Below are 72089 nucleotides of genomic sequence, written 5' to 3' on the forward strand. Positions count from 1 at the left end.
CATAGGCTACTTCCTTAGTCCCTCATCCACCGTACCGGAAGCTCACCATTTAAATCAAATCGAGGCTGGTCAACCGACCTTACTATGCAAGATGTCCTCCGTTGACCCTCCGTTAAAACAGTCATTGAAAAATAGGTCATAAATACAGTTTCTATAACAAACTCCGTCTTTCAAGATTGTTCCACATCGATCCTCATTTATTTCATATGTATTCCCACTCTCATCACATCATTTTTCATCTCATCACATCTTTCCTCATTTATCCGCATCAAATCTCATCCACTCGCATCTACACATATCCACATCTCATCACATCATATTCATTCACATCACATATCACATCTATCCCAATTTACATCACATATCATTCACTCACATCCCAACTCACATGACATCACATCTCATTCATTCACATCCTGATTCACATCACATCACATCTATTCACGTCCATCACATTCATTTACATCCATCACATCACATTCATTCATCTACATCACATCCATTTACATCCATCACATCACATCACATTCATTCATATATCCATCATATTCATTCATTCATATCCACCACATTCATTCTCATAACCATCCCATCACATGCATTCTATCCACATTAAATCACATCACTTCTATCCACATCATATCTCATTCATACACATCTCATCTCATTTATCCACATCCATCCAGTCGTTCATATGTACGACCATTCACATCTATCCATACATTCATATCTATCACTTCACATCCACATATATTCATGTCACATCACATATATTCATACATTCATATCTATCACTTCACATCCACATATATTCATGTCACATCACATCACATTCTTTCACATACACATCCACATCTATTCTTTCACATACATCCACATCCATTCTTTTTCATACTCATCCACATCCATTCTTCACATATACATTCACATACATTCTTTGCATACACATTCACATCCATTCTTCACATACACATCCATATCCATTCTTCACATACACATCCACATCCATTCTTCACATACACATCCACATCCATTCTTCACATACACATCCACATCCATTCTTCACATACATATTCACATATACATTCTTCACATACACATTCACATCCATTCTTCACATATACATCCATATCCATTCTTCACATACACGTCCACATCCATTCACATCCCATATTTACATCCCGATTCCCATGACATCACATCTCATTCACTCACATCCCGTTTCACATCACATTACATCTCATCCATTCATTCATTCACATCTATCTAATTCACATCACATTACATCTCATCCATTCATTCATTCTTCACATTATCTCATTCACATCACATTACATCTCATCCATTCATTCACATCTATCTAATTCACATCACATCTCATCACATCAATTCACATCACATATCATAACATCTATTCACATCACATCTCATTTCTATGCAAGTTTTCAGTTTGATTTTCTTTTTCATACAAGGAGTATTTCTTGAATCAGTATCCCCAAAACTTCTTGATCAGAGTTCTAAATTTCATACCGAAATTCCTTGAATTCTATAACCTTGATCCACAGATCAATTCGAAGGGTCTCAAACTTAGTTTCAGATTTGGCGAGAGTTTTGAGTGTATTTTTCTAAACTGGTCACACCTTCTTTCCTCAAAACTGACGAAAGAGTTTGGTCTTGGTCATAGTCTGATTCAAGGTTCGAGTCCAATAAGATTTTTCCTGAACTATCTTTCTTGAAAAGATTTGATAATTCAGTTACTATTTGACTGAATTTCTTTCTTTGAATATTCACTTAACTGATTTCTAAATTAGTTACGAACTCCAATGAAGAATAGATTAATCATTTATCTGAATATTTTGATCTCGATAGATTTTCTCAATTCTCTTTTTACAATCTGTGTGAATATAAAATGATAGAAATTGCTCTCCTAGAGTATTTAATTATTCATTTATCAAATACTCACATAGAATTTAAGAGAATTCTAATTCTGATATAAAAATTCTTTATGCATCTATTTATGCGTAAAATCAACTTCAGTGGGAATAATTCTTTAAAAAAAATCCTTTAAAGCATCTATTTATGCATAAAATCAATCTTAATAGGAATAACACTTTTAAAATAAAAAGAATTTCTTTATGTATAAATATTAATTTTTATAAGAATAACGCTTTTATAATAAAAAAATTTCCTCTATGCATCTTTCTATGTATAAAAATCAAATTTAATGAGAATAACACTTTTGTAATAAAAAAAATCCTTTATGCATCTTTCTATGCATAAAAATCAAATTTAGTGAGAAAAACACTTATGTAATAAAAAAACTTCCTTTATGCATCTTTTTATACATAAAAATCAAATTTAATGAGAATAACACTTTTGTAATAAAAAATTTCCTTTATGCATCTTTCTATGCATAAAAATCAAATTTAATGAGAATAACACTTTTGTAATTAAAACAAAATTCGCTTATGCATCTTTCTATGCATAAAAATCACATTTTATGAGAATAACACTTTTGTAATTAAAAAAAATTCCTTTATGCATCTTTCTATGCATAAAAATCAATTTTAATAATTAATATCAGTGATATCCATGCATATTCATAGGTGAATATGTACATGGAGTAATTAGAATATTTCTTTTAGATGCAAAAATGGTGGGAATTACTCTTTTGGAATAACATAAAAATAAACTTTCTTTTTCACAAAATTCTAAAAATTTTTACCATAACCTCCTTTGTATGGCTGACCATTTCTCATTTTTATCATTCTTTATTTAACTTAATTTAACCCAAATTAGATTTATAGAACTCTAGTCTACATAATTTTCTAAATTCAAGAGAGTAAACAATAAGAAGAGCTTAATTAATCCTTTAGTTAATCTTTCTAGGATTGAGAAAGGTTGGAATGTAAAGAGGAGAAGGGGGTGGCCTTTTTATCAAAGAAATAGCATTTGAATTTAATTCAACATCTACAAAACATAAAAATTAAGAAAACCATAGATTCTTCTTTAAACAAGTAAGAAAATTAGCTTACATGGCACCTGTAAGCTCTCCTTTGGCTTGAGGGATCGAGGGTTCTACTCTTGTTTGAAGCAAGAGGAGACACCAATTCATTTTGGAGAGGATTAGGCCAAAAACAATTGAATTATTAAAAAATTCAATGTAGATGGCTCAAGACAGGAGCAAAGTAATAGTGCATAAACACCATTAAGATTTTACAAAGGGGAAGACTTCTATTTATAGGAAAAAGTGAGCCTCTAACCAAGCAAACTGATTCTAGAATTTTCCAGATCAATTTGGTCAATTTTTGACCATTTTTGGGTCAGTTTAGCTTACTTTTTGGATCTAGTTTTGCAATAGGAGAGAGGAGAGATGAAATATCTCATTTTATCGATTAAAAATTAGGGGTGATGATGAGAAAAAGGTGCCTACTTCATGAGGGGAGGTCCCCACACTGAGGTGTCAAAATTTAATTTTTTAATTCTTTTCTTTGTTCCTTAGTCCACTCTTCATCTTATGTGACCATTTACTCATTTTTGGGAGGTTTGTCTTTTATTCTTCAATTTATCTCCCCCTACATTTGGATTGATTCTATTGGCCCTTGGGAACCTTAATTGGCCCTTGGGAACCTTAATTGGACCATAATTCAAAAATTTCTGAAAATCTGGACCCTTAGGCTAAGGTCCTTTATATCTATTTTTAATTAATTCCAATTGCACATTGGAAAGTTCTTTTTGAATTTTTGTTTCAAGAGAAATCATTTTAGACACTAGGAGGATTTTTATATCGAAAAATATCTAAATTTTGAATTACCTCTCTCTAGACATTTTCTCTCTCCAAGCCAAAATAGGGTAAAACATGATCTTTCTTTTATTTCAGAGAGGGGAATAATTATAAGATCAAAAAAATAGGTTCTTACACCTGCACACCTCAAAAGCTGGAGGGAGGAATCTTACATTATTAGTAATAGAAACAGAGCTATGGTAAAAATTTTAAAAATTAACACATAAATCACTTTTATGCATAATGTGAAAAGAGGACTTCCTACCATATTCTAGGATTAGTCATCCTATGTTAACTGAATAATTCTCTTTATATCCATGAAAATTTAATTTTTAATGTTTATGCATAAATAGTTAATTAGAGAAAAAGAGAAAATTTTAGTAATTTTATTTTTATGATAAAAGAGAAATTTCCATGATAATGGAGATCCATGTATTCCAATGGAGAAAGAGAAAATTTGGGATACTAAAATAATGAATATTTTATTTAAAATTAAAAAATTAGATACCCAAAAGTAGATGTTTATCTAAAGAAAATCCTTGTTTAGAACTAAACCGAATGATTAGACTACGAGAGGGACGGATAGTAAACCTACTTGTCCATCTCGAGTCGATCTGAATCAAGCAAAAACTTTGTGACCAATTCCAGTTCCTAAATACAAAGAATAGACCATCGTTGAATTAAACTAGTTTTCCTTTGACCGAAATCACCAAGAATCTAGTTGGACAATCAGTCAAATGATGGGTAGATTACCCTGATGAGAGATTAAGGATTCTCATTATGAAATTGGGAAATTAAGGAAAAAGGGGTTTTTGTTGAACCAATCTCAAACTGGGAATTTTACTTACATAGAACCTCTGTTTTCATTTAAAGGAATATTTTACGCCAGAATACTAGAAGAAGCATTTGGCATTTGTTTTACTAAGAGGAGGTTTGTTGTTGCAACAACTGGCAAGGAGTCATCGAGGGACATCGCTTGCGGCAAAGGTTGCCGAGGTCTTGACCAGCCTCAGAACAGTTGAAATGGTGCGCTTCCAGTAAGATGGGCGAGGACCGACGAAGTGGTTCGAGTGAAATGCTAGGACACCTAAGGAGGATCCTAGAGGGTTTTGACCAGGTGATTCTCATGGGCTCGCGTTGCTAGGACACTTGTGAGATCCCACTGCCCCCTCTACACACCGGATTCCCGGATGGTAGTAGCGGAAGTAGCTTCCTCTTGCGCGGTGTCGTGCCATGGCACGTCTATGGTGTGAAACCATGCATATGAGACTAACAAATACAAATCTAGATGCATGGGAATGAGTGCTATGACGAGACATTATATGATGCCCATGTACATATGTTCATATTGTAAATGAGGTTCAATAAGACGAGCTGGATGAGTTTGGTCTTGAATTATGGAGCCTTATGCTTATGGTAGACCTTGCAGTAGAAAACACTCAGTTACATACTTGGCCTGTGTGGCTATGTAAATGATGGTATGGGTGGCTCGTAAAAGGGCTATGTGAATGATGTAAATGGCTACCCATGTGCATGATATGGACTTCTCTCAATGTGGATGAAGATCTTTTTCATCATCATTTCCAAATCAATGTGACATGGAACTCATGCATAATTTTCAAGAAAGGTACTATAGATGAAGCCCATGATCATCATGAAGAAGCTCCCAAAGTTGTAAAACAATGGGTGATGTAGTGTCTTGAAGCACATACATGATGTTGAAGGTCCCACAAGTTAAGCATGTGAAGGTCTTAGTTGCCTTGGTTGATATATTTGCATAAGAGAAGTAGATACATTATGGGTATAGAAGGAATATGAAGCTTATGAAGGCAGCTTGCGTGGCAGCAAAAGAAGAAATATTCAAAAAAAACAATTTTTTTTAAAAAAAAAGAAAGGTGGCGCATGAGTATTTTCGAATTGGGAAATACGTGAAGATAGCTGCAAAAGTGGGGGTGCACCGATTTCCTTGCGGGAAAGTGATGAAAAACCAGAGAAGTGAGGGGAGGGCGCATATCAGAAATCAGCGTTTGCAGAAAGGGAGAACCAGAGGCACCTTCGACCAGAGGTTCTAATTTCAAACTGGCGGCTACTGTTCAAGGCTTGTAGGAGTTAGAATTGAAGAGCAAAATGAGTATTATCTAGTGATATGCTTTTCATTATATACATGTATTCTGCCTTTCGCGGTCTGCAGCGAAGCGATCATATGGGAAATAGCCAAAAATCAAGAAAAACTCGCGTTTTTTTTCACTTTCAGATAAGCGATGTTTTTTTTCTTATTATTTCTGTTCACTAAAATCCACGATTCATAAAATCGTGTTGTTTATAATTCTTTAAAGGTTTGGAGAATGATAATATTTTGGGACTTGTGGAATTGTGGAATAAAAGTATCAAAAACACAATAAGGCTCCTGAAAGTTGGTTTTACTTTCTACTCGATCGGATTTTGGAGTTCAAGTCATGGAGTTTTCTAAATCTCATGAGCATGTTATAGTTATGCCGTATGCCATCTTTTGTTTATGAGATGTTAGAATTTAAAAGCAGGTTTTCAGGTGATAAAGAACATCTTAAAATGATGGAATTGATGACACTTGATGTATGGAATGTGAATGGTCACATGTATGTGGGAAATATTTGAAGATTATGTTATGCCTACATGTGATTGGTTTGAGGGATTTGGAAAAAGGAGCCAGTAAATCTATGATTGGAAAGGGCACTTGATACACAATTTATGTGCAATCATCAGGCTGAATTCATGGATGTATTGAGGTGAATTTGTACATGTTTATGATATCAAAAATGGAGATGCCTTGTGATCCTTGAAGAGTTATGTGTTTGAGTTTCCTTGTGGAAATCAGAAGCAACTCTCACAGCTAGAAGTCTCGTACTTTCCTAGCGACATCGTCCACGTCATGACAGCTCTTTGGTGAACTCGACGTGAAACTGCTGGGGTGAGAGTGTGGTGAAATATACAGGGAAGCTATGGCTGAGAATTCTGAGGGTCAGGGGGTTCATTTTGACCCCGGAGTTATGCAGATGTTTCAGATGTTTACTATGTATATGCAACAGCAGCAAGCTGCTGAGAGGGGACAAATTTCCACGACCAAAGCACTGTAATCAATTGTGAAAAAGGTGGATCAATTTGATGGAAAGGATATCACAAAGTACCTGCGCAATTACATAAAGGAAATGGAGCTAAACAGGGTGACTGAGGAGGATATGGTTCGAAGCTTTGAGCTGGTATGTGTTCCTGAAATAAGAGAGCACATAAGAGGATTGCAGACAGCACATGGTGGCAGAAATTGGGAGGAGTTCAAGCTTTCTTTGAAGGATGAATATTTCATGGAGGATTCTGAGCGAGTGACCAAACGAACTTTCTTGGAATGGATCACAAAACCCAAAATGGGAATTTCTGCCACAGAATTGCTAAGAGAGTTTGAGAAGCGCTATGCCCAGCTGTCAAGGATAGAGCGCACAACTTTGGACAGAGAAAAAACAGAGCTCTTCTTACAAGCAGCTGGGAAAGATCTCCAAGAGAAACTGGAAATCCTCCTTGAGGATAAGGATACAGAGCAGGGACTAAAGAGTGATTGGAATGATGTTGAGGATGCGGTCACCATGCTAGCAAAGCGGCAGCGAAGGAGGGATAAAATGGTGATGAGCTCGGCAACTCCTATAACTGCTGTTATCCCTGAGAATCTACCAAAACCAGCTGCTACAATCCCAAAGGTAGAAGGGCCGATGGATGAGCTTATTAAGGGTATGCGAGACCTAAAATTGAAGATGTCCAGGATTGAAGAAAAGGGGCTACCATTAGGGCAGGCTTCTATGCAAAGGCCTCAAAGCAAAGAAGGGTTTACATACAGATGCATATGGTGTGATGACCCAGAACATGCAAAGAAAGATTGTGCTAGCTATAAAGAAGCTCTTAGAAATCAACTTGTGTTTTTCAAAGATGGGAAAATCCACCTTACAGAGATTGGTCTTCCATTAAGCACAAACTTTGGGAAAGGACGAATGAAAAAGCTGGTTGAGGATATGGCTGCTAGTCATGCCATCTCTATGGTTGAGGCAGCAACCTATGGACTAAAGGCTGGTCAATCAAAGCAGGGATCTGAGAATGATAGAGATTATGAGAATGAAGATTTTTGGCCATCAACAATGGAATTAATTGCGTCAAGGAAGGTGTCTAAGCAAGCTTTGCATGAGGCAGGTGACTGTATACGTCTTGAGACTGGTTGGGAGGAGCCTGTGGATTCTTTATCTATTCATGCCTACATTGCTAAATGCCAGAATAATGAGGCACAGGTAGAGGAGAAGCGTAAAAGGGAAAATGAGGAAGGAGGGCCATCAAAAAGGGTTACTCGTGGTAGTGAGAAGAAGGATCCTGGGCCATCACATATGCTTCCACCGCATAGCAGACCTCCACAGGAAGTATCAATGGAAGAAGTGCCAGCAAAAATGAAGCATGAGAAGGAGAAGGGTAAAGGGAAAAGTCCACTCTACAAGCTTCAATCTGATATTGAAGCCGCAACAGATCTCAAAAAGGTGCTTGAAGAGAGGATTCTAAACAGCAGGGTGGAATTTACACTAGGGGAAGTCTTGGGGATTGCAAAGAAAGAATTCCATGATGAGATAATTGATATTATACGAAGGAAAAGGCAATCCATAATTGAATCTATTCCATCACAAGGGGAGGCAAGCACTTCCAAGACTCATGGAGTACAGGTACAGCAAAAGGAAGAGAGAGAAAATGTGGTGGAATGTAATCACTCTGCTGATGGGGCACGACAAGTGCGCTTTGTGGAAGAGGATGATGAAAAAGAAGTTCTTACAAAGAGTCATTACTCCAGGAGCCATTGGGCAAGAGCAACCACTGAAACCCTTGTCAAGATAGGTGATTTGGAAGAGCCATATGTCGCTCTAATTGATCATGGGTCTGAAATAAATCTTATGGCTAAAAATCTCTATAACAAATGTAAGTGGCGAATGGATGTAGATCATGGGTGGATGATTAAAGCAGCTAATAACTCATCTAGAGAGCTCTATGCAGCATGTCCAAATGTAAGGGTAACTATAGGGGATGTGAAAGATGATCAGAACTTCTTTGTTCAGGAGATGTCATCATATCCCCTCATCCTTGGGCAACCCTACATTACAGCTGTGAGGATGGAAACAAAGGTTTTGGATGATGGCTCGGCATATGCAAGAATAAGGAGTAAAGATGGCAAGAAAGCTGTTCAGTTCTTGACAGTTTGCATTAACCATGAAAGGAATCGTGAGTCTCTTCAAGCACAGTCACTCCCAAAGATAAATAGAGAATTCATGAATTACAGGGAGATGCTCAAGGGATTTTGGCCAGGTGCCATTGTAAAGCGGGATTCCAATGGTACAAGGGAAAATGAGTTCTCGCAGGACTCAATCAATGTAAATAACTTTTCAGCAAATTTTCAGGGATTTTCTAGCTATGGGTCATTGGTCTTTGTAAAAAGCAAGGATTTGAAGCGTGGCATGCGTAGACATGTACAAAATGAACAAAAAGGTCTTGAGCAGTGTGGTCTTTTGGAGAAGAATGAGTTTATTTCAGGGGTGCTTGATGAGGTGTCATTTGTAGATACTATGGATGTGCTTTTTGATATAGGAAGAGCATGCTTACAGGGTGGAAATGAGATGATAGAGGTGCCATCTGTGGAGATATATGATATAATCCAGGAATTTGAGGGGGTGGAATGTAAAAACATGAATTGCGAGATGGATGCTCATGTTGATACAAAGTACAAGACAGTTGCAAAGAAGGTGAAACCAGTTGCCTTGCCTTTGCCACCAGGAAGCAAGGAGAAGATAGATGAAGCCTCTATGCAACCAAATCTCAGAGATCCGAAGAAAATTGGGCATAAGTTTACACAGGAAACTCTAAAAGAGCTGAAGATTGGTGAAAGGGATTTTCTATTGCCAGTTGAAAAGAAATGCTTTGAGGAAATGCTTGTGAAACATGGGAAAGCCTTTGCTTTTCAGCCGCATGAGATAGGCTGTGTTGATCCAAGCATAATAGCACCAATGGTGATCTTTACTGTTCCACATGTGCCCTGGAACCTGCGCGGCCGATTCCAGTACCAAAGGCTCTCTTGCCAAAGCTGATGGAATTACTAAAAGAAAAGATAAGGATGGGAATTTTGGAGCCATCATGCGCTCCATATTCCAACAGATGGTTTACTGTGCCAAAGAAAAATGGAACATTGCGCTTCATTCAAGACATGCAACCTGTAAACAAAGTCACAATCAGGAATGTGGGAGCAGGTCCGATTGTGGATGAGTTTGCAGAAGCATTTGCAGGGAAAGCTATATACTCTATGGGTGATCTGTGGATATGATCAGTTCCAGCTGGATATACAAAGCAGGGACTTGACCACAATGAAAACTCCTTTGGGGTTAGTAAGGATGTGTACCTTACCACAGGGAGCCACCAACTTAGTGGCACATATGATGAATGGAATGAATAAAGTCTTGCGAGACTTCATACCACAAACAACTATGCCTTTTCTGGATGATGTGCCAATAAAAGGCTGTGATGAGAAAGACAAAGATGGGGATTTGGATTCAAAAGGGTGCCGCAAGTTTGTGGCAAATCATATAAAGGATTGTGATATGATTCTATCCAGGCTTGAAGAGGTGAATCTTACTTTATCTGGACTGAAATCAGTGTTTGGGGTTGGTGAAGTGCTAATAGTGGGACATCTTTGTAGTACTAGTGGACGCCGACCTTGTCCAGCCAAGATAGATGCAATACAAAGAATGAAAGAGATATGCATTAATGTTACAGAGCTAAGGAGATTTCTTGGTGCATGTGTCTTTTATGTTATATGGATCCCGCATTATGCACATGTAGCAGATCCTCTTTATCAACTCTTGAGGAAAAATCAAAAATTTTTGTGGAGTGCAGCACATACTAAAGCTATGCGGAAGCTAAAATATCTGCTTCAATCATCACCTACTCTAAGGAAGGCAGATTATGAGTGTGGCAGGCCTGTGATTGTTACAGTTGATACTAGTCCTACTGGGATAGGATGGGCAGTAGGCAAGATGATGAGGATGATCACAAGTATGTAATCAAATTTGGAGCAAAGGTATTAAGTATTCGACAACGAAAATATATGCAGATCAAGAGAGAGTTATGGGGAATAGTCACTGCTCTTAAATGTGAAAAAGAATATCTTATTGGGGTATCTCTACTTGTGGAAACTGATTGCTTGCCACTTCTTGGGATGATAGCAAGCTGTACCACTCCAGATATTGCTATGCTTAGGTGGATTGCCTATATCAAGTCACTAAATCCTGAGTTTGAGCATATTGCAGGAAAAGATAATCCAGTTTTGCAGATATGCTATCAAGAGCCAGGTATGAAGATGAAAAAGAGATGATTAGTGACATTGATGATGTAGGTACAAAGTTTTACACTACTGCATATGCAAAAGGGGACCATACTTGCCTATTAAATGCACTTGAGTCTTTTACTGAGGAAATGTATGAAGGAGATTGGTTGCCTATTGGTCAATATTTGAGTACTCTGACAAGACAGGAAAATTGGTCCGACTCAGAATTTAAGAGGATCCGCAGAAAAGCATATGGTTATTTTCTAAAGGATGGATACCTCTGGAAGATCCTAAGCAGAGGAATGATATGCCACAGAGAGTCATATGTGATAAAGAGACTCAAGGGAAGCTTGTGAAAGAATTCCATGAGAGTCTCTGGGCTGGACATCGAAGTGTGTGGGCTACCTTTACCAAAATAAAGGAAAAATATTGGTGGAAAGGAATGTACAAGGATATTTCCCAATATGTGGAAACATGCATGGTATGTCAAATGTACTCAAATGTGCGACATCGTGATGGCTTGCAACCAACCTACCCACCTGCCATGCACTACAAATGGGTAGTGGATCTAGTTACAATGCCTTTGGGAATTTGGCAGATGCGGTACATAGCACTTGCAAGAGAAGATTTGACAAATCAGGTAGAGGGGCGTGCTCTTAGAACAAAGAGTACGGAAACAGTATGCAAATTTCTCTTGGAAGATGTGATTTGTCGGTATGGTTGTGTTGGGAAAATAACAGCTGATAGGGGTGAGCTAGATGTTGAAGAAGCAAGGGAATTCTTCTCTAGAATTGGCATTAAACTGTCCCCAACATGTGCTTACAACCCTGAGGGCAATGGTAAAAGTGAGCGAGGACATCCTCCAATCATTAAAGCTTTGGCTAAGGCATGCAGAGAAAGAATGCGAGAGTGGCCAAGGCTGCTACCATATGCTTTGTGGGCTGACCGTACAACTCATAGCTCAGTGTGACAGGATACATGCCTGCAGAATTAATGTATGGTCAGAAGCCAGTGATTCCAATTGAAGAAGTAGTTCCAACTTGGAATGTATTGCCCTGGGTGGAAGGATTGAGCAGGGAAGACCTCCTTGCATTGCGAATAAGGCAGTTGGAGAGGAGGCCTCAAGATGTAGAGCTTGCTAAAGCTCGTTTGAAAGATGCAAGGTTGAAAAATAAAGAAAGATTTGATAGAAGACACAGACTCCGGCCAAAACCTATTGAAGAAGGTGATTGGGTCCTAATGTATGATAGTAGCCTTGACAACCAATTCACTGTTCAAAGAAAATTTTCAAAAAGATGGTTTGGCCCTTACATTATCAAGCATATGCATGGAAATGCCACGTATACCCTATGTGAGCTTGATGGAACAGAGATAAAAAATCTAGTAGCACGCAAAAGGATCAAGATGTTTAAAAGAAGGCTTGACAGTGATCCTTTTGATTCACAGGGAACTCAGGATGAGAGGCTTGATAGTGATAACATGGATATGGCTGAAGAGGAAGAGGATGATTTTCCTAATAATATTGAGGATGAGGACGACATCCAGATATATGTGGATCTTGATGATGATTTAGCACATACCAGAGGATGTGCAGGTTTAGAGGGGGTGGATGTCGTGCCATGGCATGTATATGGTGTGAAACCATGCATATGAGACTAACAAATATAAATCTAGATGCATGGGAATGAGTGCTATGACGAGACATTATATGATGCCCATGTACATATGTTCATATTGTAAATGAGGTTCAATAAGACGAGCTGGATGAGTTTGGTCTTGAAGCTTTGTATATGAGTGTGGTGTGAATTATGGAGCCTTATGCTTATGGTAGACCTTGCAGTAGAAAACACTCAGTTACATACTTGGCCTGTGTGGCTATGTAAATGATGGTATGGGTGGCTCGTAAAAGGGCTATGTGAATGATGTAAATGGCTACCCATGTGCATGATATGGACTTCTCTCAATGTGGATGAAGATCTTTTTCATCATCATTTCCAAATCAATGTGACATGGAACTCATGCATAATTTTCAAGAAAGGTACTATAGATGAAGCCCATGATCATCATGAAGAAGCTCCCAAAGTTGCAAAACAATGGGTGATGTAGTGTCTTGAAGCACATACATGATGTTGAAGGTCCCACAAGTTAAGCATGTGAAGGTCTTAGTTGCCTTGGTTGATATATTTGCATAAGAGAAGTAGATACATTATGGGTATAGAAGGAATATGAAGCTTATGAGGGCAGCTTGCGTGGCAGCAAAAGAAGAAATATTCAAAAAAAACAATTTTTTTTAAAAAAAAAAGAAAGGTGGCGCATGAGTATTTTCGAATTGGGAAATACGTGAAGATAGCTGCAAAAGTGGGGGTGCGCCGATTTCCTTGCGGGAAAGTGATGAAAAACCAGAGAAGCGAGGGGAGGGTGCATATCAGAAATCAGCGTTTGCAGAAAGGGAGAACCAGAGGCGCCTTCAACCAGAGGTTCTAATTTCAAACTGGCGGCTACTGTTCAAGGCTTGTAGGAGTTAGAATTGAAGAGCAAAATGAGTATTATCTAGTGATATGCTTTTCATTATATACATGTATTCTGCCTTTCGCGGTCTGTAGAGCGAAGCGATCATATGGGAAATAGCCAAAAATAAAGAAAAACTCGCGTTTTTTTTCACTTTCAGATAAGCGATGTTTTTTTTCTTATTATTTCTGTTCACTAAAATCCACGATTCATAAAATCGTGTTGTTTATAAACCTTTAAAGGTTTGGAGAATGAGAATATTTTGGGACTTGTGGAAGTGTGGAATAAAAGTATCAAAAACACAATAAGGCTCCTGAAAGTTGGTTTTACTTTCTACTCGATCGGATTTTGGAGTTCAAGTCATGGAGTTTTCTAAATCTCATGAGCATGTTATAGTTATGCCGTATGCCATCTTTTGTTTATGAGATGTTAGAATTTAAAAGCAGGTTTTCAGGTGATAAAGAACATCTTGAAATGATGGAATTGATGACACTTTGATGTATGGAATGTAAATGGTCACATGTATGTGGGAAATATTTGAAGATTATGTTATGCCTACATGTGATTGGTTTGAGGGATTTGGAAAAAGGAGCCAGTAAATCTATGATTGGAAAGGGATAGTCACTTGATACACAATTTATGTGCAATCATCAGGCTGAATTCATGGATGTATTGAGGTGAATTTGTACATGTTTATGATATCAAAAATGGAGATGCCTTGTGATCCTTGAAGAGTTATGTGTTTGAGTTTCCTTGTGGAAATCAGAAGCAACTCTCACAGCTAGAAGTCTCGTACTTTCCCAGCGACATCATCCACGTCATGACAGCGGGGCAAGGTATATCACTCGGGGCCTCGCCCTCGAATGTCCGCGCACGAGACTAAGCTGGTGGTCATTCTGAAAACCAAAATCGGGAAAATTTTCCCTGCCTGAAAAACAGGGATGATTCCACCATTTTTATTTTCTTAACAAACTTCTCTACCGAGGTCAAAATATTGAACTAACCTTCATCTGATTAAATCAGATGAAGGGAAACTATTACAGACTTAACTTGAAGGAATCAACACTTTTTTCCTAATTGAATCAGGCACACCCGTTGATCTATTCATCAGAGAAGTCTTCAGGCTTTTAATTAACTACTTGAGTTCTAAGCGTATTCCTATTGATCAGTTTTATTATTAAAACTTTACTGATTCCAGCCTAACCCCATATGGCCCATGGGTTAGCCACTACCCAAACACTGGAATTGGTAGAACCAGACAAGTACTAACCCATGGGTTAGCCATTGCCCAACAACTGGAATTGGTAGAACTAGACAAGTACTAACCCATGGGTTTGCCACTACCCAACCACCACAAGAATTGGTAGAACTAGACAAGTACTAACCCATTGGTAGAACTAGACAAGTACTAACCCATGGGTTTGCCACTACCCAACCACTGGAATTGGTAGAACTAGACAAGTACTCACCTGCCGTGGGTTAGCCACTGGAATTGGTAGAACCAGATAAGTACTCACCCATCCATAATTGAATGCCTTTCTTAACTGTTGCTTTAGAATACAGATACGCACACACTCCTCTTTAAACTTTAACTTTTAAAACAATCTATTGACAAACAATTATTGGTTACAGATGTCATAACTCAAAATTTTCATTCAATCCTTGTTTCTCACAAAATAATATCACTCTTCTGGACTCTCCATTGAGACCAGATATATCTTCCACGACATACGCATGGATGTCCTAAGCACCGTGAGCCTGTGCATCTCGTGGTCAGAACCCTCCAGGATCCTCCTTAGGTGTCCTGGCACTTCACTCAGGGACTGCTTCGTCAGCCCTCGCCCATCGTACCGAAAGCACACCATTTTCACCATACCCAGGCTGGTCAAGACCTGGGCAGGTTTTTGCCATGTGAGCCGTCCTTTGAACACTAGGTATATATATATATATAAATAGATCTATATGTATGCCAATATAAACAAATGCATGTGCATACACACAAGACACCACACACACACACACACATGCACACAAAAAAAACACACAAGACACCACACACACACACACACACACACCACACACACACACACACACACATGCACACAAAAGAACACACTTACATGCACACAAAAAAAACACACATACACACACTCGCATGGATGTGCACATACTTAAATATGCACACTTACACGCACACACTTACTCAACCTCGCACGTATATGTAAATTTCTATGTATATGTGTGTGTGTGTGTGTGTGTGTGTATCTTTATATGTGTATGTGTGTGTGTGTATGTGTGTGTGTATCTTTATATGTATATGTATATATATGTGTATGCATATATATATATATATATATATATGTATATGTATATATATGTATATGTATATATCTATATATGTATATGTATATGTATATTTATGTACATATATATATGTACATAAATATATATATGTATATGTATATATATATATATCTATATATGTATATATATGTATATGTATATATCTATATATGTATATGTATATGTATATTTATGTACATATATATATATATACACACACATAGAAATATACATATACATATACATATATAGATATATACATATATATATATATATATACATATATATATATTTATATATGATATATAGATGTATATATGATATATATATATATATATATATATATATCATATATACATCTATATATGTATACATACATACATACAGACATATATGTATATATATATATGGGAGAGTTTCACTTTTTTGAACTTTTTAAAAGGAACGAACTTTTCCACAAGCCTAGATTCATTGGGACACACAATTTCATTTGCTCATTGAATGACATATACATATATAGATATATACATATGTATATATATATATATACATATATATATTTTTATATATGATATATATATATATATCATATATACATCTATATATGTATACATACATACATACAAACATATATGTATATATATATATGGGAGAGTTTCACTTTTTTGAACTTTTTAAAAGGAACGAACTTTTCCACAAGCCTAGATTCATTGGGACCCACAATTTCATTTGCTCATTGAATGAGTTTCTCACACACACACACACACACACACACATATGAGAGTTTCTCATTTGCTCATTTGTTTCCCTAGCACACATAGACACGCTCAGACATGTGTGCATACACAACCATACACATATAATATTATATTATATGCACATGTGAGAGAGAGAGAGAGCACGCGCGCCCGCACACACACACACACACATATTTATAGGTAGGTATATATGTATATATAAATAGATCTATATGTATGCCAACATAAACACATGCATGTGCATACACACAAGACACCACACACACACATGCACACAAAAAAAACACACGTACACACACTCGCATGGATGTGCACATACTTAAATATGCACACTTACACGCACACACTTACTCAACCTCGCACATACACATACATGCATATGAACTTACATATATATACATGCATATACACACTGACATACATAAATACATGTGTACACACATCGATAGGCACACATGTACACACAAGACACCACACACACACACACACACATGTACACACAAGACACCACACACACACATGCACACAAAAAAAACACACTAGACACCACACACACACACACACCACATGCACACAAAAAAACACACACACACATGCACACAAAAAAAACACACATACACACACTCGCATGGATGTGCACATACACAAATATGCACACTTACACGCACACACTTACTCAACCTCGCACATACACATACATGCATATGAACTTACATATATATACATGCATACACACACTGACATACACAAATACATGTTTACACACATCGTAGGCACACATGTATACATAGATGAACATGTGCACACACATTAACACGTGTACATGCACACACTCTCACACACATATGCATGTGCACATGCACACACATAGACATAAAAATGCCCACATAAAAAAATTCACATGTCCGCACACACACATATACATTCGCATATGCACACACACTTTCATGTGTGTGTGTGTGTGTAATATACATATATATATTACATTATATTATATAAAGAGTATAATGTGTATATAGCTATACGATAGGTATATATATATATATATATATATATATATATATATATATATATATATATATATATATAATGTGTTTGTGTAAGTGTGTGTGTGTTTTATTATGATAAATATGTTTAATTTTTAAAATAAATAAATATATTCTCTCTTTCAATATATACATGTATATATATATGTATGTATGTATGTATGTATGTACGCATGTATATATATATATATATATAGATAGATAGATTATATAAAGAGTATAGTGTGTATATATCTATAGCGGCGAGAGAGAGAGAGAGAGAGAGAGAGAGAGAGAGAGAGAATATTTAAATGCACACACATGTATATACATACATACGTACATACATTTATACATACATACATACATATATATATATATATATATATATGTATAATATATATATATATATATGTATAATATATATATATATATGTGTGTGTGTGTGTGTGTGTGTGTGTGTGTATGTATAACATACATATATGTGTGTGTGTGTGTGTGTGTGTGTGTGTGTGTATGTATAACATATATATATATATATATATATATATATATATATATATATATATATCAATTATACATATATATATATGTATGTATGTATGTATGTATCTATGTATATGTATGTATGTATGCACGTATGTATGGATATACATGTGTGTGTATTTAAATATTCTCTCTCTCTCTCTCTCTCTCTCTCTCTCATTTAGCAGAGTGAAAATAGCAACGCTTTTATAACTAGAAGAGTACGGAGATGTTGGGTCTATATCGATGCTAAACACGATGCTATTTTTGCTTTGCAACAACGGGTTCACTGTTGCTCAACAGCGAAACTAGCAACGCAATAAGCATTTCTGAGCAGCGAAAGTACTGCATAATAAAAAAAAGCTGGGGCAAACTGGGGAGTCTCCCCCGTCTGCCCCAACTCTTTTTTTTCTAATGTAGACACAATAAAAAAAAGTACTGCATAATAAAAAAAAGCTGGGGCAAACTAGGGAGTCTACACAGGACTCCCTCGTCTGCACCAACTCTTTTTTTTCTAATGTAGACACAATAAAACTAACATAACTTCAAATCATCATGGACAAGTGTAATGTAAAACTTGACAAATACCAAAAAGAAAAGACATTTGCAAACCATAGTTTTAGGAATGTCAAAATTCAATTACAATACTTAGCGGAATTACATAAGTGTATGTTTCCAAAAAACTCATATACAATAATAAAAACCTATGGAGCTAGGGGCTATCTAGATCTAATGTTGTGCAATTGGTATTGTTCCTTGCAGCTCTAGCCCTTTCGCTTTTCACATTTCCATTGCTACCGGTATGGACATTTGAACCACTGTTTCTAGTTACATGATCCTTAAACACAATATAACTAACATAAGTGAGAATTAGTTTTGCAAAAACAAAGAGGTTTAGGGTTTAGGAATGTACTTACTTTTGCAATGCTTGCCAAGCATCTCCTCCAGTAATAACAATATATCCTTTGTCTTGCACCCTATCAAGTAGAGCTTGCAATCCCGTTGTAATGCAAAATCATATTCCTCTTGCGTAGGGGGGTGGTCCACTGCTTCAAGCTATAGACATACAAACAAATGAACATTTTAGAAAATTGTTATTTAAGATAACCTTCTTTAATTAAAAGATAAGATAAAATTTGAAGCTAATATATACTTACGAATATTGTTGGGATATCGATGACTCCTTCGTGTGTAACATCACGCCTCAAGTTATTTGCCATCTATCCAAGAAAAAACATAAACACTTAAAACTCTTATGCATAGGAAGCTACCAGCATGCGTTGGTTGCTATCGGCATGCATTGGTTGCTACCGGCTTCCATAGGTTGCTACCGGCATGCATAGGTTGCTACTGGCATGCGTAGGTTGCTACCGGCATGCCTAGGAAGCTACTGGCATGCATTGGTTGCTACTCGCTTCCATAGGTTGCTACCGGCATGCATAGGTTGCTACTGGCATGCGTAGGTTGCTATCGGCATGCATTGGTTGCTACCGGCTTCCATAGGTTGCTACTGGCATGCATAGGTTGCTACTACTGGCATGCGTAGGTTGCTACCGGCATGCCTAGGAAGCTATCGGCATGCATTGGTTGCTACCGGCTTCCATAGGTTGCTACCGGCATGCATAGGTTGCTACTGGCATGCGTAGGTTGCTACCGGCATGCCTAGGAAGCTACTGGCATGCGTAGGTTACTACCGGCTTGCATAGGTTGCTACTAGTAGGCATAGGTTGCTATCGACATGAACAGGTATCTACGGGCATACGTAGGAAGCTACTGGCATGCTACTGGCTTGCTACCGGCATGCATAGGAAGCTACCAGCATGCATTGGTTGCTATCAACTTCCATAGGTTGAGCTATCAACTTCCATAGGTTGCTACTGGCATGCATAGGAAGCTTCCGGCATGCATAGGTTGCTACCGGCATGCGTAGGAAGCTACTGGCATGCATAGGAAGCTACCAGAATGCATTGGTTGCTATCGGCTTCCATAGGTTGCTACCGGCATGCGCTGGAAGCTACCGGCATGCATTGGTTGCTACTGACATGCATTGGTTGTGCTACCGCCGTGTGTTGATTGCTACCGGCTTCCATAGGTAGGTATCGGCATGCATAGGAAGGTACTGGCATGCATAGGTAGCTACCGGCATGCATAGAGCATGGAGTATGGGAAAATAAATAAACCCTGTATGTGTTGAAAACCTACAAAATCAAACTAAAATAAGGAAAAAATGTATTAATAACAAACCCTAATCTTAAAAGCCCTAAAACTTATAAACCTTATAAACATGTAAAAGCATGAAAGAAGAAACATACAAGAGAAAGAGAACTCTTGTGAGGCTTAAATGTGTTGAAAACTTACAAATTTAAACCTTGAAAACTTACAAAATTAAACCAAGTCAGGAAAAAAAAGTATTAAGAAAAATCAAGATCTCTTACCATATGAAGCTTTAATGGAGAGCTCTTAATTAGAGAAAAAGAAGAAGGGAAAAAGAAGAAAAGAAAAACTTAAAAGAGAGAAAAGAGAAAGGAAATACTCAAAAGATAGCTTTCATGGAAAGCTTGTTTGCATAGGAGATAAACGAAAACAGTAGACATACCTTGCTTGAGCTTGAGGAGGATAGGGTAGGAGAGGTAAAAGTGATAGACAAGGCAAAAAAAAAAAACTCAGAGTATAAGTTTATTGTATTCAAAAGATAAAACTACGCGGAGACAAAAAAGATAGCTTTCATAGAAAGCTTGTTTGCATAGGAGATAAACGAAAATAGTAGACATACCTTGCTTGAGCTTGAGGAGGATAGGGTAGGAGAGGTAAAAGTGATAGACAAGGCAAAAGAAAAAAACTCAGAGTATAAGTTTATTGTATTCAAAAGATAAAACTACACAGAGACAAAAAAGCAGAATATTTTTACAGTATAGCAGCGTTTCTTCGCTGCTATAGACACTACTAGGCAACAATTTTTCGCTGTTAAACACGCTGCTCAGTTGCAAAAAAGTGATGCGGAGCAACAATAGTGTTGAGATTCAAGCTCGATGTCAGTGTGAGCCAGCTATGCTATGTGCTGGCAGATTAGGTAGGAACATGTGTGAGACATAAATGACCGCGTGTCCAGCTGGTCATAGTGTGTGTGGACATTACATTAGGTTTACTTTGTAGTGTGGACATAACACTATGTTGTGTTCTCCTTTGTGTGTGTGAGAGAGATGGTGACTATGGCTTCTCTCCTTCTTTATGGTTGATGATTATGGATTAGGGTTTGCTTCTCTTGTGTGTGTTACATCCTGCTCCTGTTTTTTATCATGGTATCAGAGCCAAGAGCTCATTAGCTGAGTTGTGTGAGTGAGTGAGAGAAGAGGGAAGAAGAAGAAAAAGCTGTGAAGGAAGCCATTGGAGCTTGGAGCAAAGGAGAAGCTGTGGAGCACACATCGGCATCAGATCTGAGAGCTAAGGACCATTGGTGAGTGTAGCAAGACCCCCTCTGCGGATTGCAGGTATCAAAGAGCAAGTTCAGTGAAGATTGAAGGGCATAAAGCAAAGGAAAAATTCTGGTTTTTTCTCTAAGCTTTCATGGAAAGCTTGAAGTGAATGTATACTCTTGGCAAATGTATACACAAAGGCACATGTATTCGGGCTTGAAAATGTATTAACAAAGTGGACACAAACAACATACAGGATCTTGAAGCAGATTGATGCATACAGATTTGAGCAAAATCAAGTGAAAGTGAGTTTATGCAAAAACTTCTGGTTTTTTCACAAAAACAGAAAACATACCCCCCGTGGAGGATCAATTGCAGGAGCTAGAGGCAAAATTGAGCTAAACCCTTCATACCCAAGGTAGATTAGGTCATTGCTAAGAGGCCTATCTATTCAATTGTGATTTCCCCTCTCTCTACAGCCCTCTGGAGTAGGCGGTGCATGAAGATGCAGAATTCTGGACAGTTTTCAAAGATTTCATCCTAATTCACTCATTTGGACACCAAATTGAATGCTTTAAAGCTTGGAGAGTTTAGCAAAGACATTGCTAAGGACTTGTGATGCTTGGTTGCAGCTCATTTCATGGATTTGGAGCTCATTGAAGTGATTTATCAGAGGTGTGCAGGTTTACAGAAATTCTGTCCAGAAACAGAGCATTTTTAATCAAGGCATTAATCTTTGCCTATATCAAATTGGCCAAATTCCTCTGGTACAAGTAGAGTCCTATGAGTTGCTAAACTTTTGAATCAAAAAGTTTTGGATTTGGAGAAGATTTGAAGGAGATAGAGCAATTTTAGTGAGAGGTGGTACCTGACAGGTGCAGAAAAATTCAAACCAGAGGTTACAAAAATTGGTGGTTCTCATTCCCCTTGAAGAATTGGATCAAACCCTTCTAGGATATGTTGGAGCAATGTGTTGGGAAGCTAATGCAAGTTGAATCATTGCATTTGGACAAGATTTGAAGGATTTAGAGCATAATCTTGACTGGTTACTGGCGAGAATTTACTGGCGAGAAAAAAACCAGAAAATTTTTTGTGAAGGAGTTTCATTTGATTTCAACTTTGATCGAGTGTACATTGTTGGTGAACCATTGTGGGATGTTAATGCACACAATTTGCAAGCATTTGATGTGATTTGAAGAGATTTGGAGCATTACAGGTACTTCGTACATTGTGATCGAAAGGGTACATCTACTCTATTTTTTTGCAACAATGGGAGATGGTCCGATACAGATTGTTGGAGAGAAGCTTGATCGCACTAACTTTCAAGTGTGGAAGTTTCGAATGAAGAGTTTTTTGAAAGGCAAAGGTTTATGGAGTCTTGTCTCGGAGGAAGATCCGGAGCCATACCTACCTCCTCAACCAAATAATGCTCAGTTACTGGCTCACAAGCAATGGGTAGAGCGGTCCTCGAAGGTGTTGCATTATTTTTCAATATGTGTAACAGATGCCTTGCTTATTCACATCCAAGATGCAGATACACCGAAAGAAGCATGGGGTATCTTGTGCAGAATGTATGAGACAGACACTGGTGCCAGGAAGATACAACTAAAGCAACAGATTCACAGTGTAACACGAAGGAATCGGAGTATACATGAGTATGTTCAGGAAATCAAGGGTTATGCTGATTCCTTGTCATCAATCCATGCCCCAATGGATGATGATGATTTGGTTGCACTCACGTTGCGTGGTTTAGGCAAAGAATACAAATCTTTTGACACTTCCATCTCAGTAAGGTTGGGAGGAATGCCAGACTTTAATGAGCTTGTGTCATTGCTCATTGTGGAAGAATTGAAGCTTGGCCTTGGTGGTATGAGTGTTACAGGTGGTGCATCCTCGTCAAGCAATGATGAACATGCAAGAAATCAAGCTTTTTACTCATCTAGAGGCTTTCGAGGCAGGGGGAGATTCGCATCACGTGGACGTGGTGGTAATGGTCGTGGATGGCAGGATAGGCCTCCACAGCAGAATTTTCAGCCTTCATATGGTGCTCGAGGTGGTCGTGGTTCTGCACCTCAGCGAGGCAGAGGTAACCCCCGTGGACGAGGGCGTTGGCAAGGCCAACAAAATTCTATGCAAGATGTGGAATGCCATTATTGTGGCAAATATGGTCATATGGCGAGAGATTGCTTTCGCAAACAGAATGATTTGAGAGGGGGAAGAGCACAACGTGGTGGTCATTATGGTGGAAACTATGCACAACATGGTGGCAACTATGCATCAAGTAGCAATGATGGAACTGCAAATCATTTGTTTGCCATGAAGCATGTTGTGGGTTCTATGACAACAAATGCTGAGAATGATGATACATGGTACATGGACTCAGGAGCATCAAACCATATGACATGTCATGGAGAATGGTTTGAGCACATGAAGCCAATGGATGTGAAGGGCTATGTGGAAACAGGTGATGATACCCAGCATGTCATTACACATGTTGGAAGTGTACCATTGGTCATGCATAATGGTCAGACAAAGTCTATGTCAGATGTGCTGTATGTGCCTTCGATCACTAAAAGCTTGGCCTCAGTTGGTCAAATGGTAGAACAGGGATTACAGGTTAGATTCAATGAGCATGGATGTTTCGTTGAAGACTTTAAACATGGATGTAGAGTGATTGCTAAAGGCAAGAAAGAAGGAAGACTGTTTAAGCTGGATGCTGGAATTCCTGAGCTAAAATCAGCCATGTTCTCAAAGAGCAGGAATGTGGTACAGGATATTGACATGTGGCACAAGAGGATTGGACATGTCAATATACAGAGATTAAAGAACATGCAAACAAGGGGCATTGTCAGTGGATTGCCTCGATTTAAATATAATGGACATATGCATGTTTGTGAAGCCTGTCAGTTTGGGAAGCAGGCAAGGTTGAGGTTTCCTAGAGAAGGAAACATGAGTAATAGACCACTTGAAATAGTGCACAGTGATGTATGGGGCCCAGCACAAAACTCATCTATCAAAGGCAGTTTATACTATGTTACATTCATTGATGACTTTAGCAGGATGACGTGGATATACTTTCTCAGGGAGAAGAGTGAAGTATTGGAAAAATTCATGGATTTCAAAGCTTTTGCAGAAAAGCAGTATGGCTGTTGGATTAAATGTCTGAGGACAGATGGAGGTGGTGAATACACCTCAAAGGCCTTTGAGCATTTCTTGAGGAAGCATGGGATAAGGAGACAGTTGACATGCAGGTATACACCTCAGCAGAATGGTGTGGCTGAGAGAAAGAATCGTGTCATATGTGAAGTGGCAAGGGCAATGCTCAATGAAAAGAGCATGCCAGATTACTATTGGGCAGAAGCATGTGCTACTGCAGTGTATATCCTGAACAAATCACCTACAGCAGCCATTCATGGAAGCACGCCTGAGATGCGGCTCACAGGTTATAGGCCAGACATTGGACATCTTAAAGTCTTTGGATGTGTAGCTTATGTTCATGTGCCTGATGAAAGAAGACGGAAGTTGGATCCTAAAGCAGAGAAATGTGTCTTTGTTGGATATGCACAGGATCGCAAAGCTTACAAATGCTATAACCCTCAAACTAGACAAGTAGTCATCTCACGGGATGTTGTATTCGATGAGCTTGCTAGTTGGTATAAAGCCAAAGATGAGGGAGTCATTGACACACTTGAGGCGAATGTGCCTGTGAACTTGCCATCACAAGCAAGTTCTAGTTCTACTACTATGTCTGGGCCAGCAGAAGCTGAGAGTAGTAGCAGTGTACGTCCATGGTCAGGACGTCTGAGACATGAGAGTGTGAGCACTGGGAGTAGTGCTATGGATAAAGGCAAGAAGAAAGTTGAAGGAATTGGGATCACAGGCTATGAGTCCTCTAGTTCAGAGAGTTTGGATGAGGAGCTAGGGATACCTGTTGTACGCACACCTGGTGTTAGGCAAGACAGATATGTGCCACCACATGCTCGTGTTACAGGTGTACAGAGTGACCCGCATGCATTGCGGAGATCCCAGCGAGTCAGATATCCAGTGGAAAGATTGACATATAGAGATTTTGCTATGCATTATGCATACATGACATCTATGGTAAAGCATGTGGAACCTACATGCTATACAGAGGCTATTGGAGAGCATGTATGGCAGAAAGCAATGGATGTGGAGATGGACGCATTGGTCCATAATGATACATGGGATTTGGTTGCCCTACCAAAGGACAAGAATGTTATTGGATGTAAATGGGTTTACAAAGTGAAGTGCAAATCTGATGGTTCTATTGAAAGACATAAGGCAAGATTGGTAGCAAAGGGTTATGCACAGACCCATGGATTGGATTATGATGAGACGTTTAGCCCAGTGGCTAAGATGGGCACAGTGAGAGCAGTCATTGCTATGGCTGCAGCTAATGGCTGGGAAATGCATCAGATGGATGTTAAGAATGCATTTCTGAATGGAGATCTACAAGAGGAAGTATACATGGCACAGCCAGAAGGGTATGTACACCCTAGATATCCCACTCACGTATGCAGGTTGAAAAAGGCATTGTATGGTCTGAAGCAAGCACCACGTGCTTGGAGTGATAAGATGAGCAGATATCTTATCTCACTTGGTTTTCAGACTTCTACAGCAGATTCTTCACTGTATGTGAAGAAGACACAGCATGGGATTGTTTTACTAGTCATCTATGTGGATGACTTGATTATTACAGGTGATCATAGTGCAGATGTGATACATGTCAAGAAAGCTTTGAGTGGGCAATTTGACATGAAAGATCTTGGTGAGTTGAGATACTTCCTTGGCATTGAAGTGGTGAAAGATCATGCAGGCACTTGGTTAGTACAGCGCCAATATGCATTGGATATGTTGGCAAAGTATGGCATGACAGGGTGTAAGCCTATGAGTACACCATTGGAGCAAAATGTGAAGTTGCGGGCTGATTATGGCGAGGAATTGGATGATCCTTCCATGTACAGGAAGATGGTTGGTAGTCTCATATACATGACTATCACACGCCCAGATTTGAGTTATGCAGTGGGGCTAGTCAGCCAGTTTATGCAGAGCCCCAGGAAACCACATTTGGATGCAGTGAGACGCATCATGAGATATGTGAAAACCACAGCACATTATGGTTTATTCTATGAGAGTGGTAAAAGCTTGGACATACATGGCTACACAGATGCTGATTGGGCAGGTAGCGCATATGACAGGAGGTCTACTAGTGGATATGCTTTTACACTTGGCAGTGCTGTGGTGAGTTGGAGTAGCAAAAAGCAACCTACAGTTGCTTTATCCAGTACAGAGGCTGAGTACAGAGGTGCAGCCATTGCTACTTGTGAGGCTATATGGTTAAAGAGTCTCTTGGCAGATTTATGTGAGCCTCTTGATGGCAAAGTTGTCATACATTGTGACAACATGAGCAGTATGCAGTTGGCAAAGAATCCAGTATTTCATGCGAGGACCAAACACATAGAGGTCCATTATCACTTTGTCAGAGAAAAGGTGCTGGATGGTACAGTTGATCTTCACTATGTGAAGACTGATGAGCAGGTGGCTGATATCTTCACGAAGCCACTTAGCAGGGAGAAGTTTGAGTACTTCCGGACTATGTTGGGAGTACATGGGATGAGCTTGAGGGGGAGTGTTGAGAGTGTTGATATCCCAAGCTCATCTACATCTTCATCGGCAGTACATCATGAGCTTGAGAGGGGCTGTTGAGATTCAAGCTCGATGTCAGTGTGAGCCAGCTATGCTATGTGCTGGCAGATTAGGTAGGAACATGTGTGAGACATAAATGACCGCGTGTCCAGCTGGTCATAGTGTGTGTGGACATTACATTAGGTTTACTTTGTAGTGTGGACATAACACTATGTTGTGTTCTCCTTTGTGTGTGTGAGAGAGATGGTGACTATGGCTTCTCTCCTTCTTTATGGTTGATGATTATGGATTAGGGTTTGCTTCTCTTGTGTGTGTTACATCCTGCTCCTGTTTTTTATCAAATAGATCACTGCTAAGCATCTTGAAAACCCCCGATATTTTCCTTCCAAAAATGCTGCTGCGCTCTTGAGGTGTTGTAGTGAATATAATATGATATAGATGTATGTATGTATCTATATATATGTGTGTGTGTATGTGTGTGTGTATATATATATAGATGTGTGTGTGTGCACAAATATATATAAATATATAAATACATACATATATACATATATACATACATATATACATATATATATATATTATATAAAGAGTATATTGTGTATATATCTATAGCGGAGAGAGAGAGAGAGAGAGAGAGAGAGAGAGAGAATATATAAATAAACACACACACACACACACATACATACATACATACATACTTTTTATATTTATTATTTAAATGCATATATATTTATAGTATATATTTGTATGTGTATATGTGCATGTGCACGTGTGTGGGTGCGTGTGTGTTTTTATTATTAAATATGCCTATTTTTTATAATAATTAAATATTTATTATAAAAAGAGATACATATTTATATTATACACACACATGTATATATTAAAGAATATATAAAAATATTTATATAAATATATATATATATATATACATACACACATGCATGCACACGCACACACACACACACACACACACATATAAATAAATAAACATATTTAGTATAATAAAAGATACACACACACACACACATAGTGTATGTGTGTGTGTGTGTGCATGCACACGCTTGTGTGTGTGTGTGTGTATGTATGTATGTATGTATGTATATATACATGTAAATATATAAATAAATAAATAAATTATTACACATATATACATATAAATATATGTTTATATAATAAGCATTTGATTTTTATAAAATAAATAAACATATTTAATATAATAAATGTATAGTAAATATAAACTTATATATTTATTATGTAGGCAAATATAAATTCAATATGATAACATATGTTTATTATGTATGTATATATATATATATATATATATATATATTACTATGTGTTAGATAAGGCATAAACCTGCAAAAAACTAAGAGTACAAGATTATTGTATTCAAAAGATAAAACTAGGCAGTGGTAAAAGGAGTGGGATATTTTTACAGTATAGCAGCATTTTTTCGCTGCTCTACACACTGCTGGGGACAATGAAATTTCGCTGCAAAAAGTGTTGCTTAGCAGCGAAAAAATGCTACAACGCAACGATAAATCGTTACTCATCATTGTAAAAATCCCTGATATTTTCCTTCCAAAAACGTTGCAAAAACGCTACTAAAAAACGTTGTTGTACTCGCGATATAATGTTGTGCCGACCCCAGTCTACCAACCCCACATAAACATTACCTGTGCTCTCATCAAAATGAAAAAGAATATTACTGTCATGCAGATCATTGTTCAAGAGATCCTTACCATGCATGTACTCAAGGGTTTCCAAGAGGCCATTAATGATTTGTAGGATGTAACTTCTAAATGTCCCTGTTGTGCCTACATTCTCTAGCACATTTACAAAAAACCTTGATCAAATAGATTCTCTAATAGAGAAAATAGAAGCATTTAAGGGCATACTTCACTAATTAACTCCTCTATAGATTAAGCGCGGGCATTCAACAACCTGCACTTCTTGCTATTCTACAAGCAAGTTGATGACCTTGGGATAGCAAACAATAGCTCACAGCTCTCCACAATCCCATCAAATGTGGCATTACCTAGAATTCTAATCCACAGCCTCTACTATGACCTTCTCCTCTACTACAAACAGTTCCACTTCACATCCATCTTTACAAGCCAGGCATAGGTCTTGATCCAGGGCAGGGTCCGCTACAAAGCAAAGCAAAAGCAAAGCGAGCAGCTCGTCGTGGAGGCGATGCTTGGAAACAGACCAAAGGATGTGTGGGCCGTCGGATCCCTAGTTTACTTCACAGGCTGAGTTTTTTTTCGGCCCTAGTTTACTTTCGGGGATCCGACGGCCCAGATCGGCCCCGTCGATCCCACTTGAACCCCCTCTTAAATGCACCGTGTGATTTAGAGACGAGGGTTACCGTGGGTACTTTTTCTTTTTTCTTCCTTTTTTTTCCTTTTTGGGTCCTTGCGCATTTATATATATATATATATAAGCCTTTCTTCAAGTAGAGCCTTGATTACATCTCTGTGTTATTTTTAAGGTTATGATGAATACACACACACACACACACACACACACAAGCTATGGTGAGGTTGGTTCGAGGGAAGAGAACGAGGTCCCATGTTCAATCTCTACTCATCACCACACAACATCCCCAAGTCCTTTCCCCAGATATGAATCCTTATTTGAGTACCATCTCCTCACAAAGAAATAAAAAGGGTTATGAGTAGATTTAAATACCTCTTCCTCACTCCCTTTCTGTTTGCGAAGCTTCATAGATAGCGAGTGGTTATGCATTTATTATTTCATGGTATATATATATACACCAATAGAGCCTTTGTGTTATTAAGGTTATGATGATTACAAACACAAGGTGTGGTGGGGTTGGTTTAAAGGAGAAAGCTAAGAAGAATGAGGTTCCATGTTCAATCCTTGCTCACCACACATCCCCAAGTCCGTCTCCTCACAAAGAAATAAAATGGGTTATGAGTAGATAGTAAGATTGCTTTTGGAAAGGGCCTCAAGAGACAGAAATCATGTTTTTGTTTTTAAAAGCTTTCGAGAAATGTGTAGGTTTTCCCTCAGCATTGTTTCTAATCTCCAAATAGGAGCTAGGAAAAGCATGCTTTGTATAAAAGAAGTATAAGCTCTTGAGAGACAGGCTTTGGCTTTGTATAAGACCCGCTCTTAGACAAACCTTCGGTGGCGGGTCAATTAGTGAATGGTCTAAATCGTTGCTCACATATGTTAGTGCCTATGACACATGCACATGCACATAGGACATGGGTCTGGCCCACTCTTGCGGGTCCCTCTGGTAGGCCACGGCGATGGCTCTCTTGCAAGCGGCCCACACATCCTTTGGTCCGTTTCCAAGCATCGCCTCCACGATGAGCTGCTCGCTTTGCTTTTGCTTTGCTTTGTAGCGGACCCTGCCCTGGATCAAGACCTATGCCTGGCTTGTAAAGATGGATGTGAAGTGGAACTGTTTGTAGTAGAGGAGAAGGTCATAGTAGAGGCTGTGGATTTGAATTCTAGGTAATGCCACATTTGATGGGATTGTGGAGAGCTGTGAGCTATTGTTTGCTATCCCAAGGTCATCAACTTGCTTGTAGAATAACAAGAAGTGCAGGTTGTTGAATGCCCGCGCTTAATCTATAGAGGAGTTAATTAGTGAAGTATGCCCTTAAATGCTTCTATTTTCTCTATTAGAGAATCTATTTGATCAAGGTTTTTTGTAAATGTGCTAGAGAATGTAGGCACAACAGGGACATTTAGAAGTTACATCCTACAAATCATTAATGGCCTCTTGGAAACCCTTGAGTACATGCATGGTAAGGATCTCTTGCACAATGATCTGCATGACAGTAATATTCTTTTTCATTTTGATGAGAGCACAGGTAATGTTTATGTGGGGTTGGTAGACTGGGGTCGGCACAACATTATATCGCGAGTACAACAACGTTTTTTTGTAGCATTTTTGCAACGTTTTTGGAAGGAAAATATCGGGGATTTTCACAATGATGAGCAACGATTTATCGTTGCTTTGTAGCATTTTTTCGCTGCTAAGCAACACTTTTTGCAGCGAAATTTCATTGTCCCCAGCTGTGTGTAGAGCAGCGAAAAAATGCTGCTATACTGTAAAATTATCCCGCTCCTTTTACCACTGCGTAGTTTTATCTTTTGAATACAATAATCTTGTACTCTTAGTTTCTTTGTAGGTTTATGCCTTATCTATCACTTCTACCTCTCCTACCCTTTCCTCCTCAAGCTCAAGCAAGGTATGTCTACTCTTTTCATTTATCTCCTATGCGCAAACAAGCTTTCCATGAAAGCTTTCTTTTGAGTATTTTCTTTCTCTTTCCTCTCTTTTAAGTTTTTCTTTTCTTCTTTTTTCCTTCGTATTGAAGCTTAACCATTATGAGTACTTTCCCTTTTTTTGTTTTCCTTAATTAAGAGCTCTCCATTAAAGCTTCATATGGTGGTAAAAGATCTTTTGAATACAATAAACTTGTACTCTAATTTTTTTTGCAGGTTTATGCCTTATCTATCACTTCTACCTCTCTTACCCTTTCCTCCTCAAGCTGAAGCAAGGTATATCTAATCTTTTCATTTATCTCCTATGCAAACAAGCTTTCATTATGAGTACTTTTCCTTTTTTTGTTTTCCTTAATTAAGAGCTCTCCATTAAAGCTTCATATGGTGGTAAGAGATCTTTTGAATACAATAAACTTGTACTCTAATTTTTTTTGCAGGTTTATGCCTTATCTATCACTTCTACCTCTCTTACCCTTTCCTCCTCAAGCTCAAGCAAGGTATATCTAATCTTTTCATTTATCTCCTATGCAAACAAGCTTTTCATGAAAGCTTTCTTATGAGTATTTCCTTTGTGTTTCCTCTCTTTTAAGTTTTTCTTTTCTTCTTTTTCCCTTCTTATTGAAGCTTAACCATTATAAGTATTTTTCCTTTTTCTTTTCCCTAATTAAGAGCTCTCCATTAAAGCTTCATATGGTAGTAAGAGATCTTGATTTTTCTTTTTTTTTTCTTGACTTGGTTTAATTTTGTAGGTTTTCAACACATACAAGCCTCACAAGAGATCTCTTTTTTGTATGTTTCTTCTTTCATGCTTTTACATGTTTTTAGGGTTTGTAAGTTTTAGGGATTTTAAGATTAGGGTTTCTTATTAATACTCTTTTTTCTTATTTTGGTTTGGTTTTGTAGGTTTTCAACATGTACAAGCTTCACAAGGTAAGAGATCTCTTTCTTGTATGTTTCTTCTCTTATGCTTTTACATGTTAGAGGGTTTGTAAGTTTAGGGTTTTCTTATTTTTTCCATGCTCCATGCATGCCGGTAGCTACCAATGCATGGGCATGCCGGTAGCAACCTAGGCATGCCGGTAGCTTCCAATGCATGCCAGTAGTAGCAACCTAGGCATGCCGGTGAAAGAGTACTTGTGGAGGTGTTTTTAAGTGTATTTTTTCCTTAGGTGGAAGCAAGACTATAAACGGTACACCAAACCGCACCTTATGGACATGTTAGTAAGTGGCCTAACACATTAATCCAAACTATTTAAACATTTTATATGCATTAGGTTTAGTTCAAAAATTTTAAACGTTAGTTAATAGTTTACTTCATGTATTTGCTGTAGGAAAGCTCATATAAGAGGTTTCTTCCATTGGTATAACAATAGAAGGATACGGCACTCTAATTTCTACTACAAGATTAAGCATGTATGTAGAGGTCTTTGTGATTTTTCTATTTATTATTGTATGCCTGATGATATGCAAATGATAAGGAAACATTACAAAGAAATTGGTCATGGATGTTGTTATTAAAAAAACATTTTTTTCAGGGGACTTGGTCAATTTTTCATCACAAGGAGGAGTGTCCTCTATTGTGAGGTCAATAGATGGTCCTTTTTTGGTGTGCATGGCATGTTGCTCCTTGTTTCACCTCCTACTTGAAAGACATGATATTCTAATGAGATCTCTTTATTAAGAATGAAATTGGGTTCTTCTCCACGAGGTCTTACAGAGTTGATAGGTATCAGATCAGTAACATCTTTCAAAGTAGTTGGTAGCTCCATCGCATGCGTCGAGCTGTGAACAAGCATGATAAACTCAGAGAGATGTATAAGGATATGACTCTAGATGAACTAAGGATATGACTCTAAATGAGCTAAGCACTACACTCCTAGAAAAGTTAAAGGTAAAAGAGGTGAAGGACACACCCATGAACCAACATTTATATACTTGACCAAGAGTTGGTTTGGTGCTCAATATGCCGACAAAATCACACCTGCACTGAGTATCCTCAGTTGGAGGCCTTTCTCATTGATGTAGTATTGCGCACATTACATGCGACTTGGGAACTATGATACAAGTATGTTGTTTAGGCTAGACCTTAGGAGGAATTACTTTTATCATATGTATGAATCCTTAGTCTATTTTTGGGGACTTTTCATATCTTAGAAGTTAAAAAGTCGTTGGTTCTTGAAAAGGGAGAAGGCTTTTCAGTTATGGACGTTCTTGATACTAGGCGGATTTTCTGTGTAGCTATGGGACATTTCTGAATGCAAGATGCAGTTTGTCAGTCTATCTGTCTTATTCCTGTTTCTTGTACTTTGCATATTCAGTGTCTTTAGTGTAGATACAATGTAGTAGTGATCTAAGAGGAATGTGTATGTTTTGAAACTGAAGTTCTGTGTGTGTGAGGATTTTCTTGGTCTGACAAGAGTCATCTAAAATGACAGTTCCTATGTGACAATTTCCAGTGCAAAAACTACTTAGCTGCTGTGAGAAAAAGTAAACACTGGCGATTCACGGTGGTTTCAACCACAATGGTTGATTAGGATGGAGCCTACAATAGGAGCATGCAAAGCAAATGTTGAAGATTTAGGCACTGCTGCAGATGCAGGTGCTGTTTCGAAATCAGATTCAGGAGGCGAAATCAAATTCAGGAGGCGAAATCAGATTTAGGAGGGGCAAAATCTGATTCAGACATAATCAAGCTGTGTAGAAGATTGAAGAAGAATCAGTTTGTCTATTTTTAAGAAAGGGTGTAATTCGAATGACGGTGCTTATGAAGGGTGTTCAAGGTCGAGTTTGCTTTCTTCTGTAAGGGGGATGAGTGCCAAGAAGATGCCGAGAAGCAGTTATGGTGGTGGTTACAATGGCAGTTATGGTTCTTGGAAGTCAGATGCTGAATGGTAATGCATTATGGAGAATTCACAATAGCCTTCATATTCTTATTTTGTAAGATTAGTAGTAAGGCGGCAAGGTTCATAGCAAGGAGGATCATGGCGGATATTGGCAGTATGGCAGATATTGACAGTGCAGTTTGACAACACAGTTTGATAGTTTTTTTTATTTGCAGACTGAATCTACTTTGTAGCCAGAAGGTAACTTTTATGGCAATTTTTTCAAGGAGAAATCATAATATTATCAATTTAAAATATTTCAATCAATTTAAGCAACCAATTAAATGAACTTTGTGGATCCCATACTATAGCATCCGTGGCTCTCCCGTGGCTCTCCGTTTAGAAAATTTAATGGGTCTCGGATTGGTGTGGTGTATCTTTCTTTAGGGCTAAATATGATTGTTGTATTTTAATTATGTGAGTGTGTCATGGGGGGTAAGAAGAAGAAGAAAAAATGTGAGGTTTGCATGAGTCGGAAGCATGAGGTAAAGGATTGTCCATGTGCAATTGATGAGTGCTCAAATAAAGATGCATGTAGGAAATGGTGTATGGTTGATCTATGCACAAAGTTTCATAAAATCATCCATAAAGTGCATAAAGCATCATCTTGGGAGGAAATGGAGACTGCATTTGAAAGGTTGGCGGATTTTGAGGATGACTTAGAGAATGCATATGAATGGTTAGCTGATCACAAAGGAGACAAGCAAAGGTCATGTTCAAGTAGGAAAAGCATTGGGAAGTTACAAAGAGCATGTGAGAAGTTGAGAGATGCACATGAGGATGAGTTCAATGGGGAATCAAGTGATGATGATGACATTTGGGTTGGCATGGAGATTGAAATCCATCAAGTGGGGAAACCAAAGATGGAGGAGAAGGAGGTTGGCCAAGAGAGCCTAGAAGAGCCCCTATAGATACCCCTAACCTAGCACTAGAGTATGCTCATGAAGTGGAAGAGGAAGATTCATTGCTCAACATTAGGTTACATGGCACTTGCATCTGAGGAATGTTGTGAGGAGAAGCAGATCATACATAGCAATGATGTTGTTCATGTCATTCAAAGGGCAATTGAAGAGGTAGATACCAAGATGAATGAAGAGGAGGATGTGATTGAGTTGTTTTTAGGTTCCATGGATGATGTGTGTGGAATTACAGATAAAGAATCAACTCAAGAGGAATTCCCGGAAATCAGATTTGCTGAAGAGGATTTTTTGGCAGATATGTTAGTTCAAGAAGAATTTCCACGAGAAAGATCCGCATAGGAGGATTTGCAACCAAAAGATATTACAGAATTGATATTTGAACCCTATAAACAGATTTTGCAATCAAAAAACTAGTGGGAGGAATTTTCAGCAAGCAGGTGTATTTTAGAGGAATATGGCGGAACAAGAGCAAAATCCGTTCTTGTACATCAAAGCATGGTTGTTTGGAGATAATTGTTATGGTCACATTTTAGGTGCTGCAAGAATACCAAAGGAGTTTTCACATGCTAGTTTTGATAGTTGGTGGATTCAAGCGGATTTTTTGACTAATATAAGTGATATTGCGGATGATCAGGGATATCAGAATTTTAACTCTGAATGTTTTGAAGGACATATTTTGATGTCACAAGTTGATATTCAGCAAGGAGATGTTTCAGTTTTGCAAAGAATTTGAACAAGTGGATTGATTTTTGGTCTGAATCAAATACAGGTCTTATGGATCAAATTGAGCAGGAGGATTGTCAAGAGCAAGTTGTTACAGAGTACAAAGCAGGTTTGATGAATGTGAGGAAGGTTTTACCAATCTAATTATGTCAAAACAGGTGTGGAGGATTAGATCAGATTCAAGGCAAAATTATGATGCAGAATTTTTAATTGTTTTGGAAGTGTTATCTGATTTGACAGTCAGGTTTCTTTCATTCTGTTTGACAAGGGAGTATGGTCCAATTTTCAAAATGTGGAGGAAGCATATTTTCAATGTCAAGGTAGGAAGTCAGATCAACAAAAATGCAGCAGTGTAGCAGATTAGTCAAAAATCAGTGGAGGATTATGTTGCAAATGGAAAGTCAGTAGATAGCGCCGTGAGGACGATGGGCTTCCTCGTACCAATCTATTTCCAATCGAAAAAAAAAGAGATAGTAATAATAATAAAAGGAATAACTTGGACGGCGGGTCGTGTGTCTTCGGGGGCTACACAAAACCATGCTATGTGAACACACCGGTGATTCGAAGAGAAGGCAAAACAAAAGGATTGATAAACACGAAAAAGCGTGACCCCGAGTTTTGGAATTTTCTACGATAGAGGCGGGAAAGAAGAAAACTTTGGACATGTAAGATTTCAAAGAGGAGGATGTTTTGATGACATTTATGCTGATTTTGTTTTATCTTTTCAAGATTTTTTGCCTATTTAGTTTACGGATCAAGGGATTGTGGGTCCGATGTCAGCCTTTGGCTCAAGCCACCGAGCTGTGCCAGGTGTTTAGGCTAGACCTTAGGAGGAATTACTTTTATCATATGTATGAATCCTTAGTCTATTTTTGGGGACTTTTCATATCTTAGAAGTTAAAAAGTCGTTTGGTTCTTGAAAAGGGAGAAGGCTTTTCAGTTATGGATGTTCTTGATACTAGGCAGACTTTCTGTGTAGCTATGGGAGATTTCTGAATGCAAGATGCAATTTGTCAGTCTATTTGTCTTATTCCTATTTCTTGTACTTTGCATATTCAGTGTCTTGAGTGTAGATACAATGTAGTAGTGATCTGAGAGGAATGTGTATGTTTTGAAACTGAAGCTCTGTGTGTGTGAGGATTTTCTTGGTCTGACAAGAGTAGGAGTCATCTAAAATGATAGTTCCTGTGTGACAATTTCCTGTGCAAAAACTGCTTGGCTGTGAGTAAAGTAAACATATGTGTAGGTACACAATAGATGCAAGCACCTCAAGTACCTCAGTTGCCTTTCTACATGAAAACAACTAGTTTTACCTATGCAAGGGCTTGTGCTAGGGGTAAATTTGTTAAATGTGCAAAATTAGGTGAGGTTAATGTATAGAGTACCCAAAGTACCTATACCATTGCTTATTCTATCACCACAACCATACCACACCACAACACCTCAAATAACATTAGCTAATCAACTGATCAACGAGGTGAGGTTAATGTATAGGTACCCAAATTACCTATACCATTAATTGTTCTATCACTTCAAATAACATCAGCTATACATTAACCTCAAATTTTAAACGTTACTTAATAGTTTGGGTACCTATACAATGATCATTTCATTAGCTGATGTTATTTGAGGTGTTGACAAAAAAGATGAGTAAGTAACATGGAAGGAAACCAAACCATTGAGCCCCGAACATTGAGGGGAGTGGGTGAATACCCAAATGCTCAGAAGGAGATAAAAATGCTACACAAACTATGTTCAAGAAAGCCAAAATGTGATTAATGAATGACTGCAAGTTAGTCAGGCTATTGACTGCAAGTTAGTTAGGCTATTGAAATAGTCTATCCTATGCAAAATACCAAACGGATGAAAATGTGCAAGAGACTATTTCAGATCACAGTGAGGGTGAAATCAACTCGATAGAAGAAGGAGGCAACGACTATTTCGAGATGAAGGAGGGAAATATCCTCTTTATGATTTAGGAAACCCTATTCTATGTTGAGATTCCTAATATGGGATTGATCATGGTGATTAGAAACATAGATTAACTAAGGTGGGTTATACCACACCAAAAACTTCATGAGAGAGAGAGAGAGCGAGAGAGAGAGAGAGAGAGTAGCACACTCAACACAAGATCTCTATTGCATATGCTTGTAAACCATGCAATGAGGCTGCTAATATAGATATCCATCGACCCATCCAACTTTACATGTGGCACTCTCTTTTCCACATGAGTGGCCACAACTCAAACCACACAATATCTATCACTTTAGAGTGCTTTCCCACACACGCATAAACCGAGCTTACATAAATGCAGTAGGGGGCAGCATGTTGATGCATTGAATGCTCTCCCGTGTGTGTGGGACCCTCTTCGGCTCTCAATTCTGAATTTTCCTTCTATTTTCCTCTCGCGTGTATAAACATCTCTTAAAAAAGCTCATTTTTATTAATGTTAATCATAATTAGATTATAATTTAAAAGATTAATTAAAAATTAACCTCTCTGTTAACAGAGAGAGAAGGAGGGGGTGGAGAGAGAAGGTTTGATGGAAAATGATGGAGAGAGGAGAGTGGAAAGTGAAGACACTCTCTCCCTCTTCTGGAAATCGCAACACAGGGGGGGGGCGCGGCGCTGCAGCGCTGGGTAAAAAATTGCCACCCCCCTTATGCGTTTTTTTTATAACCATTAAGGTTACATTTAAAAAAGCTTTATTTAAAGCTTATTTTTTTAAATAAAAAAAGAGATTTCTTTTTTATAAAAAGCTTTTCATGTTTTTCAAAAAAAGCTTGGGAAAAAGCCTTAAAAAAAAGAGCAAATTTGACATTTGAGAAAAGCAAATCTCTGGAAATTTTTGGATTTATCTTCTTGAAATCCTTTGGCTTTCCGCATTCCCAAGAAACCTTTTGGCTTTCCAAATTTCGGAAATTCTTTTGACCTTTCGGATTCCGAAAACTTTTGACCTTTCACAATCTAATTTTCTTTTGTCGTTTCATTTTCCCGAAACTGTTGGCTTTCCGTATTCTGAGAAAACCGTTGGGATTCTAAAATTTTTTGACAGTTCGTATTCTAAATGCATTCGGGGTAAATAAAAAATTTTAAAAAATTAGTGAAAGATTAGACAAAGGTTATTTTAAATTTCAAGAAAATGTGGGGTTGGTGTTTGGCATGTGGTGTGTCCATTAAGGCGCCCGTGACCATTCAAATTCCTTTAAAAATATATTTTTTGACCAAAAAAATTAAAAATCCATTAAAATTATAAATTTTCATTAGATTTGAGAATTTTTGGGCAGAATTGGAAATTTCGTGAACGATGGGATTCTCAGGAAAAATTAAGAAATTTCTAGAAATTATTTTTAGAAATCCTAAAAATTGGTATTTTGGCAAAATTATTTGCTTAAAATTTTCTGGAAAAATATAGGTTTGGAATGCCATAAGATAGGTTTGGTGGAATTCAAAATTATCGTATTTTAAGGCCTTATAAAATTAGAAAAAATTAGGAAAAATCATGATAATTCTTTTTCTCAAGAATTTAATATTTTTGAGGGTTATTTAATACTGAAGTACGTTTTCTCATGATGATGACATTAGATAGATGAGGGTTATTCGCATAATATTAATACGATTGTACCTCGTATTAGTTGTTATTTTTGTTTGGATTAATTCTAAACGATGTTTTCATGATTTTTTGCCATTGTTTAGCCATTCTTTTTGGACATGTTCCTTAATTTCTTTGACGGCTATAATTTGTGTTCAAAGTGTGTTTCACCTTTGACACTTTTTCATGATATTTATTTTGCACTTGTTTAAGTGTGGTTTGTGATTAATTTCTTAAGCCTAAGGAAACTTTTATCATGGGTTAGTTAATTGGTTTGTTTTGGTGGATTTTATTGGATGTTTTCCAAGTTTTATTTGGATTCATCAGGTTCTACCTAGATCACTTGTGTTTGGGGGTTTTTTAATGAGTGCTACACACATGTGTTTTCACTACTTTGGAGTTTTGCTTGAACGACATCAAGTTCATATACTCCGGATTGAAGAGTTAGCCACCAATTTTAATACTTCTTTTGGCATAATTAATGTCCATTAGATGATATGCATTGATTTTTATGATCAACTATGGGTTTTATGGATTCGAGGAGCTTCTATGCTTTTATCCATGGTTTTATAAGGATCTTTTGAACTTTTGGGATAGTTTCATGTGCTTTGAAGGTAGCATTTGCCTTCGTTTTTTGCACATAATTTTGGAGTATATTCCTTGTACTCTTGTACATATTCCAACTCGGATACCTAGTTGCTTATGTATCTAGGTGAGTTATTTTTCTACCCTAACTTTATTGTTTATTGGGTAGTTATCATTAAAAAGGTGCCAATAATTCAAAATTCTTTTCTAATGATATACTCGGAAAGAGTTATTCCTTGATGTGATCTCAGGAATATTGAGACAGGTTTTAGTATGTGAAAGTCTAGGATAAGGCCATCTTATTCCTTTTATATAGGATTTTATTCATATTTCCTAGACGGCATACTAGGGAGTTTCAAATTGGTAAGGTATGTATGGGTGGTATCATGGTGGTATGGGATGCTAGCGATCCCTCACATATATTATCTATGGGATAATTGATGAAAAATAGGTAGAGGGAGAGGAGACACATACACAGGAGCAAACCCTAATGTATTATCAAACCCTAACCAGAGGGAAGCCATCTCCCTTCTCACACAATGCATAAAGCCTTAATCCATAATCTACAACACACTACATGTGTTGTGTCCACACATTGCTAACCCCCCTAGCTAATGTCCACTCACTCTATGACGAGATGGACGTGGTCATTTATGTCTCACATGTTACTACCTAACATGCCAGCACATAGTGCAACTGGCACAAGCTGACATCGAGCTTGAATCTCAACAGCCCCTCTCAAGCTCATGTGATGTACTGCCATAGATGAAGATGTAGATGAGCTTGGGCTATCAAAGCTCTCAACACTCCCCCTCAAGCTCATCCCATGTACTCCCAACATAGTACGGAAGCACTCAAACTTCTCCCTGCTAAGTGGCTTTGTAAAGATGTCGGCCACCTGCTCTTCAGTCTTCACATACTGCAAATCCATTGTACCATCCAGCACTTTCTCTCTGACAAAATGATAGTGGACCTCTATATGTTTGGTCCGTACATGAAAAACTAGATTCTTGGCCAACTGTATGCTGCTCATGTTATCACAATGAATGACAACCTTGCCATAGGCTCACCCAAATCAGCCAAGAGACTCTTTAACCATACTCCTTCACATGTAGCAATGGTTGCACCCTTGCTGCTCCAACTCACCACTGCACTGCCAAATGTAAAGGCATAACCACTAGTAGACCTCCTGTCATACGAGATACCTGCCTAATTTGTGTCTGTGTAGCCATGTACATCCAAGCCTTTACCATGCTCATAAAGAAAACCATAATGTGCAGTGGTCTTTACATAGCGCATAATGTGTCTCACTGCATCCAAATGAGGTTTTCTGGGGCTTTGCATAAATTGGCTTACCAGCCCCACAACATAACTGAGATTCGGGCGTGTGATAGTCATGTAAATAAGACTGCCAACCATCTTTCTATACATAGATGGATCATCCAACTCTTCACCAAAATCAGCCCCTGCAGCTTCACATTCTTCTCCAAAGGTGTACTCATTGGCTTACACCTTGTCATCCCATATTTTGCCAACATATCCAATTCATATTGGCGTTGCACTAACCATGTCCCTGCATGGTCTTTGATCACTTCAATCCCAAGAAAATATCTCAATACACCTGTCTTTCATATCAAACTGCCCACTCACAATGCCTTCTTGATATGCATAACATCTGTAGCATGATCTCTTGTGACAATCAAGTCATCCACATAGATGACAAGTTAGACAATCCCATGATCTGTTTTCTTCACATAGAGTGAAAAATCTATTGAAGAAACCTGAAATCCAAGGGAGATAAGATATCAGCTTATCTTATCACTCCAAGCATGAGGTGCTTGCTTTAAACCATATAATGCTTTCCTTGATTTGCATTCATGAGTGGGGTACCTCGGGTGTACATATCCTTCTGGCTATGCCATATAAACTTCCTCTTGTAAATCACCATTTAGAAATGCATTTTTCACATCCATTTGATGCATTTCCCAACCATTTGCTGCAGCCATAGCCCCAATGACTGCTCTCACTGTTCCCATCTTTGCAACTGGACTAAATGTTTCATCATAGTCCAAGCCTTGGATTTGTGCATAACCCTTAGCTAACAACCGCGCTTTATGGTGCTCAATGGAACCATCTGATTCACATCACATTACATCTTATCCATTCACTGACATCGACATCACATCCTTTCACATACACATCCACATCCATTCTTTCACATACACATCCATATCCTTCCATTATATCTTATCACATACACATACACATCCATTCTTTCACATAGACATCCATTCTTTCACATACACATCCATATCCATCCTTCCACATACACATACACATCCATCCTTCCATTACATCTTATCCATTCACTCACATCAACATCACATCCTTTCACATACACATCCACATCCATTCTTTCACATACACATCCATATCCATCCTTCCACATACACATACACATCCATCCTTCCACATACATATCCACATCCATTCTTCCACATACACATCCACATCCGTTCTTCCACATCCATTATTCTTCCACATACACATCCACATCCATTCTTTCACACATCCATATCCATTCTTCCACATACACATCCACATCCATTCTCATTACATCACATCTTATCACATCCTATTTTCATCTTGTCACATCCCATACACATCTTATCACATCCATTCACATTCTATCACATCTCATCACATCCATTCACATTCTATCACATCCCATACACACCTTATCGCATCCTGTTTTCATCTTATCTCATCCAATCACATGCTATTCCCATTTCATAGCTTTTTCTAGGTTGATCCTGATAATGAGACTTTTTCTAAAATTTTACCAATTGCTTGGCCTAATTAAAGGTTCTTTTTCTCGACGACTAGTTCCATATTAATTCTCAATTTCTCAATTGAATTATATTCAATATTCCTCTTTTGGAATAGAAGAATTCATGGGATTTACAAAAATCAATTCTACCCATATTTTTACTTTTGATAAATAATCATAATTTGAATTATACTAAAATTTTCTCTTCTTCCCATTTAATTTCTTAGATCTCAATTACCATGGAAATTTCTCTTTTTGTATTTAATTAATTGCATTCCAATGTCATGGGTATTACTCTTTTATCATCAATTAGTTCTCATAAAAAAGTAATTTCATCTAAAATAAAATACCCATAAATTTAATATGCTAGGAATTTCTCTTTTCCCATCTAAATGATGTTCCAAATGTCATAGGAATTCCTCTTTTAATATTTAAATATTTCTCATAGATAAAATAAATTTATCTAAATTTTATCTTTAGATTTAATTAAAATACTCATTAATTCCAATATGCTAGGAATTTTTATTTTCTCATCTCAATGATGGAATTTCAAATGTCATAGAGGAATTTCTCTTTTAATATTTAAATATTTCTCATAGATAAAATAAATTTATCTATATTTCATCTTTGAATTTAATTAAAATACTCATTAATTCCAATATGCTAGAAATTTCTCTTTTCCCATCTCAATGATGGAATTTCAAATGTCATAGGAATTCCTCTTTTAATATAAAAATGAATTATTAGAAATTTCTCTTTCGCTAATTACTATTTATGCATAAACATAAAAAATCAAATTTTCCATGATTATAATGAGAATCATTCAATTAATCTAGGATGATTAATCCTAGAATATGGTAGGAAGTCCTCATTTCATAATATGAATGAAAATGATTTATGTGTTAATTTTTTAGAAATTTTGCCATAACTCTGCTACTATTACTGATAATTCTCAATAATTTTGAAAGCATAAAGTTTAGTAATATCATATGATAGAATAACCATTTATTGGATCACTATCCAATTATGGACTTGATTCCTAATTTTTTCATAAATTAAATAGCATAAAAGCATTAAAAAGCCACTTATTTGGCCTCAATTTGACAAGCATAGAAATTACTTTTAGATTAGAGAAATGCTTCATGAGAAGCTTCATTTGAATATAGAATAGGTCATAGGAATGACCATTATTTGAGGGAGAGACAGACATGCTTTAAAAAAACATTTAATTTAAGCATAAATGAAAATTTATGCTTAAATTAAACATTTAATTTAAGCATAAATAAAAATTTATGTGTTTTATCACTACAATTCATTAAAGAGAACTTCAATTGTATTAAAAAGCCACTCAATTCAATGCTTCTCAAGCTTGAGAGGGGTTGAGAAGAGAGAATCATTTGGAGATTTAAAAAAAAGACCATAAACCACACTTTACCTCCTAGATTGCTTGATTCTTTGATCAAAGTAGAGACCCCCAACCAATCAATTGGTTTGTTATGTTGATGAAGACTCCAAGGAAGATTGAAGAGAGAGAGAAGCTCCAATCTCTTCAATTTGTAGAGGATTTGTAGAGGATAATAGAAAATATCATTATTTCAGTATAATACTGGCATGATATAGTTCTCATATTTTTTTACAAAGGGCTAAGGATCTATTTATAGGTGAGGGAGGCCTCTAACCAAGTCCAACTATTTATAGGTGAGGGAGACCTCTAACCAAGTCCAACTATTTATAGGTGAGGGAGGCCTCTAACCAAGTCCAACTATTTATAGGTGAGGGAGGCCTCTAACGAAGTCCAACTAGTTTCTAGAATTTTCCAGGTTCAGTTTGGCTGAATTTGGACAGTTTAGCTCCCTTTTGATTTAGTTTGACCCAAGAGAGAGGGGAGATAAAAATATCACAATATTTTTTAGTTTGAAACTCCACCACACATGTGAAATAGGCACCTCCTTGAAGAGCCCCCTCTCCTTACCAAGGTGTCAAAATTGAATCATTATACCCAAAATATCTCATTTTTTAAGTAATATTCATAGTTTTTTACTAATAAACCTTGTCCTTAGTCAACTCTACATCTTATGTGAGTATTTACTCATTTTTGGGGGTTTTTCTTTTAATTCTTCAATTTATCTCCTCCCTATATTTGGATTAATCTTATTGGTCCATAGGAACCTTAATTGGAGCATAATTCAAAATTTTTAAAAAATCTGGACCCTTAGGCTAAGGTCCTTTTTACCTATTTTCAATTAATTCTAATTGCACATCGAAAAGTTCTTTTTGAATTTCTATTTTAGGAAAAACCATTTTAGACACTAGGAGGATTTTTATATCCAAAAATATCTCTGTGCGCTTTTGCCGCACAGGTCGTAGATAGCTGGGGACTTGCGCCGCCGGACACCGTATGCGAGCCACGAATGGCTGCAAGCATACAACCAGGGAAGGAAGCTCAAACAGAATGCAAAAGGTGTGTCACTCACCGCTCAACCGCCGCCGTGAAGGATTCCCGCGTCACAGCCGTGAAGAAGGAGCCGCCGTCACCGCTCTACTGCCTCTCCGCCGTCGTGCCTCTACACAGTGCTCGATCGCTCTCTCACACACACACGCAGGAGAAGGAAACCAAAGAGATAAGGCAAGAGCACTCTTGTATTCACAACACATAAGAATGAGGATTTTAGGGTTACATTTGACTCTTATAGGTGACTTGGCCGTTCACACTTGGGCGCCCATACATGGCCGGCCGATCCTAACCCTTATCCTACTGATATTCAAGGTGCGCCTCTCATCGGCGATCACCCAATCCCTTCATCCTTAACATATGGTGCCGACAAGCTCGGCCCATGACTCATAATATTTAAATTAATGACGTAAAACATAATACGTCTCAATGTCTGTCATAGGTTAACATGCCCCCCTTCCTGATGTAGATTCCGTCCTCGGAAGCTATGGTATGGTAAGCTCGAGAGGGTTGTTGTGGTAGACCGTCTGCAAAACAGGGAAGTAGAGTGAAAGTTTGCTGGAATTCAAAAGATATAAAGTGTATAAATTCAAGCATGTTAGACCACAATGGATGTTGCTATGAGAACTTAGTTTAAGGGTCACATGAATGAGCTAGTGTACCAAATTAACAGGAGTTTAAAATTATTGAAAGTAATTCAAGAGTTAGCAAGGTGGCAAAGGTTAATCAAGGTTTATAACTAGCCTAAGTCAAGGAAAATAACCAAGCTTAATAAATAAACAGATGACCACACTGTGTCTACTCTAAGAACAAGTTAATACCACAAGCCTAGGGACACAAGAAACATCAGAGTTACAGGAGCCTTTTGCTTTTTTTTTTTAAATGCACGTGACAATTTTTACACACAATGGCGACCTTCCTAAGGCAAAACTAACATCGATCCTGGTACCATGTTTAACACAAGGCATTATCCAGGAATCTATTAGCTCACTTTAGGCAAGGCTACCCCCTACCAACCAAGGCATCGGTCTAGAGTAGAATACTCCTCGCCTACCAAGTATCAATAAGGCGATAGGCCAACATTAAAGCACATCATAGACTTGTATTGCCATTTATTGTAGGCTTTTTTTTTTAATCTATTTCTTTTGATCTTTGCTCCTGAACTATAATTTGTCTTGCATCCTTTCGACAAAGGGGTAATAGCTATGTCCTAGAGGTCAACACACACATGGCCAGGTGTCAAACATTAAGATGGTTTGACCCTAGACCTAAGACAATCGTATTCCAAGGTTAACTAAAGACGTCATGCTGCCTAGGAATATTTCCAATAAAGTTAAGCTCATTAATGATTTACACTAGCATGCAAGCAACTTCAAAAACTAAGTAGTACATTGACAATTTCCATGTGGTCATGCATTATAGTTTATGCAATTAATTGAACAGTAAAAACGAAAGAGAGTGGGTATGGAAGAATTATACATGTAATTGGATATCTCCTTGATTTGACGAGACAGCTTGCAATTTGATGTAGATATATTTTGATGAACGTTGCGGCAATCTCAGGACTTGAAAGCGAACCCACCTCAAACTTTTCAACCTGTACAATAAACTAACAAGCACTATACCTCGAGAGGCACATCAGTGTGAAAATTTCAAGACTTGTTTAAGGAATCTAAACTAGAAAAAACTTGAAAACACTAACCTACCTACCAGTCACCACACTACTACTGAGGATACGGTAAGAGGATGTTGTAGAGTCCTGGCTCTAGCCCTAAGGCTAAGCCTCTATCCGCATCATCCAAATAAATAAAGTCAACCTCAGTAGTGCCATGAGTTTCATCCGTCCATTCATCATTGTCAGATATTTCCTTTTCATTTTCCCATCCACATAAACTCATCAAAAATGTAACCATGCGAGGATAGTCATCTTGTGGAAAAGGAAAGCATTGGGCTATCGGGGATATGTCCTCTACGGAGTAGGGGTCAGTCATGGTCAATAGGCAAATTAGCCATTCTAATTCCTCAACGATACTATTACAAAGGGAGATGTAGACTCATCGGTTTTTTGTTGGGTGTTGACAAGAGTAGGTGTAGAGCATGTAGAAACTTCTATATGAGTGTGTGCCTGGCATGAGGAGCTAGAAGCTTCATGTGGCTCCCCCCTTCCTGAGCTAGGTGGTAATGATCAATATTGTTTGGGAATCCAAACTAACTCTGGAAGAAGTGGTGCGGAGCACTCTATTACCTTTCCCTTACCACGGTCTTGAATTGTCATTGGGGCTGCAACAATTGTCATTGGGGCTGCAACAATTGTCATTGGGGCTGCAACAATTGGTTTGCAAGGTCTTACAGGTGATGTAGAGGGATTCAACTTATGTTTAGGGACCCAAATCTGGTCATTCCCCTCGTAGTATCCTTGGGCTACTAAGAATTTTTTAGGGATCCATCGTGATGTTACATTGCCCTTTCTCGGGTGGGTAGCTGTTTTCTTCCTACGAGGCTTCTTGGTGGCTGAACGAGATTGAGCAGGGGAAGTAGCTGTTAACGAAGCTTTGGGGACCCATTTGTATGTACTCTTTGGCATAGTAAGCGAAGCTTTAGGGACCACCTTGCCTGTTTCCACTCTTGGCGTTGAAGCGTTAGAGGATTGGCAAACAATCAAAGATGGTTTTGCCACTGGACTTTGTGAATTTTCATTATCTAATATTTGAGTGGATAACTTAGGTGCGGGATTTTGAGCGGTCAGACCTAGTGTTGGTTCTTGCGTCATGACTCGTCTGGTTGCCCAATCGATATTGCATTTGGTGGCCATCATCCATTTGCGCCCTAAGTTTACAGTCCCTTCCATTGTACCAGCAGGCATAACCAAAAAGCTTTGAATTATGGTTCCCTTGTCATAAGCAACCGGAGTGTGCAGAATTCCTGAGACAGGGGTTTTCTTCTTGTTGATTCCTTGAACTTGGATAGAACTCTTGGATAAAGGTGGTTTTCCCAGTTGACACCACATGCCATATGATAGCAAATTGTGTTGAGCTCCTGTATCCAATAATGCATTATACAGCACCTCCCCGTAAGGACTCTGTAACTCAATTGGGTATCTTAGAGTCTGCCTCCTCAAAAAATGCTTGTGTAATCCCCAAGTTGGCTTCTCGTTGTCGCCTAGCACGCTGTTGACGTTCTTTGGCTTCGACTCTCGCTTGTATCTTTTTAAGTTCAGCTTGTTCTTTAGCTGCCTTCTTTTGATGGATTGCATGTAACTCCTCCTGGCTCAGGGGGTCATAGTATCTTTTGAATTTACTCCCATTAAGGAATCTAATGGTTTCAACTCCGTCGAGAGTCTCCACTCTGATGGTACCTTGCGGGGTAATTTCACATACTCTATATGGTCCCTTACCAGCATATTTGAGCTTCTTCTTTTCGTTTCGCACTCCATACATCAGGACTTTATCCCCAACCTTGATGTCCTTGTCCTTTAGATGGCGATCAAACCATTTTTTCCTTCTATCCTTCTCCACAAGGGCATTGTATACAGCCAATTGTCTTTCTTCGTTTAGCCGCTCAAGGATATATAGATGCTCTACTAAGGGATTACCATCCCAACCCTCTTGAGTAGCAACACGAAGACTAGGAATGACAAATTCCCACGGCATGACTGCTTCTTGGCCATATACCATTTTGAATGGTGTGCAATTAATAGCCACTTTGTACGTAGTACGATAGGCCCATAAAGCTGTTGTAAGCTTTAGATCCCAATCCGTGCGATGAGCTTCAACTATCTTTGTCAAAACAGAGATTAAAGTCTTGTTGGTACTCTCGGCTTGGCCATTCGCTTGCGGATAGTAAGGAGTAGATTTATGATGGGATATCATGAAATTTGTTGTGAGCTCCTTAATCACTTCATTTATAAAATGCGTACCATTGTCGCTCACAAGTTCAAAAGGACAACCGAATCGTGTGATTATATTTTCAAAGAGGAACTTGGCTGTTGTCCTCGCATCTGCCTTACGTGTCGCTTTCGCTTCAGCCCATTTGGTCATATAGTCAGTGGCCACAATAATATAGCGAGATTGTGTGTTTCGGGCCGTTGGACTAATTGGACCTACAAAGTCTAAACCCCACTTTTCAAATGGTTGGTTTACTTTGATCGGATGTAGGGGCATCTGATCTTTCCTCTGGGGTTTCTTATATCGTTGGCATTCATCGCAACCCTTCACAAAGAGTGATGCGTCTTGGAACATAGTGGGCCACCAATACCCTGATTGTAAGATCTTTCGCACAGTTAAGTCTCCTGAGAAGTGACCACCAGCTACGCCCATATGTGCCTCTTGCAAAATGTATAGATACTCATCCTCTCGGGCACAACGCCTAAGAACGTCATCCTTTCCTCTTTTATAAAGAGTCCCGGCTATCAGGCAATAGGGTTCACATTCTTTGATTAGCTTTCGAGCTAGATCTTTACGAAGCTCCTTGGGTGGAAAGCCATTAACCAAAAAGTTAACAATCTTCTCACTCCATTCAGGCATTGTCTCCACCATGAATAGGGAAGTGTCCGGTAAGTCATCATCAACCCCTGTAGGAGCCTCACCATTAGGTATGCGAGACAAATGATCAGCCATAACGTGTTTTTTGCCAGGTCTCACAACAACAGTGAAATCAAACTCAAGGAGAATCAATAGCCATCGTGTGATTCTTCCTGTGGAACATGGTTTGTTTACTAGATACAACAATGCTTGATGATCCACATAGAAAACAAACTTGGTGGCAAGGAGGTAATAACAAAATTTCCTTACTGCATATATCATTGCCAACCCTTCTCGCTCCGTAGTGGTGTAGTTCATCTCAGCATCGTTCAACTGGCGACTGGCAAAGCTAATGGGGTAGTCTAGCTTGTGTTCTCCAGGTTGAGTTAACACACACCCAATAGCAAAGTTTGATGCATCAATATGCACATGGAAGAGTAAATCCCAGTTAGGCATTCTCAAGATTGGAGCACTCGCCAAGGCCTTCTTTAATAGCTCATAGGCACGGTCACATTCTTTGGTCCAAATAAACTCGATGAGAAGCTTATACAATGGTCGAGCTATCTCGGTGAAGAATAGAATAAACCTTCGATAATAACCAACATGGCCCATAAACCGTTGGACTCCTTTGTAGTTGGTGGGTGGGGGTAATTCTAGAATGACCTTGATTTTACTCTCGTCAATGGAAATCCCATTTTTGGACACTATATGCCCTAAGATAACTCCGTGTTTAACCCAGAATTGGCATTTGAAAGGATTCAAGGAGATGCGATATAATCTACACCTTTCAAATATTTTTCGTAAACACATCAAGTGCTCGTCCCAAGAGGAATGAACACAAAGATCATCTAAGAAAGCTTCACAGAAGTCCCTTAGATATTCCTTAAAGGCCGTGTTTATCAATTGTTGGAATGTTGGAATGAACACAAAGATCATCTAAGAAAGCTTCACAGAAGTCCCTTAGATATTCCTTAAAGGCCGTGTTTATCAATTGTTGGAATGTTGCAGGTGCATTGGTCAAGCCAAAAGCCATGACGCGAAAGGAAAACACTCCAAACTCCGTGATAATTTGATAAATGCTGTTTTAGCTTGGTCCTCGACTGCAATTGTGATCTGATTATAACCCGAGTACCCATCTAAAAAGCTATATGCCTCCTTGCCTGCCACTCTTTCAAGCACATGTTCAGAATATGGCAAGGGGTAATGATCCCTTCTCGTGGCTGCATTAACCTTTTTGAGATCAACGCACACTCTGAGTTTCCCATTCTTCTTTGGCATGATGACTATCGGAGAAACCCATTCTGAGTGCTCAATTGGGTATATGAATCCACATTTTATCAGCTTTTCAATTTCCTCTTGTACAATCTTTGCATACTTAGGATTCATTGGGTAGGGACGTTGCTGGACTGGCTTAGCAGTGCTAATCATTGGAATCGTGTGTTGCACCACCGAGGGTGGAACACCCTTCATATCATGATATGTCCAAGCAAATATGTCCTTGAATTCTTTAAGAAGCTTTGTAAGTGCAGCTTCTTCCACCTTGGTGAGGTCTTGAGCAATAAAAACTGGTTTAGACTCCTCACCCGGATCTGCTAAGTCTATCTCCTTAACTATCGCAGGGCCATCGTAGACAACGCTACTCCCATTAGTAGGCATTCGTTGGGCTTTTGTGTAGACTACTTTACGTTCCCCTGTGGTGAATGATTTGAAATGCTCGGGTGCGGGGTGTAAGTCTACTGGTTCTTGTTGTGCCCGGTTTTTTTCTTTTAATTCCACCTCCTTTTGTTGTTGAGCCAACTCTTGGTTTTGCCGCCTTCTTGCAGTATGACTTAGTTTTGGCTTCTCTTCGATTTCTAATTGGGCGACGTCATGAGGTTGCGGAATACACCACATGACACTTTGGAGGTATTGTCCCCAATTATCCGCTATCTTCCGATGAGCGTCAATGGCTCCTACATAACTAAGCCAGATGAGCGTCAATGGCTCCTACATAACTAAGCCATTCTGCAGTGGATCTCTCCTTATTTATTACAGTTCGTACATTAGCTCGATAGCGTTGGCGCTTATGTCTCGTTTTCTTCTTACCAAGTTTTTGATTTCTGTTTCTATCAGATTCGAACTCACTTGGTCGATCTTCACTTTCGGATGAGTTGCATGAGGTCACTATCCTAGGCCTTGAGCACCTTGCTTCCACATTTGGGTGAATATTTGATTCATCCCCCCCATCAAGCTCAGAGTCAGTTTGTTCTTGAGATTCATAGTCAGAGTTACATTGGTCAGAGTCTTCGCTACTGTCAGTTGAGTTTGCCACTTTCTTGCCATCAGGAGTCAAGTGCATAACACCTATCATGTTTATTGGCACTAACGGTGACATATCTTGCCCCTCAGGTGTTACCCAGCTTGTGCCTCTATTTCCCCATGTGTCTATGGTTGCCGCTAGGTGTACCCAATCCACGTTATCCGACTCAGTCATACCTGGTAGGACATCCATATAAGGAGAATCTTTCCCATCATCAGTCTCTTTTTTGCATGTATAGCAATACCTTAATGGGGCGGAATGAACAGTGGTATCCAATCGATTATCGATGATAACCTTGCTTCCTAAAGGATGTGCACGACCATTCTCAAGATCAACTCGAATGACAGAGTCCTGGAATTGTAGATAGACATGGTTTTTCGACCAGTCATGCACCATTTGTGCTTCCCTCATGAAAGGACGTCCTAAGATCATTTGATATGACATAGGATGCTTGGAGAAATCCATTACAATGAAGGTATGTTTTACCTTGTATCCCAGGACCTTGATCTTAAGGTCCCTTAACATCCCAATAGGTTTAGCAATAGTTCCGTTTGCCATCTTAACCACTATGTTTGTGACTTCAAGGTGAGGTCTTCCCATGGATTCCCAATAGTTTTTAGTCACAATGCTCACTCCAGCACCACCATCAAGGATTCCCTTTAGAGTTAATCCCTTGGTAGTAATGGGGAGGGTGGCATTAGATTCGTCCCCTTCAAAGTACTGACCCAACTTGTTCACAGGTATTTCAACGACCGAATCTTCATCTAGGTTGGGTTGTAGATCCCAATGTTCCTCCTCATCTTGAAGCGTGTCGGCTCTATCCATATTTGCAAATTGTGGTAGCCCCGCCTTTAGTTCTCCATTGAGAAATGCCCGAAGAGCTAAGAATAGCTCAGGATCTCCATATAATTTGGATATGATCGTGGTTCTGATTTCAGAGGACATGAAATCCATTAGCTTGGACACATTCAACGGTACTTTTCGAGATATCGCCCCTTGACTAGGAACTGGTGAAGATGGAATCACTTCCTCTTCAATGGGGTCAGGCATTCCCTCACTAAACATTCTTTCCAGCAAGAAGGGTGTTTGCCCACTTTCGGATGTCCTATCCTCACTTTCTTCCCGAATGATACTAGGTATAGCTAACGGTTTATGGTTCCTGTGAGGCTGAACTTGCATAGGAAACACTGTGTCTGGAATTTTGATTTTTCTCGGGTTTGGCTCCAGTTCTCTTTGTGTTTCTTCCACCAAACCCCTTAAGTGTTGCACTTGTTCAATCTCCTCAATTGGGTTTGGGTAAGTTCCAATCTTTTTCTTGAGGGTTTTTGGCCCACGTGGCTTGTCTTGGGGAGTCTCAGTCAGTTTGGGTGGTCGAGAGGGCATTAACTGACTTGGTTGTGGGGCTGAGGAAGTTTCCTTCTGTTTTCCCTTATTTATGCACTCACTTGATTCTCCTTCATTGAGCTCCCGAGTGGGTTCCTCCCTTAAGGTAGTGGCTTTGGTCCCCATGGTTTCTATAGAATCAGAATCATCTTCAGGATCATTCATATACACGGGGTCGTCTCCTGTCCCTATGTTAGTCTTTGAACTGGGCTTGGAGCTCATGGCATTAAGCGATCTCTTTCATCGTGTTTTCTTTTTCTTTTCCTGAGCGATTGATGGAGTATCCCTCTCTTCAAGAATGTAGTTTTGATTTTGAAGCATTGACCGTGTAACTACATTCGCGGGTACAACGGGTGTGGTTCCTCGTGCTTGGTTGGTGACCTCAACCAAATTCAATGGCGTAATCTTGGGTGCATTAGGATTATGTGGACATTGAGCGATCAAATGATCTATGCCACAACGATTACATGTAAGTACCAGCATTCCCGATGTGCTCCCTTGATTTGGTTGCATATGAGTAGCGATCTTCTGTAGCCTATTAGGGTACTCTGCTACACGATGTGGTCCACCACACTCGTAGCATTGAAGAGGTGGTCTCCTCGCCAAGGTATTAAGGTTTTGCCCTCTTGTGGCGAGAGCAGCCGCTTGATATACAGGCTTGACTTGCCCGAGATGATCCTCCATGTAGTACTGGGGAATCATTTCAAACGTATCAATCCCATATGGAGCAGTGGGGTCTATCTCCTCATCATAATCCCCACACGCACTGTGATTCACAACCCATCTGGTTTATAGGAGTAATCCTTGGATGTGGAGGTTGTGGTCCTAGCACTGGCGGTGGTAATGGCACAGACTGGACTACATTCGGATTCCTTGGAACTATGTGCTGTGACGGTTGCTCGACAGGTTGTGTAGGCATTAGCGCGGGTACTTGAGGTGTGTTTGACCAGGCTAGTGGTGCCTGATTTCCTAACATCCGCTGCTTAAGTACTAGGCAATCCTTAGATTGATGGCCGTACTTACCACATGCATTGCAATTCCCATTGAATTTGACTCTGAATGTGGGACATTCACTCGTGCTATGTGGTCCTAAGCACACCGAACACCATTGTTGCTCTCTCCTTGGGTACATATGGCTATTCTGAGGAGCTCAATTACCCCTAAAGTATTCTTGGAGAGCCTTAGTAAGGTCGGTCACATACATTTCAGATATCTTGGGCTCCTTGGCAATAGGTTTTACCGTCATTGGCTCGTGCCCAGATACTTGCGAACTAACGGATTTTGTTTCTGAAGACACCTTTTTACCTGCAATCATCAAGTTGTCTTCTAACTGGATTGCATTGGCAGTGACTGCTTCCCACGTTGTAAGACCTCTAATGACTAGGCCATTGTATATATCCTCGTGGCGCAATCCTCGGATGAATCTATCGAGTAGTTGGTTATTATTGAAGCGCTCATCGGGAGTGCAGCGAGAATTTAGATGCTTCAATCGACTTATAAAGTCTCTCATCACTGACTCCCCTTCCTCGCGTTCAGCTTTTTGGAGTTGAGATGCTACCCCCCCAAAGCACACCCTCACGTATGTATTCTTTCAAGAACAATCTCTTGAGAGTGGGATAGTGAGTGCGCTCTTCAACCCTTAAGGTTTGATACCAATCTCCGGCCTTCCCACTCAAGGTTAAGCCTAAGGCTTTACACTTATGCAGCTCATTGTGCTCTTCTAAGGAATCACACACATGTTCGAAGACTTCAATGTGCTTCCTAACATCCTCGTTACCACTGAAGTTTTGAGTGAGCTTAGCCACTTGTACTGCCTTGCTTCTAGGTTCTCTCTCAGGCATGCCCCGCATGTTTTCCACAATAGATTGTCCGATCGTCTGAGCAAACACTGCAAGATCACCTAGGTGAGCAGGCATAGTTGGTGGAGGCACTTCTGGGATAGCCTGGCTGATAGGAGTTGGCGTTGGTCTGAGTATGTTGGCAAATGACATAGGATATATGTGGCTAGGCCTAGCTCCTCTTGGATAAGGGTTGTGATAAGGCGGTCGTGGAGCATACGCCATTGGCATACTAAGAGGCGTAGGAGCTACATGAGCATGAGTAGCGATAGTTAGGTACATAGGGTTGATAGGCACTGGCACGCACTGTTGTAGGTACTGTTCCACTAGGTAGCGGTGTCGTACTAACTACAGTGGTAACAGATGCGCTTTCTGTCATGCTCATTGGGGTAGGCATTGTGGATTCCCTAATGGAAAGTTGAGCCAAGGTTGGGAAGCTAAAGTTACTGCTCGTGGGCTCAACCTGCATTGAGACTCCAGGCGAAACAACATACGAAGGGTCTATGGGACTCATCGACCAATTGTGATAGGGTTGGTTGTTTGGCCTTGCCCGTATCCAAAAATCTCATAGGGCCAGTGGAAACTAGGTTCACTCCCCTATTTTGCCTCTCAAATTGGATAATTCTATGAATAACCTCACATATCATGTGTTGTTGCTCTTCTAGATTAGTGGCGCTAGATGTAGATCATAGGACTTCTAACCAACCTACATGGTATGTGTAACCCGTGTATAGGTCCGTTAGAGTTTCTGTATATAGATCATATTCCCAATTTTCATTGAGAAATATCCCATCTAGACTTGGTGTGCCAAACGGTTCTCTTGAAGTGGATGCAATGTCACTTCTTATGGATTGGCTTCTAGGGACCTATACTTTAGGAGGAGCATCGGAAGGTAGTAGCTCAGTAGGGCCCTCATTAAACGAAGTGGGTAGAATATCCACATGGACACTCTTTGGGAGGGTAGTGTCTACATAAGATGTGAATGGCGAATCCACTACCCCTCCTTCTTCATTTACTTCGCTCGTCGCATGTTCAGAGCGTGTAGCAACACATGAGAATGAGGATTTTAGGGTTACATTTGACTCTTAGCACTCTTGTATTCACAACACATGAAAATGAGGATTTTAGGGTTACATTTGACTCTTATAGGTGACTTGGCCGTTCACACTTGGGCGCCCATACGTGGTCGGCCGATCCTAACCCTTATCCTACTGATATTCAAGGTGCGCCTCTCATCGGCGATCACCCAATCCCTTCATCCTTAACATATGGTGCCGACAAGCCCGGCCCATGACTCAGAATATTTAAATTAATGACGTAAAACATAATACGTCTCAATGTCTGTCATAGGTTAACAATCTCAATTTTGGATTATCTCTCTCTAGATATTTTCTCTCTCCAGGTTAAAATAAGGTAAAACATAATCTTTCTTTTATTTCAAAGAAGGGAATAATTACAAGATCAGAAGGGTTCTTACACGTGCACACCTCAAAAGCTAGAGGGAGGAATCTTATAGAAACCCAAAGTTATGTCCCACCACTAGCTACATTGAGTGCCATCACATCGAAGGGGTAGAGTACCTCCTCATGCAGGATGTGTTGGAGCTATTGGACTGAGGGAGGATGAACTATATAGTATACTTGTGCAAGATGCCAGTGATGATTTCCTCGACTTTGATTACCAAGAAGCCCTACCACAGGTTGATGAGATATAGGTTGATGAGATAAGGTGATATGATGAAAGCAGTGTAGATGATATCTCTGCTATCATTGCCATCCAAAAATAGATTGAGGATGCAACTCCTCAATATGAGGTCACATATGAAGAGTTCAAGCACTTGCAGAATGAACTCTTCGGACCTCCTGTTGTCCAATCGACGATGGGGCAGACCCATTCTAGGAGCAAATCTAGAGGCACCCTTGCAAAAGGAGCTTGACGAAGTAGAAAAGGTATTTCTTTTTACCAGTTTCTCCCCAGATTTGATATTTAGGATCTCTAGGGCATTTAGACCCTACATGTATGATCCCATGCCCATCAAAGGCTGGGAAGTGCTCTGTCCAAAGGCTCGCATATGGGAAGCCTTGAATCTGCAAAAATCAGGGCTTCCCATGCCAGCCTTTGGACAGAGCACTTCCCAGCCTCTGATGGGCATGGGATCATACATGCGGGGTCTACATGCCCTAGAGGCCCTAAATATTGAAGTTGGGACCATTCTAAAAAACAAATCATCCTCTCCCATGCATTGCATGATCGATGCTGACATCAACTTTATTTTGAAGAAAATTGTGTATCTTGATGAATTTGCATCCGGATGTGAGTGAATGAGATGTGGTCATATGAATCGGATGTAAATTAATGATATGGGATGTGAATGGATGAGATGTGATGTGATGTGAATCAGGATAAGAATGAATGAGATGAGATGTGAAATGAATGTGATGAGGTGTGATGTAAATTGAAATAGATGTGAATGAATGAGGTGTGATGGGATGGAAATATGGGTTGATGCGAGTGGATGAGATGTGATGAGGGTAAATGAGGAAAGATGTGATGATATGAAAAATGATGTGATTGGATGAGAATAGGAATACACATGAATTGGATATGGATTAAGTAATGTGGACAGATGTGGAACAATGTGAAAGACGAGAGTTCATTATAGAAACTATATTTATGACTTGTTTTTAAATGACTGTTTTACGTCAATAATGCTAGGGAAGCATTTTACCATCTTGAGAATGAGGTCGTGGTGGAGACCTATCTGATAAAATTGCAACAGAGCTGACGGAGAGTCAACGGAGGACATCTCGCGTACCAAGGTCTGGCTGAGGTCTTGACAGCCTCGGCTCGATTTAAATGGTGAGCTTTCAGTACGGTGGATGAGGGACCAAGGAAGCGGCCTATGAGTGAAGCGCTAGGTTACCTGCTGCTGCTGCGAAGGATCCTAGAGGGTTCTGACCATACGGTGCTCGGGCTCTGGGTCATCGAAGATACCCACACGTGCGTGAGGGAAGATATTGGAACAAAGAGTAAGAGTTGTTTTCTGAATTCGGGCATGGATCTGGTTGATTGACCTTGCTGGTCCTCAACGGATGAGTCCATGGCTCTTTTATATGGATCCATTGGTTGATCTTGCTAATCTTCAACGGAGATTCCATTTTTGATATGTGAATATATTGCCGGTTACTATGAGCTAAGAACTATCCAAAAGACCCCTGAGTGGATAGGTGGTGAGCGTTCTGGTTGCCAGTGATGCCATAGGTACACCGATGAAGGAATGATTGGAAATAAGGATTCAACCGGAGATTTTGAGGATTATGATCAATGACACTATGGTTTCATTAAATAATTATTTTAAAGATAGCTAAATATGTGAAAAAGACAATTTCATATTGAGCGTGTAAGTGGTGTAATTGGCGTTAAATTTGCATGAATATCCGGCTAGGTGACCTGGGAACTCTTTTCCCTCATACACGGAACAAAACCTAACGAAATTCCTAATTGGATCCCATCACTACAGTGGTTGGTAACCCATGGGGCTGGATGGGGTTGGACTGATGGATCCGTAAAATGAGACTCAATTCTGTTATAGTACGATAGATGAACTATATCCTGGATAGTAATTGCTCTATGGAAAAAGAATCAACGGCTGTGCCTCTCAATGGGGAAAAAAGCATTGGTTTAGACTATGATCAAAGTGCAAGTTTCTTCCTTGATCTAACCAAGTGACTCACAGGTTCGATCGGATCAGTTTGGTCAGTAAAATGACCCTGACTACATTAGAGTACAAATATCCTTTGGAGGAATCGCATGTGCTTTCCGGTAGGGGAAAGTTTTTCGGGTTTGATTTTTGAAGAACTAAGGGATTAGTCTCTTGTCCGGATATCCGTGGGCAAGGCCCCGAGTGAGGGATCTTGCCTCGTGCAAGAAGTGCTACTTCGGCTGCTAGCACCCCCGAATCCGTTGTGCCCACGTGGAGGGGGCATGGATCTTTCAACTGGCTGGTAGTATCAGAGCGATTTGGCTAAAGTGGATCAACTGAAAAGCCAAAAATGTCAAAAATTTATGAAGTAACAGTAAAAAATTGTAATTGTGTGATAAATTCATACAAATTGATATTCAGAATGAAGATTCATGAAATTGAAAGTGGGTCTTCAGATGAAGTACCGCAATTGTATGGAAATCCTTGACTTGCTTGAGGCCTAGTCATGATGGTATTTACCTTATAATTCCAAGTACCGTGACTACCCGTATATGCCGAGGGTATAACGGCAGCTCTTTACTGGCAATATATACGAGTAAATCTAAGACTTGAAATTATAAGCAAAAATGCTATCTAGATGATGAATTTGAATGTAGTTTGATATGATTTAAAATTCTAGTTGAGAACTGATGAGTTGATTTGGATTCTGATTGAAAAATGATGATTCCTGAATTTTGGTTGAAATGTAATAAGCTGAGCAAAACCACAATGAGGATGAATGGGGTGAGTCCCTATGATGATGTTCGTAACTAGAATGACGTTAATGACTTCAGCAAATCACTATGAGGTTAGTGTATTGTGCTGACAGATTACTGCTGTTAACACTTGACCCAGTGGATCAAGTTAAGGGTTGTCAAATTAAAAATCTGTACAATTGAAAATTTCCATGGAGGACTGTTCAGATAGAAAGTTTGGTCTAATGGACCATTATTATAATAAGGATTTGAATGTTATGATCTGAGTGAATTGTTATCTGATGGATGAGTTCTATATAAGGGATCTTTATCCCATGATTCTGTGGGGAGAGCTGACCAATCTAAAGAACCGTAGAACCAATTGGATCTAAAGTCTAATTTGAATGGTAAATAAAAGGACTTAACAAGAATTTTCATATTGATAGGATCATGGATCGAGGTCGTCGTGGTAGGAATGATAACCTCCAACTCGATGAGAAAGAGCTCGACTTAGATGTTCGTAAAACTCTTCATGGATCGCAGCCTGGACCTTTCAAGGGTGGTGAAGGGAAAAACTTGGGCGAGACTGCGAAGAAGTGGATCGAAGCAATGGAAGAGTACTTCGATGTCATTGGGTACAATGAGAAGAGCAAAATGGCTCTTGCAAGGCTGAAGATAGTAGAAATAGCCAGAGTAGCATGGAGAAACCACTGCGAGACAAACCGTGTGGATCGAAACACTCAGACATGGAATGATCTCAAAATTTTCCTAAGGAAGAGATTCTGTCCTCCTGGCTTTTTGAAAACAAAGATGAATGAATTCTTAGAGTTAACCTAGGGGAGCAGAACTATTGAAGTGTATCACCAAGCATTCGCTCTCCTCCTCAAATACTCGGTCGCCACCCACCATTGGATGTAGAACAACTGATGGCCAGGTTCATTCAGGGACTGAACGAGCCTTTGAATATCCTAGTGAAGAATGCCAAGCCAGTTTCCATGGCTGAAGTAGTGCGGATGGTGAAGGATTTCACCAAGGCCTTTGATGTCAAGGTTCTGCCGAAGCCAACACCATCACCTTTCAAAAGGTTTTTAACTCTAGAAGGAGATTCCAACCTTCCATCGTCTAAGAGATATAAGGGTCAAGCCTAGGATATGGGAAGTTTCAGAATGGAAGAAATGTCCTTTGCGCGGAACTCAATCCCTTGGAATTCAACTTTAGAAGTTCCACCCTTGAACAAGGTTGTGAAATGCTATAATTGTCAAGGATTTGGACATCGCAGTATGGATTGCCCAACTCCTTTTGGAACAAGGTTTTCAGGGCGAGAAAATCAGGGATCAAGATTCTAGACTCCAGCTCCTTCCTTTCAGAGTAATCAAGTTTATTTCCATCAAAATCAGAGAAATCCTAGAGGTAGACCATCTAACCAACCCACAGTTTTAATCCAAAGTAATGCAAGACCTTCGCCTCAGAATAGGGGAAGTCAAAGAGAGATGTTCCCAAATCGGTCGTCCACTTCCAAGCCAGTAACGCTGGAAGTGATTGAAGAAGAAGAAGAAGATGAAAGAGATCATACTCCACCTACGAGATGAGGACATCTCGCATTTTTTAAGTAGGGTAGGATGTAAGATTCCTCCCTCTAGCTTTTGAGGTGTGTAGGTGTAAGAACCTCCCCTTCTGATCTTGTAATTATTCCCCTCTTTGAAATAAAAGAAAGATTCTATTTTACCCTGTTTTGACCTGGTAGAGAGAGGTAATCCAAAATTGAGATATGTTTGGATATAGATGAAAAATGACGTGATTGGATGAGATAGGAATACATATGAATTGGATATGGATTAAGTAATGTGGATAGATGTGGAACAATGTGAAAGATGAGAGTTCATTATAGAAACTGTATTTATGACTTGTTTTTAAATGACTATTTTATGTCAATAATGTTGGGGAAGCATTTTGACTGTCTTGAGAATGAGTCGTGGTGGAGACCTATCTGATAAAGTTGCAACAGTTGACGGAGAGTCAACGGAGAACGTCTCGCGTAGCAAGATCGGCCAAGGTCTTGACCAACCTCGGTTTGATTTAAATGGTGAGCTTCCGGTACGGTGGATTAGGGACCAAGGAAGCGGCCTATGAGTGAAGCACTAGGTTACCTGCCTGCAAAGGATCCTAGAGGGTGCTTACCATACGGTCCTCGAGCTCTGGTTCACCAAAGATACCCACACGTGCATCGAGGAAGATATTGGAACAAGGAGTAAGAGTTGTTTTCTGAATTCGGGCATGGATCTGGTTGATTGACCTTGCTGGTCCCCTCAACGGATGAGTCCATGGCTCTTTTATATGGATCCATTGTGGTTGATCTTGCTGACCTTCAACGGAGATTCCATTTTTGATATGTGAATATATTGCCGGTTACTATGAGCTAGAAACTATCCAAAAGGCCCCTGGGTGGACAGGTGGTGAGCGTTCTGGTTGCCAATTGTTATATGTACACTATGTGTGCTATGTTATATACACATTATGTGTGCATATACTAGGAGGCTAACCCACATTAGGCTTGTGAGCATGGGAGCATGGGAACAAGCTCTAGTGGAGCATGGGTTAGGACTAACCTTAAGGTTTAAGGTTAGGGTCAGGCATCCAAGGGTCACACATGAGGAATGGAAAGTCAAGAGTCACTTGAGGGCCCTCCTATATAATAGGGGCATGGGGCACACTCAGGGGAGCTTGGGGGCTTGGAGGTTTGGGCTCCATGAGGCCAAGGCTATGCTATGGTCTCTTGTGTAGAGGTCCATATCTACTCACCTACCATTTCACACTATAGCTACATGCTATTGGTTTGTATTATACCTCTTGATGGTATGGGACATCAAGGTAGAGGTATGATGTATTTCATTCTTTATTCATGTGTGCATCCCTTGGGCTCGGGGGTGGTTGGGTGGTTGAGTTTATGCCTGTTCTATGCATGTTTTATGCATAACAATTATCTAGAGAGATCTTAGGGTTTTAACAGTGGTATCAGAGCAATCTCTATTTAATTGTTGATTTTTTTAGTAAATTTTAATATTTACTAATAAAATGTTATCTTTTGTTGATTTGTGTTGATGAAATGCACATGGATCATCGTTATGGTGATTGGAACGTGTGGTACTTCAATTCAATGGACGAATCGACGTTGCGGGGGAATACCGTGAGTTAATGCTATTTTTTCCTATTTTTTATGGTTAAAATCGAGCATTAATGGATTTTTTTTCAAAAATACCATAAAGTTTATGGTGGATATTTTTGAGAGGATGGATTCCCTGAATTTCTAGAATTTTTAGAAATTTTTTCCTAATTTTTTAGGAATTTTTTGAGCATTTTTTTGATTAAAAATGTATTTTTATACATTTTTTGCGGGTTTTTTCCGCGGGAATGCGATCAAATTCTGTCAATTTCTACTGAAATTCAGTAGGGGACAGCGTGTTGATGCATGAGATGCTCTCCCGTGTGCGTGGGGTCCTCTCCGTTTCTCAAATCTGATTTTTTCTCATTTTTTCCGTGAGAAAATCTCTTTAAAATGATTTTTTTTAAACATTAATCATAATTAATGATAATTATGATTAAGATATGATTAATTAAAAATTAATCAATGGATTAAATTAATCTCTGTTTAGCAGAGAGAGGAGATTGGAGAAAGAGAATGAAAATGAAAGTTGAGAGGAAAGGGAGGAGAGAAGGGAGAAGAGAGAATCTTATCTCTCTCTCTCTGGTCCATGCGCAGGCGACGGGAGGGGGGGGGGGCTGCGCAGCAGCCGCCGGCGAAAAATCGCCCCCCCCCCTAAAAAAATCAAAAGGCTAAAAGCCTTAATAAAACATATATTCATTTTTTTTAAAAAAAATGAGTTTTTTTTATTTTAAAAAAAAAGGCTTTTGAATTTATTTCAAGGAAAAAGCTTGGGAAAAAGCCTGGAAGTTTCTGAAAATTACTGGATTTGAGTAAAAAATCTCAGAAAAAATCCTGAAAATTTCTTATTGAAAAATATTGGCTTTTCAACTTCCGGAAAACCTTTGGCTTTCCGTTTTCCCAAAACCTTTTGGCTTTCCGAATTCCGAAAAAACTTTTGACCTTCCGTATTCCGGAAACCTTTGACCTTTCACATTCCGAATTTTTTTTGTCTTTTCATTTTCCCAAAACTTTTGGCTTTCCGTATTCCGGGAAAACCGTTGGAATTCCGAAATTTTTTGACCGTTCGTATTCTAAATGCGTTCGGGGTTGATTAAAAATTTCAAAAAATTCATGAAAATTAGTGGAAAATTAGACAAAGGTTATTTTAAATTTTGGAAAATGTGGGGTTGGTGTTTGGCATGTGGTGTGTCCATTCGGGCGCCCGTGACCATTCAAATTCCTTTAAAAATATATTTTTTGACCCAGAAAATTAGAAAAATCCATTAAAATTGAAAATTTTCATTGGATTTGAGAATTGTCGGGCGAAATTGGAAATTTCGTGAACGATGGGATTCTCAGGGAAAATTAGGAAATTTCTAGAAATTATTTTTAGAAATCCTAAAAATTGGTATTTTTAAAATATCAATGGTATTTTGGTAAATTAAATTGCTAAAAATTTTCTGGAAAAATATAGGTTTGGAATGCCATGAGATAGGTTTGGTGGAATTCAAAATTATTATATTTTGAGGCCCTATAAATTTGGAAAAATTAGAAAAAAATCATGATAATTCTTTTTCTCGAGAATTTAATATTTTCGAGGGTTATTTAATGTTGAAGTACGTTTTCTCGTGCTGACATTAGATAGATGCGTGTTATTCACATATTATTAATACGATTATACCTCGTATTAATGGATATTTATGTTTGGATTAATTCTAAACGATGTATTCATGATTTTTGACCATTGTTTAGCCATTCTTTTTGGACATGTTCCTTAATTTCTTTTGATGGCTATAATTTTCGTTCAAAGTGTGTTTCACCTTTGACACTTTTCCATGATAATTTATTTTGCACTTATTTAAGTGTGGTTTGTGCTTAATGTCTTAAGCCTCTATCATGGGTTAGTTGATCGGTTTATTTTGGTGGATTTTGGATGTTTTCCAAGTTTTATATGGACTCATCAGGTTCTGCCTAGATCACTTATGTCTAGGGTTTTCTTATTGAGTGCTACACACATGTGTTTCACTTTCTTACTTTGGAGTTTTATTTGAACAACGCAATGTTCATATACTCCGGATTGATGAGTTGGCCACCACTAATTTAAATGCTTCTTTTGGCATGATGATTTATGTCCATTAGATGGTATGCATTGATTTTTATGATCAACTATGGTTTTTATGGATTCGAGGAGCTTCTATGCTTTTATCCATGGTTTTATAAGGATCTTTTGATCTTTTGGATAATTCCATGTGCTTTGAGGGTAGCATTTGCCTTCGTTTTTAGCACGTAATTTTGGAGTATATTTTTTGTACTCTTGTACATATTCCAACTCGGATACCTAGTTGCTTATGTATCTAGGTGAGTTATTTTTTCTACCCTAACTTTATTGTGTTTTGGGTAGTTATCATTAGAAAGGCGCCAATAATTCAATTTCTTTTCTAATGATGTACTCAGAAGGAGTTATTCCTTGATGTAGTCTCTCAAGTATATAGAGACAGGTTTAGTATGTGAAAGTCTGGATAAGGCCATCTTATTCCTTTTACACGGGAATTTATTCATATTTTCCTAGACGGCATACTAGGGAGTTTCAAATTGTTAAGGTATGTATGGGTGGTATCATGGTGGTATGGGACGCTAGCGATCCCTCACATATATTATCTTATGGGATAATTTGGGCTCAAGATTGTTGCTTTGCTTACATCACTTAGCATGTTGACCTCAACATTCAAAGACAATCTTATTTTCTAAATTCACTAGAAGTTATAGTGTGGGCATTCTTTAGATAAACTTCTTTTATCTATAGCCTACATGTTTTGATGAGGGTAATCTCGTCGGCATTTTCACTTGTTGAAATCTCTTTCTTTAGAGTTCAAACAAGTTTATCTTGTTGTGTTCGGATAAGGAAATTTGGATTCTTCCTTTGTTGGCATTTCTTTCTCTAGTTCCGTAATTTAGGTGATTTACACAATCAACCTGATAGGTTTACGGATGGACATATGTGACTCATCGAGACGTTGATGACTCTATGTTGATATGGGTAACTCGAGACGTCGATTATTCCATATGCAGATGTGGGTATGTCGGGGCGCCGATGAATCCCTGGTTTCTGCTGTTATAATGCCATGCTTTCCTACTTGAAGAGAAAAATAGCATTAACTCACGGAATTTTCCCGCAACGTCGATTCGTCCATTGAATTGAAGTACCACACGTTCCAATCACCATAACGATGATCCATGTGCATTTCATCAACACAAATCAACAAAAAAATAACATTTTATTAGTAAATATTAAAATTTACTAAAAAAAATCAACAATTAAATAGAGATTGCTCTGATACCACTGTTAAAACCCCAAGATCTCTTTAGATAATTGTTATGCATAAAACATGCATAAAGCAGGCATAAACTCAACCACCCAACCACCCCCGAGCCCAAGGGATGCACACATGAATAATGAATGAAATACATCATACCTCTACCTTGATGTCCCATACCATCAAGAGGTATAATACAAACCAATAGCATGTAGCTATAGTGTGAGATGGTAAGTGAGAAGATATGGACCTCTACACAAGAGACCATAGCATGAGCCTCCAAGCCATCAAGCTCCAAGCTCCAATGCCCACCAAGCTCCCTTGAGTGTGCCCATGCCCCTATTATATAGGAGGGCCCTCAAGTGACTCTTGACTTTCCATTCCTCATGTGTGACCCTTGGATGCCTGACCCTAACCTTAATCCTTAAGGTTAGTCCTAACCCATGCTCCACTAGAGCTTGTTCCCATGCTCCCATGCTCACAAGCCTAATGTGGGTTAGCCTCCTAGTATATGCACACATAATGTGTATATAACATAGCACACATAATGTACATATAACATACTTCCCCTCTCTCAAAACATTGCACTCTTGCAATGAAAAGAAGAAGAACTGCGCTGAACAATCTCAACCGACTCCCAAGTCGAATTCTCAATTTCCCTATCTTTCCACCTTATTTTAACCTCAGGGATTAGTCAACTAGAAAGTTTCCTTTCCCTGAATTCAAGTACCTTATCAGGTTCATGTGGAACATAGGATAATTCATCGACTTCAACGAGTTCTTGAGGAGTAACTGTGTCATCCTCACCTCCCAGTTTCCCTTTCAATCTATCGATATGAAAGACTGGATGAACTCTAACAATTGGAGGTAGTTTTAGTTCATACGCAACCGTGCCAATCCGATATATAACTCGAAATGGACCACAATATCTAGGAGATAAATTCGAGCATTTTTCCATTGACAAAGTCTGAAAATCTTTAGGAACATAAACCAACGCTCCTGGTTTAAAAGACCAAGATGATGAGCGTCCCCTATCAGCATAAAACCGTGCCCTATCATGAGCACTCCTGATAGAATCCCGAGCTTCGGTCAGAATTTCTTGCATATCTCGCAAGAAATCCCTCGATGCATCAAGCTCGATGTCCTTAAGACCGACATCAATAGGTGCCCTAAGTTGATACCTATCTCATGGCATTCCAAACCTATATTTTTCCAGAAAATTTTTAGCAATTTAATTTGCCAAAATACCATTGATATTTTAAAAATACCAATTTTTAGGATTTCTAAAAATAATTTCTAGAAATTTCCTAATTTTCCCTGAGAATCCCATCGTTCACGAAATTTCCAATTTCGCCCGACAATTCTCAAATCCAATGAAAATTTTCAATTTTAATGGATTTTTCTAATTTTCTGGGTCAAAAAATATATTTTTAAAGGAATTTGAATGGTCACGGGCGCCCGAATGGACACACCACATGCCAAACACCAACCCCACATTTTCCAAAATTTAAAATAACCTTTGTCTAATTTTCCACTAATTTTCATGAATTTTTTGAAATTTTTAATCAACCCCGAACGCATTTAGAATACGAACGGTCAAAAAATTTCGGAATTCCAACGGTTTTCCCGGAATACGGAAAGCCAAAAGTTTTGGGAAAATGAAAAGACAAAAAAAATTCGGAATGTGAAAGGTCAAAGGTTTCCGGAATACGGAAGGTCAAAAGTTTTTCCGGAATTCGGAAAGCCAAAAGGTTTTGGGAAAACGGAAAGCCAAAGGTTTTCCGGAAGTTGAAAAGCCAATATTTTTCAATAAGAAATTTTCAGGATTTTTTCTGAGATTTTTTACTCAAATCCAGTAATTTTCAGAAACTTCCAGGCTTTTTCCCAAGCTTTTTCCTTGAAATAAATTCAAAAGCCTTTTTTTTTAAATAAAAAAAACTCATTTTTTTAAAAAAAAATGAATATATGTTTTATTAAGGCTTTTAGCCTTTTGATTTTTTTAGGGGGGGGGGCGATTTTTCGCCGGCGGCTGCTGCGCAGCCCCCCCCCCCTCCCGTCGCCTGCGCATGGACCAGAGAGAGAGAGATAAGATTCTCTCTTCTCCCTTCTCTCCTCCCTTTCCTCTCAACTTTCATTTTCATTCTCTTTCTCCAATCTCCTCTCTCTGCTAAACAGAGATTAATTTAATCCATTGATTAATTTTTTAATTAATCATATCTTAATCATAATTATCATTAATTATGATTAATGTTTAAAAAAAATCATTTTAAAGAGATTTTCTCACGGAAAAAATGAGAAAAAATCAGATTTGAGAAACGGAGAGGACCCCACGCACACGGGAGAGCATCTCATGCATCAACACGCTGTCCCCTACTGAATTTCAGTAGAAATTGACAGAATTTGATCGCATTCCCGCGGAAAAAACCCGCAAAAAATGTATAAAAATACATTTTTAATCAAAAAAATGCTCAAAAAATTCCTAAAAAATTAGAAAAAAATTTCTAAAAATTCTAGAAATTCAGGGAATCCATCCTCTCAAAAATATCCACCATAAACTTTATGGTATTTTTGAAAAAAAATCCATTAATGCTCGATTTTAACCATAAAAAATAGGAAAAAATAGCATTAACTCACGGTATTCCCCCGCAACGTCGATTCGTCCATTGAATTGAAGTACCACACGTTCCAATCACCATAACGATGATCCATGTGCATTTCATCAACACAAATCAACAAAAGATAACATTTTATTAGTAAATATTAAAATTTACTAAAAAAAATCAACAATTAAATAGAGATTGCTCTGATACCACTGTTAAAACCCTAAGATCTCTCTAGATAATTGTTATGCATAAAACATGCATAGAACAGGCATAAACTCAACCACCCAACCACCCCCGAGCCCAAGGGATGCACACATGAATAAAGAATGAAATACATCATACCTCTACCTTGATGTCCCATACCATCAAGAGGTATAATACAAACCAATAGCATGTAGCTATAGTGTGAAATGGTAGGTGAGTAGATATGGACCTCTACACAAGAGACCATAGCATAGCCTTGGCCTCATGGAGCCCAAACCTCCAAGCCCCCTTGAGTGTGCCCCATGCCCCTATTATATAGGAGGGCCCTCAAGTGACTCTTGACTTTCCATTCCTCATGTGTGACCCTTGGATGCCTGACCCTAACCTTAAACCTTAAGGTTAGTCCTAACCCATGCTCCACTAGAGCTTGTTCCCATGCTCCCATGCTCACAAGCCTAATGTCGGTTAGGCTAACCCACATTAGGCTTGTGAGCATGGGAGCATGGGAACAAGCTCTAGTGGAGCATGGGTTAGGACTAACCTTAAGGTTTAAGGTTAGGGTCAGGCATCCAAGGGTCACACATGAGGAATGGAAAGTCAAGAGTCACTTGAGGGCCCTCCTATATAATAGGGGCATGGGGCACACTCAAGAGAGCTTGGGGGCTTGGAGGTTTGGGCTCCATGAGGCCAAGGCTATGCTATGGTCTCTTGTGTAGAGGTCCATATCTACTCACCTACCATTTCACACTATAGCTACATGCTATTGGTTTGTATTATACCTCTTGATGGTATGGGACATCAAGGTAGAGGTATGATGTATTTCATTCTTTATTCATGTGTGCATCCCTTGGGCTCGGGGGTGGTTGGGTGGTTGAGTTTATGCCTGTTTTATGCATGTTTTATGCATAACAATTATCTAGAGAGATCTTAGGGTTTTAATGTTAAAACCCTAAGATCTCTCTTGATAATTGTTATGCATAAAACATGCATAACAATTATCTAGAGAGATCTTAGGGTTTTAACAGTGGTATCAGAGCAATCTCTATTTAATTGTTGATTTTTTTTAGTAAATTTTAATATTTACTAATAAAATGTTATCTTTTGTTGATTTGTGTTGATGAAATGCACATGGATCATCGTTATGGTGATTGGAACGTGTGGTACTTCAATTCAATGGACGAATCGACGTTGCGGGGGAATACCGTGAGTTAATGCTATTTTTCCCTATTTTTTATGGTTAAAATCGAGCATTAATGGATTTTTTTTCAAAAATACCATAAAGTTTATGGTGGATATTTTTGAGAGGATGGATTCCCTGAATTTCTAGAATTTTTAGAAATTTTTTCCTAATTTTTTAGGAATTTTTTGAGCATTTTTTTGATTAAAAATGTATTTTTATACATTTTTTGCGGGTTTTTTCCGCGGGAATGCGATCAAATTCTGTCAATTTCTACTGAAATTCAGTAGGGGACAGCGTGTTGATGCATGAGATGCTCTCCCGTGTGCGTGTTTCAAAAATACCATAAAGTTTATGGTGGATATTTTTGAGAGGATGGATTCCCTGAATTTCTAGAATTTTTAGAAATTTTTTCCTAATTTTTTAGGAATTTTTTGAGCATTTTTTTGATTAAAAATGTATTTTTATACATTTTTTGCGGGTTTTTTCCGCGGGAATGCGATCAAATTCTGTCAATTTCTACTGAAATTCAGTAGGGGACAGCGTGTTGATGCATGAGATGCTCTCCCGTGTGCGTGGGGTCCTCTCCGTTTCTCAAATCTGATTTTTTCTCATTTTTTCCGTGAGAAAATCTCTTTAAAATGATTTTTTTTAAACATTAATCATAATTAATGATAATTATGATTAAGATATGATTAATTAAAAAATTAATCAATGGATTAAATTAATCTCTGTTTAGCAGAGAGAGGAGATTGGAGAAAGAGAATGAAAATGAAAGTTGAGAGGAAAGGGAGGAGAGAAGGGAGAAGAGAGAATCTTATCTCTCTCTCTCTCTCGTCCATGCGCAGGCGACGGGAGGGGGGGGGGCTGCGCAGCAGCCGCCGGCGAAAAATCGCCCCCCCCCCTAAAAAAATCAAAAGGCTAAAAGCCTTAATAAAACATATATTCATTTTTTTTTTAAAAAAATGAGTTTTTTTTATTTAAAAAAAAAGGCTTTTGAATTTATTTCAAGGAAAAAGCTTGGAAAAAAGCCTGGAAGTTTCTGAAAATTACTGGATTTGAGTAAAAAATCTCAGAAAAAATCCTGAAAATTTCTTATTGAAAAATATTGGCTTTTCAACTTCCGGAAAACCTTTGGCTTTCCGTTTTCCCAAAACCTTTTGGCTTTCCGAATTCCGGAAAAACTTTTGACCTTCCGTATTCCGGAAACCTTTGACCTTTCACATTCCGATTTTTTTTTGTCTTTTCATTTTCCCAAAACTTTTGGCTTTCCGTATTCCGGGAAAACCGTTGGAATTCCGAAATTTTTTGACCGTTCGTATTCTAAATGCGTTCGGGGTTGATTAAAAATTTCAAAAAATTCATGAAAATTAGTGGAAAATTAGACAAAGGTTATTTTAAATTTTGGAACCCATAGGACTGGATAGACTGGACTGATGGATAGTACGATAGATGAAGTAAATCCCGGACAGTAATTGTTCTATGGAAAAAGAATCAATGGCTGTGCCTCTTGATGGGGAAAAAAGC

This window comes from Cibotium barometz, chromosome 17 (assembly GCF_041138505.1).
Source record: "Cibotium barometz isolate CiBa-2024 chromosome 17, ASM4113850v1, whole genome shotgun sequence".
Classification (NCBI taxonomy): Eukaryota; Viridiplantae; Streptophyta; class Polypodiopsida; order Cyatheales; family Cibotiaceae; genus Cibotium; species Cibotium barometz.